The following is a 65,888-nucleotide window of genomic DNA, read 5'->3' on the forward strand; positions in this document are numbered from 1 at the left end:
GCAGCTAGTAAGTGGTGGACTTGGGCATCAACTAGGTATGTCTTACTTCAAATCCCATGTTCTTTCTTTGACACCTGCATTTGTATATCTCCCCGTTCTGCTTTAACTTTTTACAATATGCATCTATTAATTTTTTAATTTTGAAAAAGAAACTAATAAAACAAAACTGTTTCAAAAGAAAACAAGTAGGTAGTAAGAACAAGGAGAAATCATTCAGTCTGGGTATTAGCAAATGCTATGCCTAGAAAAATAATTTCTTCTTAATCAAGAATGAGTGTACAAAACAAAATACAACCACATAATGTATACAAAAAGAAACTGCAAAGTAAAAGAAGAACTCTATATTCAAGAAGAAGAGAAATAGTACAGTTTTAAAAAGTATTACTGGAGGGGAAAAAAGAAAATGAGTAAGTATAAGGAGGCCAAAGACAGAGACCTAAGTGGAGTGGTAGTCCCAGATCAGGCAATCTCCGCAGATGGGCAGCAGCCTGGGCCAAGTGAGAGAAGCTTGGCAGGGCTTAACTACAACATGTACCATGTGAAGTCATGCAGAAAACAGCAATAATGGATTACTGATCGCCTTATGACAGCCCTCAGGAACCCTGCCGATACCATGGGGACATGGGACTGAGGTCCAACAGTTCACAGGTAGAACACTGTGAGCCAGGCACTAGACCGGGTAGTGGGAACATCTTCAGAAAGTACCACCCTACACTAACCCTAGGAAGTCAAGAGTGCCTCTGGGTCTCTGGGTCCTACCAACTTTGTGAGGTTTTGCTAATTCAACAATAACATTTCATAACTAACAAATGAGAACACTTTCCCATGTACTTTCCACTTGGAGTTGTTGAATCATACAGCTGGTGGAGGCAGAGAAATTACTATAAATTGGAAGGAGTTATTTAAATATTTGGGATGTTTAGGGGGTTTCCTGCCAAATTATTATGATAGCAATTTTTTCCAAACCATTGTTTCTTATGTAAACCTATTAGTTTTCACTATAGAGCAATGGAATTTTTTGTTTTATTATTTTAAGTTTGGACAAAATAAACCCAGCACCAGTCTTAGTCCAACTGTGCTGGAGATACTTGAAAAATATATATATATACATACACACACCTGCTCAATTTCACTAACATGTCTTGTTTCATCTAAAGTTACAAAAATGATTACCTTTTATAAGTAGCAACTTCTAATGTGTGTGTAGAAAGAACATTTCCTGCTTTTGGGCAGATTCATTCTAAATTAAGAAGTTTGAAATCATCTTTCTTTTCCTATATACAAATAAACAAAAAGAATGTGAAGACTATTAGACATGTTTTAATTTTCTGTTCAAATCACATGTATTGTCTAAGTAATTTAGTCTAATAGTACATGTATCTGTTTTGTTAAGGTAGTTAACACGTTTTGTGTAGAATAAAATGTAATAACCATAGAGTCTTCTTTAGTTAAATATGACAATATAAATATATTTGTTGTCATTATGGCATTCATTATCCTGAACACAGGATAGCAAAAATATTCTTTGGTTAAACCTAAATAATAATGAACTGGAGGTGGCTCATACCCAATAACTTCACAGGTATATGAATTAGACCTTTAATGCATTTATTAAATAAATAAATAGCTATTGAACACCTAAACCTGTAATTTCTTAGAGCAATGTCTCTAAGCTGTTCAGCCTTCTTCTTTAAACCAATACTATACAGCAAACCATGTAAGAAGCAATAGAAAATTAACTTGAGATTATCAGCCTAATGATACAGCCTTTACAGTGTGGAATGCTTTGTGAAGAGAATATCACTGCTGGAGAATAAGATGCTAACACATTTTCTAGGATTTCACCAGGTATCTACATCTGTAGATCTGTATGCATGTGCCAAGTTTTTGTTTGGTGTTTGCCTGAGCTGCTTAAGGCTTCTGTCCAGTGAAGGGACAATCCTGCCTAATTACTATACTCCATTTGTCCTACAGCTAAGAATACATAGTTTCCTTCTTTATTAGCCTCTCCCAGCAAAACAGAACCATGACACAGAATCTGAACTCAACCCAATTAGGAACTTTCAAGTCAGGATAAAAGGCAGAAGCTCCACGCATACAGCATACAACCTGCATTCCAGAAATAGATTTGAAACATCCTGGTGGGGCAGAGCCAGCAAGTTCACTTTCCTGTCACCAAGTCACCACTAATAGGAGAAAGGATGCTTCTGCATCACCTAGGAATATCTCCTATCTGCCAAAAGGAAACTGCATTTCCCTCGAGGAAGCCAACCCTTCCAATCTCAGAGGTTTAATGGGTATTCACTACTAATCTTCTACTGGCACAGCACATATAAGGAAGCAAGTGAGCAACCCACTCAGTTCTACTGAATGGATTATTCGTCTTTGTGTTTCCTTTCTAGTCTCCTTACACTACTCTCAATACGGAAGCCAGAGTAAACCCTTCACAAAATGTCAAATCATATCAGTCCTCTCTCAAAGCCCTGCCTTGGCTTCCCATTCCACTGCAAGCAACAATGGCTTACAAGGCCTTTGTGATCTGGCCCCCCATGATCTCTGACATCTCCTCCTCTCACTTCACTAACTGTTACAAGAGTGCTGGCCTCCTTGCTTTTCTTCAAATAGAAGAGGCCACTCAAAAGCCCATGCAGGGAGACCTTCAAGATGGTGGAGGAAGAAGAAGTAGAGATCACCTCCCTCCCCACAAACACATCAGAAATACATCTACATGTGGAACATCTCCTACAGAACACCTACTGAATGCTGGCAGAAGAACTGAGACTTCCCAAAAGACAAGAAACTCCCCACGTACCTGGGTAGAGCAAAAGAAAAAAGAAAAAACACAGAAAAAAGAATAGAGACGGGACCTGCACCTCTGGGAGGGAACTGTGAAAGAGGAAAAGTTTCCACACACTAGGAAGCCCCTTCACTGCCGGAGACAGGGGGTGGCGGGGCGGGGGGGGGGGAAGACTGGAGCCACGGAGGAGAGCGCAGCAACAGGGGTGCGGAGGGCAAAGTGGAGAGACTGCCGCACAGAGGATCAGTGCCGACCAGCACTCACCAGCCTGAGAGGCTTGTCTGCTCACCCGCTGGGAGGGGCTGGGGCTGGGAGCTGAGGCTCAGGCTTCAGAGGTCAGATCCCAGGGAGAGGACTGGGGTTGGCTGCGAGAACACAGACTGAAGGTGGGCAGTGTGCCACAGCTAGCGGGAAGGAGTCCGGGAAGAAGTCTGGACCTGCCTAAGAGGCAGAGACCATTTTTTCGGGGTAGAGAGGAGAAGGGATTCAGAGCATGGCCTAAAAGAGCTCCAGAGACAGGCACAAGCCACAGCTGTCAGCATGGACACCAGAGACGGGCATGAAATGCTAAGGCTGCTGCTGCCGCCACCAAGAAGCCTGTGTGCAAGCACAGGTCACTATCCACACTCCCCTCCTGGGAGGCTTTGCAGCCCACCACTGCCAGGGTCCCATGATCCAGGGACAACTTCCCAGGGAGAACACACAGCACGCCTCAGGCTAGCCCTGCATTCAGTACCCCTCCCTCCCCCGGCCTGAGTGAGCCAGAGCTCCCTGATCAGCAGCTGGTTCAACCCCATCCAGTCTGGGGAGGGGAAAAGATGCCCTCAGGCGAGCTACAGGCAGAGGCGGGTCCAAATCCAAAGCTGAACCCCAGGAGCTGTGCGAACAAAGAAGAGAAAGGGAAATCTCTCCTAGCAGCCTCAGGAGCAGCGGATTAAATCTCCACAATCAACTTGATGTACCTGCATCTGTGGAACACCTGAACAGACAATGAATCATCCCAAAATTGAGGCGGTGGACTTTGGGAGCAACTGCAGACTTGGGGCTTGCTTTCTGCACCTAATTTATTTCTGGTTTTATGTTTATCTTAGTTTAGTAATTAGAGCTTATTATCATTGGTAGATTTGTTTATTGATTTGGTTGCTCTCTTCCTTTTATATATATATGTTTTTGTCCTTTTTCTTTTTTTCTGAGTGTGTATGTGTATGTTTCTATATGTGGTTTTGTCTATATAGGTTGCTTTTACCATTTGTCCTAGAGTTCTGTTTTTTTTTGTTTTTTATTACTTTTTAATTTTTTAAAAAATTTCTTTTATTTTAATTATTTTATTTTTTCTTTCTTTCTTTTTTTCTCCCTTTTCTTCTGAGCCATGTGGCTGACAGGGTCTTGGTGCTCCGGCTGGGTGTCAGGCCTGTGCCTCTGAGGTGGGAGAGCCAAGTTCAGGACATTGGTCCACCAGAGACCTCCTGGCCCCACGTAATATCAAACAGCGAAAGCTCTCCCAGAGATCTCCATCTCAATGCTAAGACACAGCTCCCCCCAACAACCAGCAAGCTCCAGTGATGGACACCCTAATCCAAACAACTAGCAAGACAGGAACGCACCCCACCCATTAGCAGAGAGGTGGCATAAAATCATAAGTTCACAGACACCCCAAAACACACCTCTGGATGCAGTCCTGCCCACAAGAAAGACAAGATCCAGCCTCATGCACCAGAACACAGGCACCAGTCCCCTCCACCAGGAAGTCTACACAACCCACTGAACCCACCTTAGCCACTGGGGACAGACACCAAAAACAAAAGAAAGTACAAACCTGCAGCCTGCGAAAAGGAGACCCCAAACACAGTAAGTTAAGCAAAATGAGAAGACACAGAAACACAGAGCAGATAAAGGAGCAAGGTAAAAACCTATCAGACCAAACAAATGCATAGGAAATAGGCAGTCTACCTGAAAAAGAATGCAGAATAATGTCAGTAAAGATGATCCAAAACCTTGGAAATAGAACGGAGAAAATACAAGAAACGTTAAACAAGGACCTAGAAGAACTAAAGAGCAAACAAACAATTATGAACAACACAATAAATGAAATTAAATATTCTCTAGAAGGAATCAACAGCAGAATAACTGAGGCAGAAGAACGGATAAGTGATGTGGGAGATAAAATAGTGGAAATAACTACCAGAGCACAATAAAGAAAAAAGAATGAAAAGAATTGAGGACAGTCTCAGAGACTCCTGGGATAATATTAATCACACCAACATTTGAATGATAGGTGTCCCAGAAGAAAAAGAGAAAAGGAAAGGGACTGAGAAAATATTTGAACAGATTATAGTTGAAAACTTCCCTAATATAGGAAAGGAAAGAGTCAATCAACTCCAGGAAGTGCAGCGAGTCCCATACAGGACAAATCCAAGGAAAAACCCGCCAAGACACATATTAATCAAACTATCAAAAACTAAATACAGGGCTTCCCTGGTGGCGCAGTGGTTGAGAGTCCGCCTGCTGATGCAGGTGACACGGGTTCGTGCCCCGGTCCAGGAAAATCCACGTGCCGTGGAGCGGCTGGGCCCGTAAGCCATGGCCGTTGGGCCTGCACGTCCAGACCCTGTGCTCCGCAACGGGAGACACCACAACAGTGAAAGGCGTGCGTACCACACACACAAAAAAAAACACTAAATACAAAGAAAAAATATTAAAAGCAGCAAAGGAAAAACAACAAATAATATATAAGGGAATCCCCATAAGGTTAACAGCTGATCTTTCAGCAGAAACTCTACAAGCCAGAAGGCAGTGGCAGGATATACTTAAAAGTAATGAAAGGGAAAAAGCTGCAACCAAGATTACTCCATCCAGTAAGGATCTCATTCAGATTCGACAGAGAAATTAAAACCTTTACAGACAAGCAAAAGCTAAGAGAATTCAGTACCACCAAACCAGCTTTACAACAAATGCTAAAGGAACTTCTCTAGGCAGGAAACACAAGACAAGGAAAAGACCTACAATAACAAACCCAAAACCATTAAGAAAATGGTAATAGGAACAGACATATCGATAATTACCTTAAATGTAAATGTACTGAATGCTCCAAACAAAAGACACAGACTGTCTGAATGGATACAAAAACAAGACCCGTATATGCTGTCTATAAGAAACCAACTTCAGACCTAGGGACACATACGGACTGAAGTGAGGGCTTGGAAAAAAATATTCCATGAAAATGGAAATCAAAAGAAAACTGGAGTAGCAATTCTCTTATCAGACAAGATAGACTTTAAAGACTATTACAAGAGACAAAGAAGAACACTACATAATGATCAAGGGATAAATCCAAGAAGAAGATATATCAATTGTAAATATTTATGCACCCAACATAGGAGCACCTCAATACATAAGGCAAAAGCTAACAGCTATAAAAGGGGAAATTGACAGTAACACAATCAGAGTGGGGGACTTTAACAGCCCACTTTGACCACTGGACAGATCATCCAAAATGAAAAAAACTAAGGAAACTCAAGCTTTAAATGATACATTAACCAAGATGGACTTAATTAATATTTATAGGACATTCCAATCAGAAACAACAGAATACACTTTCTTCTCAAGTGCTCATAAAACATTCTCCAGTATAGATCATATCTTAGGTCACAAATGCAGCCTTGGTAAATTTAAGAAATTTCAAATCATATCAAGTATCTTTTCCGACCACAACTCTGTCAGACTAAATATCAATTACACGAAAAAACATCCGTAAAAAATACAAACACATGGAGGCAAAACAATACACTACTTAATAACCAAGCGATCACCAAAGAAATCAAAGAGAAAATCAAAAAATACGTAAAACAAAAGACAATGAAAACACAATGACCCAAAACCTACAGGATGCAACAAAAGCAGTTCTATGAGAGAAGTTTATAGCAATACATCACTATGTCAAGCAACAAGAAACATCTCAAATAAATAACCTACCCTTATACCTAAAGCAATTAGAGAAAGAAGAATGATAAAACCCCAAAGTTAGCAGAAGGAAAGAAATTATAAAGATCAGATCAGAAACAAATGAAAATGAAATGAAGGAAACAATAGCAAAAATCAGTAACACTAAAAGCTGGTTCTTTGAGAAGATAAACAAAACTGATAAACAATTAGGCAGACTCATCAAGGAAAAAAAGGGAGAAGACTCAAATCAATAGAATTAGAAATGAAAAAGGAGAGGTAACAACTGACAGGTCAGAAATACAAAGGATCATGACAAATAACTGCAAGCAACTATATGCCAATAAAATGGACAACCTGGAAGAAATGGACACATTCTTAGAAAAGCACAACCTTCCGAGACTGAACCAGGAAGAAACAGAAAATATAAACAGACCAATCATAAGCACTGAAATTGAAACTGTGATTAAAAATCTTCCAACAAATAAGAGCCCAGGACCAGATAGCTTCACAGGTGAATTCCATCAAACATTTAGAGAAGCCTAACACCTATCCTTCTGAAACTATTCCAAAATATAGCAGAGGGAGGAACACTCCCAAACTCATTCTACAAGGCCACCATCACCCTGGTACCAAAACCAGACAAAGATATCACAAAAAAAGAAAACTACAGGCCAATATCACTGATCAACACAGGTGCAAAAATCCTCAACAAAATACTAGCAAACAGAATCCAACAGCACATTAAAAAGATCATACACCATGACCAAGTGGGATTTATCCCAGGAATGCAAGTATTCTTCAATGTATGCAAATCAATCAATGTGATAAACCATTTTAACAGATTGAAGGAGAAAAACCATATGATCACCTCAACAGATTCAGAAAAAGCTTTAGACAAAATTCAACACCCATTTATGATAAAAACCCTCCAGAAAGTAGGCATAGAGAGAACTTTCCTCAACATAATAAAGCCCATATATGACAAACCCACAGCCAACATCATTCTCAATGGTGAAAAACTGAAACCATTTCCTCTAAGATCAGGAACAAGTCAAGGTTGTCCACTCTCACCCCTATTATTCAACAGACTTTTAGAAGTTTTAGCACAGTAATCAGAGAAGAAAAAGAAATAAAAGGAATCCAAATCGGAAAAGAAGAAGTAAAGCTGTCACTGTTTGCAGATGACATGATACCATATATAGAGAATCCTAAAGATGCTACCAGAAAACTACTAGAGCTAATCAATGATTTGGTAAAGTATCAGGATGCAAAATTAATGCACAGATATCTCTTGCATTCCTACACACTAATGATTAAAAATCTGAAACAGAAATTAAGGAAACACTCCCATTTACCACCACAAAGAAAAGAATAAAATACCTAGCAATAAACCTACCTAAGGAGACAAAAGACCTGTATACAGAAAACTATAAAAAAAACTGATGAAATAAATTAAAGATGATACAAACAGATGGAGAGATATACCACGTTCTTGGATTGGAAGAATCGACACTGTGAAAATGACTTTACTACCCAAAGCAATCTATGGATTCAATGCAATCCCTATCAAGCTTCCAACGGCATTTTTCACAGAAGTAGAACAAAAATTTTCACAATTTGTATGGAAACACAAAAGACCCTGAATAGCAAAAGTAATCTTGAGAAAGAAAAACAGAGCTGGAGGAATGAGGCTCTCTGACTTCAGACTATACTACAAAGCTAAAGTAATCAAGACAGTATAGTTCTGGCACAAAAACAGAAACACAGATCAGTGCAACAAGATAGAAAGCCCAGAGATAAACCCAAGCACATATGGTCAACTTATTTTTGATAAAGGAGGCAGGAATATACAATAGAGAAAAGACTCTACAATAAGTGGTGCTGGGAAAACTGGACAGCTACATGTAAAAGAATGAAATTAGAACACTCCCTAACACCATATACAAAAGGTAACTCAAAATGGAGTAAAGACCTAAATGTAAGGCCAGACATTATAAAACTCTTAGAGGAAAACACAGGCAGAACACTCTGTGACATAAATCACAGCAAGATCCTTTTTAACCCACCTCCTAGAGAAATGGAAATAAAAACAAAAATAAACAAATTGGACTTAATGAAACTTAAAAGCTTTTGCACAGAAAAGGAAACCATAAACAAGACGAAAAGACAACCCTCAGAATGGGAGAAAATATTTGCAAATGAAGCAACTGACAAAGGATTAATCTCCAAAATTTACAAGCAGCTCATGCAGCTCAATACCAAAAAACAAACAACCCAATCCAAAAATGGCCAGGAGACCTGAATAGACATTTCTCCTAAGAAGATATACAGATTGCCCACAAACACATGAAAGGATGCTCAACATCACTAATCATTAGAGAAATGCAAATGAAAACTACAATGAGGTATCACCTCACATCAGTTAGAATGGCCATCATCAAAAAATCTACAAAGAATAAACGCTGGAGAGGATGTGGAGAAAAGCGAACCCTCTTGCATTGTTGGTGGGAATGTAAATTGATACAGCTACTATGGAGAACAGTATAGAGGTTCCTTAAAAAACTAAAAATAGAACTACCATACGACCCAGCCCACTACTGGGCATATATCCTGAGAAAACCATAATTCAAAAAGAGTCATGTACCACAATGTTCATTACAGCTCTATTTACAATAGCCAGGACATGGAAGCAACCTAAGTGTCCATCAACAGATGAATGGATAGAGAAGATGTGGCACATATATACAATGGATTATTACTCAGCCATAAAAAGAAACGAAATTGAGCTATTTGTAGTGAGGTGGATGGACTTAGAGTCTGTCATACAGAGTGAAGTATGTCAGAAAGAAAAACAAATACCATAAGCTAACACATATATATGGAATCTAAAAGAAAAAAACTGGTTATGAAGAACCTAGGGGCAGGACAGGAATAAAGACACAGACATAAAGAATGGACTTGAGGACACGGGGAGGGGGAAAGGTAAGCTGGGGCAAAGTGAGAAAGTGGCATGGACATATATACACTACCAAATGTAAAATAGATAGCTAGTGGGAAGCAGCCGCATAGCACAGGGAGATCAGCTCGGTGCTTTGTGACCACCTAGAGGGGTGGGATAGGGAGGATGGGAGGGAGACGCAAGAGGGAGGAGATATGGGGATATATGTATAGCTGATTGACTTTGTTATAAAGCAGAAACTAACACACCATTGTAAAGCAATTATACTCCAATAAAGCTGTTAAAAAAAATTTAAAAAGCCCATGCAGGTGTTTATATTTGCTGATCCCTCTACATATACTCCTCTGCTCTAGACACTCACCTTGACTAATCCACAGACCTCTTTCAGGTGTTTGTTCAAATATGACCTTCTCGGGCTTCCCTGATGGCACAGTGGTTGAGAATCTGCCTGCCAATGCAGGGGACACGGGTCCGAGCTCTGGTCTGGGAAGATCCCACATGCCGTGGAGAACTGGGCCCGTGAGCCACAATTACTGAGCCTGTGCGTCTGCAGCCTGTGCCCCGCAACGAGAGGCCGCGATAGTGAGAGGCCCGCGCACCGTGATGAAGAGTGGCCCCCGCTTGCCACAACTAGAGAAAGCCCTCACACGGAAACGAAGACCCAACACAGCCATAAATAAATAAATAAAGCAAACTGTCAACAAGTAAAAAATAAATAAACACTATAAAAAAAAATACATGACCTTCTCAATGAGCATGTCCCTCCCAACACACAAACCCTATCCCTCTTTCCTGCTTTATTTTCCCCCATGTAATTTATTATCTTCCAACACAGCAAATATATTATTCTTAATTTGTTTATTGTCTGTCTTCCATTACTGTAAGTTCCATCAGAGCAGGGATTTTTGTCTGTCTACATACTATTACATCTTCAGCCCCTAACTTATGCATCAATGAATACTCATTAAAAGTGAAAATTAAATGCCTATTAGGCACAAAAAATTAGTGTGCACAGTAGTGTTACCACTGTATAGACTATGTGATTTTAGTACTAAAGCAACAATTGACAGTCTCTTGGAGCAACAAAGTACCATAAGATTAGGGGCCTCCTCTGAAAAACAGAGATTCCTCATTTATTACCTCCACAAGAATTAAAACCAATATTCTTTTGATTCATTCTACTTGCACACTCTACTCCAGACTACAGCCACTGTCACCTAGCTTTTGTTGTTGGGTTTTGTTGTTATTTCGTTAAAAAAAAAAAAGAATATTTGAAACTGGTTCTCCTATATCTTGATTTCAGATTATCTTCAGCATCCCCTATTAATTCCTGAACACAAATTACCTAATCTGGGTCCACCGACTTTCCATATGTTAAAGAAAAATGTAGCCATTGGACCCAAAAGGAAAATCAAGCCCATTTCTCATTCTGATACTATGAGAAAACCCCAGTTCCCTAGTCTAAAACAAGTTGTTCTCAGTTTCCATCCTATGTTTTTACAAAGCTATATTAGGAATTTTGTTTCTAGATTTTTCTTAGGATTTATCACTGAAACGATTAATAGACAATTTAAAAATCAACCATAATATAAGGCTGCCTCGTTTTCCCCTCAAAAATCTTGCAACAAAGACCATACTAATTTTTTTTCCAGTCCCTACCTACAGAGTATTGTTTTCTTGAGTAAAAATACCATCTTAGACACAAGAGAAAGCATAGCCCAGATACATTCCATTTCAACCCCTAACAATAATATAATCAGGCACTATATACATATATGTTACTATTTATTATAATAATAATTATTATTGTTATAATCCTACAGTATAAGTTGGAACATTTTACACAAGGAAAGCTGAGCTTTCAGACAGGCACCGTTCCTCATGGTTCCTACTAAGATCCAAATCTAGACCTGCAGACATGCCTATGTTCTTCCCATCTTACTGTGCTGCCTCTGCACCAGGGCCGAGTCCAGTCCTGAAAGAACCTTCTTAACTGAAACTTTTGGCCTCATACTCCCTCAGGTTATGAAGGAAGTGAATCATTAGTACCTGGCAACGTTTACCAACTCCTAGTGGACAGATTACATAACACTCTGCATGTAATCACTTACTAAGCAGCTAAATTACTATTTTAATCTAATGTAAAAACAGCTCTGAAGTTGTTAGTGTTAATGAGAAATCGTCATATCCATATTAGTGACTCCCACTTATAAATAACTGATACTCCATTCATCTTGTAGTTCATAGGATAATGTTTACTGGAACTTAGCTTTATTTTATTACATAACTTGGAAGACATAGATACTTAAGGGATTTAAATCATGTATTTAAATTGGAAAAGAGCAAATCATATTTTATATGTCAGAATCCAATGGATAGCAGATCTACTCCAACTTTCTCTACTCTAGCCTAAGTTTAGCTCCACATGAGATGAGTTATTAAGATTCAAAGTAACAACTGAATAGTTCTAAGTTTAAAAGAAACAACATCAGAGCACAGGAAAAAGTATAAAAATATACTTCTAGATTAAGACCAAAAAGTTAAAACATAAGTCAGATAGCAGCACTTAATTCATCTACTTTTCATCAACTTATCAAAAGGCACAAGAAATATCAGAATGAGAAAGGAAGTTTCAAAAGCATTGGAAATTGGTAATATTGAGTAAAAAAATTATTTTTTAATTCCAGAAGGTCAGAAATAAAGGATAAGACCAAGTAGTGGTAGATTTCCACCCAAGCCATTGCTTACCTCAACCTCAGTGTCAGAGGTGGGAGGGACAGAAAAAAATACACGAAGAATTAGTAGACAGAGACTTCCCAAATAATGAAAACTATTTATTACAGAACTAAGTACTCCAATTAACTCCAAGCACACAAAAAAGAAGAAAACTACACCATAATACATTATAATCAAATTGCTCTAAATCAGTGATAAAGAGTAAATCTTAAATATAGCCAGGAATGTAGGGGAAGATACACTAAATAGAAACAATTATCATGGTGATGGCAGATTTCTCACTGGAAACACTGCAAATGTGAAACAGTGGAGCAACATGTTTAAGTACTAAAAGAAAGAACAACTGTCAACCTAGAATTCAATATCCAGCAAAAGTATCTTTCAAATACAAAGGTGAAATGAATAATTTTTCAATAATACAAAAGCTGAAAGAATTCATCACCAGCATATTCACACAACAAGAAATGTTAAAGGAAGAAGGCAGAAAAAGAAGGCATTTTTCTCAAGCAGGAGAAAAATGATAATAGACAAAAATATGGATTTACCCTGGAAATGGTAACTACATGAATAAATATATAAGATTTCTCTTGTGATTTGCATCTTCTTAAAATATAATTATTTAAACAAAAATAATAGTGCAAATGTGGTGTTTATAACATATATATAAGTAAAATGTTGAAAACAATGTTAAAGAAGTGGAAGTATACAATTGCAAGATTCTTATATCTTATGTGAAGTTACCACATCTCACTTGAAAGTAACCTGGTAAGTTTAAATATATAATTATAGACCTTAAATCACTAAATTAATAAAACTAAGAGTTATACCTAATAAGTCAACAAAGGAAATAAAATGGAATCAATCCTAAAAGAAGGCAGAGAGAAAGAAAAAAGGGAACAAAGAATAGATGGGATAAATAGAGGACAACTAACTTAAACCTAACCACATCAACAACCACATAAAATGTAAATGGTCTGATAATCTCAATTAAAAAACAGAAATGGTCAGATTATGTAACAAAGCAACACAACTACATGCTGCCTACAACAATGCATTTTAAACATAAAGACACAAATAAGTTAACATTAAAAGGCTGGAAAAGCATATACCAAGATAACACTAATCAAAAGAAAGAAAAAGTATATTGCAGAGAAAAACAAACTTTAATTATCCAGTCTTTTTTAGATTCTTTTCCCATATAGGCCATTACAGAGTATTGAGTAGAGTTCCCTGTGCTATATAGTAAGTTCTTATTAGTTATCTATTTTATATATAGTGGTGTGTATATGTCAATCCCAAGAGAAAATATTAACAAGGATAAAAAAACAATTTCATAATTATAAAGGGGTCAATTAATCAAAAGGACATAACAGTACTACACGGTTCTGTACCTAATACAGAGCTTCAAAATGAATGAAGAAAAAACTGATAGAATTGCAAGGAGAAAAAGACCAATCTACAATTATAACTAGAGATTTTTGTATGTTCTCTCAAAAGCTGAAAGAATAGAAAAACACAAAGGATATAAAAGACTTGAACACCACAACCAACTTGAACACCACAACCAACCTAATTAACATTTTATAGAACATTCCACCCAACATCAGCAGAACACATAGTCTTTTCAAGTGCACCCAGAATATTTACCCATATTCTGGGCCACAAATTCAGTCCCAATAACTATAAAACAGTTCAAGTCATAATTACACACTTCCATCAAGGATCTTCAAGGTTTTCTGATTAGTTCATTCTATAATACTGGTGGGGACAATTCATTAAAATGCTACCCACAACAACATACAGATCATACTCATTTTTGCTTCCACAATTATTTTCATACTGAGCATTTCCTTCCCTTACCTCAACACCATCTAAATCTATCCACCCAGCTCAAACCCATGTTCATTCTAAGCTTTTCACTGAGCATCTATTAATTTTAAATTACCCTTATATACAGAATTATACTGTTAACCTTTCAATTTTGATCTGATTCTTCTGTGAGTATCATTCTTTAAGTCATGAAGCGAGATTTTAAGTTCACTGAGAGTAGAGATTATGCTTGATCATTTTACAATGATCTATGAAGTACCTTACATGCAGTGTACATTACCAATCAGAAGGATCTCGTTTTCCCCCTTAAGACCACATAAGGAAAGGAAGCCAAAGTCATAGTAGAAACCTGTCAAAAAAGAATCTAACAAAGGAGATTCTAGCAACAGGATAACTTGCCTTATAAAATGGCATTACAATGAGAAAAAAACTACATGCAAATAAACATTGATAAGTGGCAGGGTTACACTTGGTTTAGTTAACTCCACCTTAGTGGAAAGTTTGGGTATGACTGAAAGTGAAAAAAAAATAAGACCAAAGAGTACAAGGTTTTGAGTTATACATAAAAGGACTGCCTTGGGCTTGAGCACTTGAGAAGATTTCAAGTATTAATGACCTCTTGCTTCTCAAGTCCTCGGGTTAATGAAGGTAAATAAACAATGAAATTTTATATCCCTGTTGTCTCACTTGCTATAAACACGTATATATCACTGCAGGAAATAAACCCTGAGTTAGGGAAAAGAGAACACTCACTCTGGCGATGCCTGTAGGAGTAGGCCTGCTCTCAAGCTGTTAAGATTGTTTACCCATACAATAACACCTAACAGGTTTGCAGCTTCTTAGAGAGGGAAGTAGAATAGGAAGTCAACACCTGAATTGATTGGGGGCTGACTACACTCTTTGGGTTGAATCACTTATTAATTTCCTGTTAGTCTCAAGTCTCCTCTGTTTACTCATGCTTCCTCATTCTGCCTCTTTCTTCCTCGCTCCTTCCTCTTAAGCCCCTGTCTTGTTGCTCCACTCATCACTGGATTAAAGTACTAGAAGAAACAAAAACACTAGAAAATCTACCAAAAGTACAGATTCTCATAGAGGAAAAAGCGAAAGAAACATCTTCCACATCTTTAGAATGATTCTGGGCCAAAGCTGTTTTTCATAGGTAATTTAACGGGTAGTCACTATATTTCATGCAGCATTCTAGCATACAGTAAAATGAAGGCTAGTATTGATATCTTCAATGAACATTGACTCTTGTATTCATTTTTTGATGGCTAACAATTCTGTTGGTGCCATTTTCCTTCCAGAAAAGAAAAATAAGGGAAAACAGTATTTCAAGAATAAACGTTTTTATATACACTATCAAATGTAAAATGGATGACTACTGGGAAGCTGCTACATAGCACAGTAGATCAGCTCGATGCTTTGTGATGACCTAGAGGGGTCGTGGGGTAGGGAAGGTGGGAGGGAGGCTCAAGAGGGAGGAGATATGGGGATATATGTATACATATAGCTGATTCGCTTTGTTGTACAGCAAAAACTGACACAACATTGTAAAGCAATTATACTCCAATAAAGATATTAAAAAAATAAATGTTTTATGCTTTCCTTCCCAGAAACTGTGACATATAGTATATGCATATCAGAACAACTACATGATCACAGTGGTGTCCACAAAGCATGTACAAGTGGTTCCTGGAGAACCTTTTTTTTTTTTCCCAGCAGTTGAAAAGTATGTCACAAGCAATATGTAAGTGATTTTCTATTACATTTGAGAAATCTTGAAGATAAAGCTATGTGTTCCATGATTTTTTTGAACACATACTTGTTTTTCATCTACTACATAGAAGACAATACGCTAATCACTGCAAGGGACAATTTTTAAAAAAACTTAGAATGATACAGGTGATCAACTCCTCCCAGTTTAGTTTACCCAAGTCTTTCCCATTTTAGCACTGAAAGTTTCACATATTGGAAATCCCCACAGGCCTGAGAAAACTGGATGGTTAGTCACAGGGGCACTTTATTGGTTGGAGTTGTGACAATGATAATTGTAACTATGGGCCAAACTGAAAACTTACCTTTTAGACTTTAGTGTCAGGTCTACAGTCAGAATATATTTGCATGACCTGGAATAGCACATTAGTGTAAACTAAGTGTAGAATCTGACATTGAACTATACCTAAGCCTCAATATAAGGAGTTAACATTCTACATTGTCTCAGACAAATGTCTCAGAATTCCAAATTCTCTACATGCAATGCCAAGGAACTCTGACTCTGTTTTTGTTTTAAAGAAAAAGTTGAAGCTTTATTTTTCTTGATACTTAATACTTTAATCCCATTTAAAATATAAAAACTTAAGACTGATGAATTGTTATATTATGACTACAAATAAGTATGTATTGTATTCTTTCCTCAGAGAATCTCTTGGCACTATTTAAAGGAAAGTTATCTACTGCAAAAGGTTAATCAACTCAAACTCAACAAAAGGTCTGACTTTAACTGAAAGTCCAAATGTCAAAATCTGATACAGGCTTTAAACAGAGCAAAACAAATTCAACATGTGTGATGCTACAACATCTCTTGTGTAACTTGGCATCCCTCAAATCCTTACCAGGATGACAGAACATATTTTGGGAGAATGACAGCAGACACTTGCTATAATGACAGTACACATTTTGATGATAATTTCTAACATGTACATGAGGAATACTTGTCTATAGTTTTATTATCTTGTAGTGTCTTTGTCTGGTTTTAACATCAGGGTAATGTTAGCCTCTAAAAACTAAGTAGAGAAACTCTTCTATTTTCTGTGAAGAAATTTAGTAGAATTGGTATGTTTCCGCCTTAAGCGTCAGTAGAATTTACCAGTGAAATTGTCTGTATGTGTAGTTTTCATTATTCAAATGTTTTTAACTATGAATTCACTTTCTTTAATGGATAAACTGCTCAGATTATCTATTTCTTCCTGAAGGTATTTCTGTAGTTTGTGTCTTTCAGGGAATTTGTCATTTTTTTCCTAAATTGTTAAATTTATAGGCATAAAGTTGTTCATAATATTCCCTTATTTTCTTTTCAATATTTGAAAGATCTGTACTGGTATTCTTTTAAAATTATGATAGAAGTAAAAGTACCTTCTCTATTTTCTTTTTTAATCACTCTTTTTTACTGATCTTTCCAAAGACAAAGGTTTATTTTTATTGATTTTCTCCATTGTCTTTCTAATTCCAATATCATTTATTTTTTATCATATTATTTTCATACTTCTACTTGCTTTGGGTTGTATCTACTCCTTTTTTTTCTTAAGATATATCTTAAATCATCAGTTTGAGACCTTTACTCTTTTCTAATGTAAATATTTAATGGTATAGATTTTTGTCTAAGAACTGATTTAGTTGTATCCTACAAATATGTGGTACTTTTGTTTTCATTTTAGTGAAAATAATTTTAAATATTCCATGTAATTTCCTTTTTGACCTCTGGATTGTATTGTTTAATTTTGTAAATTTGAGGGATTTTTATAGATGTCTTTCTATTATTAATTTCTAGTTCAATTTCATTGTAGTCAGAGAACAAACTTAGTATGATTTTAATTCTTCTAAATAAGAGGTTTGTTCTATGGCCCAGTATCTAGTCTGTCTTGGTGAATATCTCATGTGCACTCAAGAAGAATATATATTCTGCTGTTGCTGGATGAAGTATTCTGTAAATCTTAACTAGGTCAAGTTGGTTGATTTTATTCTCAAGTCTTCTATAACCTTACTAATATTTAGGGTGCTGAAATACCGTATTATAATTGTGGATTTATTTTCTTTTGTAGTTCTGTGGAATTTTTTTTTTTGCTTAATTTATTATGAAGCTCTCTTATTAAGGACATAAACATTTAGAGATGTAGAGAGAAGATCAGTAGCATTTGGAAGACTTGAACAACAGGGCCAACCAACTTGATCTAGTTGACATTTATAGAATGAAGCCACCCACCATTTACACTTCTAGTCAACAGAGTAATAATAAGTAAAAGGAGACATACAAAAATATTACAGCACTGATTATTACAGCAAAAATAAGTAAAAGCTGTCTAGAAGTACAGATTCAGATATATACACTTTTACTCATATGATGAATACCATGAAGTAACTGAAATGAATATATCATATCTTCATGTATCAAGTTGGTTAAATCTCAGAAATAAAATGTTGAACATAAGAAGTTGTAAAATGATACATACTATGTGACGGAGTTCAGCTTTACAAAATCTATCAAATTAATTTACTTTCTTAACAAAAGGGAAGCACACAATGTAATCATATCAATATATACCAAAAAGATATGTGATAAAAACCAAATAGTTCTTCCTAATAAAAATACTGTGTGAAAGAGGACTATGAGGGTTTGCCTGGTGGCGCAGTGGTTAAGAATCTGCCTGCCAATGCAGGGGACACGGGTTCGAGCCCTGGAAGATCCCACATGCCGCAGAGCAACTAAGCCCATGTGCCACAATTACTGAGCCTGTGCTCTAGAGCCTGCAAGCCACAACTACTGAGCCCACGTGCCACAGCTACTGAAGCCCACGTGCCTAGAGCCTGCGCTCTGCAACAAGAGAAGCCACGACAATGAGAAGCCCACGCAGCACAACAAAGAGTTGCCCCCGCTCACTGCAACTAGAGAAAGCCCACGCACAACAATGAAGACCCAACACAGCCAAAAATAAAAATAAATTTATTTTTTTAAAGAAGAAATGTCTGGTTAATAAAGCCAGTAGCCTTCACATCTATTACAACTTTTATTTATATATAATTTATGTCAGGGAAAGTATTTACAGAGTTTGTGTCCTGTTGTTTCCCTTTACCAGCATCATGATCATTTATGGAGATAAGCTCCAACCTTTATCAGGAGATCCAGGAAATCACTATCAGGCTATGCCTGGAGGGACCACGAAGATGATCAGCAGGACAGAGAGTAACTACTGATGTCTCACTCATTGGTCAGGATAACTCTACTGAAAGTCCAGACGGAAAAGAAGCACATGCTGCAGAAATCACCAGTATTGATAAAGTCATGAAGCACTGTCTATAAGAAACAATCTCAAAAATTACTTTACAACTAGTCACTCAAAGACTACATAACATCAAAGGCAAGAATGTATAACAGAAACTAAAAAGGGTAAAACATTTTATGATGCTACTGTAAAACAAATCAAGCATATTCATACTAATTTCAAAAACTATAATTTCTTTCTTGGTGAAAACAAATCCATACAGCATTGTGGGTCTGTTGGACTACCAAAAGGATGACATGATCACATGTATGAATTTATTTAAAGGGTATTTTAAAAGGGGATGTTAGTCAATTTAACCATTTAATTTGTCACTTATCATAACCAGCTGCTGCTTTATTTCATCACCAAGACATTAGGACTTTGACAAACCAGACTTATGTTTTCTATAGCTCTCATTTATTCACTCCTTGATTTATTTGGTGTAGAGTCATTGTTTTAAAAGAATGTAGGCTGCCTTAAATTAAGCATATTTGAAATAAGATAAACAAACTCATTTATAAACTAGCGAAAGTGCTGTAGCCCAGCACCTGAACATGACTGGGAGCCCCCAGCAACAAGGCAGAACTGCAAATAAAGATGAAGTTACCACAGAATCTTCAGAAAGGTTATGCTTCTCTTTTACTGCATATTAAGTTGACTAGTCAGTTCTGTGCCCCCATATGAAACAAAAGGATTCACAATGGCAATGTTGATAGCATTTTGAAATTTTAAAGGATTATAGGAGCACCTAAATACCAACTCTGGCACACATAATCTAAAATACTCAAGAAAAATGACTATTCAAATTGTGACCCCTGAATAGCTCTGTCTTCCTCAGCAGTGTCCTGCTTGCAGAAATGAAGTTTCCATATCCGCAATCATAAAGACTCCACAGAATATGATTCTCTGGTTAAAGTCTGCAGATTAATCACTGTGAAAGCAGCTAGACCTCTCCCCTTCCCCATGAAAAAGTAAGGCATAGGGAGAACAACTCTTCACATACCTTTGTAACTGCCAAATATTAAGAAATGGATGTGATATTATTTCCAATGTGCTTTGAAAGATCATGTGTATCGTTTCTCATTGTGCATACTCAAACACCACAATGGAAAAAATAAACTAAACTCAATCATAACTATGCCATGAAAAAAAGGAAGTGTGCTCTGCAGACACATGCACAAATTTCTACAGATTCTCGGCATACATGGCACACAGCTGTTGACTGAATCTGGCCCTTGGGGGGCAGGATAAAAGAAAACACAATTAGAGGTGAAGTAAGCAGGTGTTTTCCTTTGTTTGTTTGCTTTCATTACTTGAGTGGGAAGAGCAAGATAACTTTCTGTATGGTAAAGCACACAGAAATATTTCAAACTCTTCATCTCATTGCTTTGTTTCTTGATGGCAAAGAGACAGTGTTCCCTCTGGAAATGAATTCACCTCCATGCCCATGAAGTATCAGAATGAAAAAAAAATTTCTTTGTTGGTGTGAGCTAAAATTAAAATACATTTATGACACTAAATCCTACTCTGCCCTAACTCCTTAAACATTAAATGGACATTAATGCAGAACTTACTCTAGCTCACCTTTCATTACAGATACTCTAATTTTCTCATCTCCCCTAACAGAAATAAACTTCTTGAGGTCAGCAATGATATTATTCATTTGCGTTCCAAACACAGACCTTGCATAAATATGTATGGGATGGTCTGCATCCAGTAGACACACCAAAATATCTGTAGAATGAATCAATTCTGAGTCCCTGAGGGAAATGCTATGAGAACAGATCTTTTTTGGCATCATGATATTTGAAACAAGTGTAGTCTATTTATCCAGGTAACAAATTTCACTTGCTGGCAGTAATTTAATGCAAGGAAACAAGGTAGACACTTCAAGTAAAATCCTCATGTTTCCAAAGCAGAGAGGTAACAGAATGAGGATTTTTCTTTTCCTCTCCCTCCAACCCATTCCTATTATATTGCTATTATATCAGTTATATAGTTTTAAAACACTGGAAATCCTTAAAAAATAAACACATAAAATGAAGCTGTACTACTCCATGTGTGCATATAGATACACATATACATATACACATATATACATTTTGTGTGTGTGTGTGTGTGTGTGTGTACTGATTTTGGCTTAAAGAGTATCAGTATGATGTCAGCTATAACGTCTGAGAAATTTTTAGGCAGGAGTTATATGAAAAAAAATTCTATGCCTGAGTTCTAATGAGGCAGTCAGTATTGGATTAAGTGCATGCAAGGGCATCAAAAATGTTTTTAAACGAATAAACATATGTATTTGTGTGTGAATGGAGCACACTGGAGTAGTCATCATTAGAACAAAAATAATTAGACACCTTTACTATTCTCACGCTTCAGTATTTTTTAAAATGACATAAAGCCATCTATGTACTACTACCCCTTTTTGCATTTATGGTCTCTAAAGTCTTAATGTGGCCCTAGGGACAGACCATTTTTAACCAGCATGGTAAAAGTGTCCAAGTGAGAGAATCCCAAGGGAAAAAAATATTTTAGGGACAAAATTAGGGACAATAAATCTAATCCCCACCACACCATACCCAAGATCTTTCAAGTTTTTTGTTTTTAATTCTGAGTCTTGTTTTATTAAGAATGGTGTCCCGACCTTTAAAAACCTTTATTAGGTAAAAATCATGAAAGAACATTTGTGTTTTATATATTTTTAAGAGAAATTTGTAAAAAAAAAAAAAAAAAAAAAAACACATGAAGTATTTTATAGGACTTTACATAGAAAAAAATGATAATTTTATAAGCCATGTTCTAACACAGAATATATTTGTGTTCACAAATTCACAAAAATCTTCAAACCTAAATTAGTTCTTAATATTAAAACTTCATATATTTATATCTTATCCAAAATTTGCTTTAAAAAATCCATTTCTCCCCACATTTCTCAAGTTGACTGCCATTCTATACCTCTGATCCTAAAAATCCTGTCACAATAGTCTTTGAAGCACAAAGTTCAAAATCAAAGAACACCTAACATTTGTACTACCAGCACCTTAACTTCAGAGTGTGATTTTCAACAGCCTTGTATTGTCCTTGAGTACAGGAAAATTATTCTTAGTCACTCTGTCTACCAGAGAGTGGATGGAATTCACCTAAGAGCCAACCACGTATATTTAACTAAAGAGCATCTCTCTTCTAACGCATCTTTGAGTAAGAAAAGGGGGGAAAGGACATCTAAATGCTCTTAGATTTGAGTCACAGCCATGGTTATACTAGAAAGGGTAATTTATTAATTTTCAAATTAAACGGTAACTGCCATAAAGTTTTGTCTTGGGCAAAGTTCAGAATTATTTTATTAAGGAGCTTCACTAGGTTGGTGGCTTGGATAAATTACAGTGATGTAGATCTCCCTTTTGTTGCACTTAATCTGCAGTATCTTCCCCCATTGGGTAATTGTAGGTTTGCTATTAGAGGTGCAAATCTCTTAATCTTCCTCAGTACGATAACTACAGTCACACTGTCCTAAGGACAACTGTGGAAATACTCAAGGCAAAAAGCAGAAGCACATGATGAATGAACATTGGGTGCTGGTAGCGCTGTGACATGAGGCATTGTTCTGATTTACTTCAGCAAATCTTTAGAGCTTTAAGTGATTTCAACAGAGACTTTAATCTCTTGCTGCAATTAGTGCTCTCCACAGACTTGACATATTATCTAACGATTACATCTCTGGCCTTAACAAATCTCACTGCTCTTTTACTAATTTGATAAAAGGCCTCCTTGTTTCCAGAGTTGGTGATTTCCACCCCCAATATATATTCTGGCAACATTAAAACACATATAAAATGGCCACTTAAAGCTTACAATATGTATGATATAAATCCTTTGTTCTCAGAATTCTTTCTACTCAGCAGTTCTTGAATATACTCAATGTTAAGAGAAGTGCACACAAACGAGTAAGGGTGGAAAGTCAAAAAGTGATTTTCTCCTTCATTATGTTCTGGGTTTTACACTAGCTAAGAACACCATAATTATTTCTTGAAAAACTATTCGTTCCTTTCCACACAAGATCTTGCAGACACTTCCAAGTTGGTTCCTACCTTTCTATGGCTGTTGTCTTTTCGCAAAACACTTCCTTAGAAGACTAATGAATTTAAACTCAATAGAAGAAAACAAAAGACATATCAAACCAGCTGCCTGTTTTATTTTTCACAGCTGACATCAGAAAGGAGAGAAGCGAAAATATATAGACATATAAACATATAAACATAACTAGATTTTCTTATCAGCAGCTATAGGGGTCTAAAAAGGGATATGGTTCAAATATTTGCTAGAATATAGTCTAGACTTATCAGTGAATTACTATAAGCACAGATAAACAGGTCAGCATTGAACTCCATTTTTTTTTCTCCTTTATGCCTTTATTTATGCTGTTCTTTCTACTATGAATGCTCATTCTTCCTTACTCCAAAAATTCTCCTAAGCCTTCAAGGTCATTTCAAATGCCACTCATCAGTGAAACTATACCCACAAATACCAAGGCCAAGTAAATTACTCCCTCGTTAGTACTCCAAAAGAACTTTTTATACAGTTCATTATAATTTATCATCCAAACCCTCCACTTACACACCTCCCCATCACCATCACCAGTGTTATAAAACACAGCGTTACATACAGTACATGCACATTTATAGCAAACTAAATTGTCAGTAAGCCTATAAGATCTCTTATACAGAAACAATCAGAAGTCAAATGGCTGAGCAAAACTTATTATATTCTTTTAATGGAGTATTATGCAGCCATTAAAAAACATGTTCACCAAAAGTTGGGGAAATATTCTGATATAATGTCAGGTAAAAAAATAAAGCAGAAAATTGTACAGAATTTTGATTCCAGCTATGTATAAAATATATATTTGGAAACAAATTCTGGAAGGAAATACACTAAAGCATTAACCATAGCCTTCAAGATCATAAAATGATCAAATATATTTAACTTCTCTTTGAAATTGAAATGACTAAACGTAAACAGAGATTCCCCCATTTCAGTCCTGAATGACAGAGAGGAATACATCCACATGTCAGAAATTTCTGTAAAACATACCACAAGAGAGAGCAAACTAAGGAAAAGGCAAATTCTAAATTATTATAAGTAAAGAAAATTCCTAACTTGGAAGTAAGTGGATGGCACTAATATCTCAAGCAAAACCTCCTCTAACAAAACCTGGGGTTCGGCAACCGTAGGTGAGAATGAAATGTGAAGTAACATGTAGGGAGCAAATTCTGCCAGCGGCTCCAAGGATAGGCACCTACAGGGTATTTGCATGCACTTGGAAGTGGCCCTTGATACACCCAGCCTACCCTTATAAGAGCCAAGAGTGAAACAAGAGAAGCTCCAAGGGAACAAAATTTAAAGAGGCACCCATTCTCAGGGTCCTAGAGCCCTGCTAGGCTACTCACTTGCCTCACACCAATCTGCAAGGGTCTAACTAGTTGGGTTGCATAAATAAATAAAAAACAAACACTCTGAAAAGATGCCCATCAACATAATGGGTAAGATTATTGCCAAGAGGCCACGCCTCTAATCTAAATAAAATAATAAAATAAAAACAGACCTCTAATCTAAATAAAAATAATATAAATCTAATCTTTTCATTCTCACTTATAAGGAATTATGTGACTTCCAATATTAGAAAAATATATACTTCTCCCACCCCAAGTGCAACAATTAGTAAGAGGATGAAGAAATAGTAATTTTCAAAAAATGGACTCATATGAGATAATTTTGTAGTTTGAAAGAAAATGACCAATTTAAAGGTATTAAAACAAATACAATTTTATCTATCAGATTTACAGCATAAATTAAAACATTAAATCGTAACAGTATTCTCATGCAAATTTGAAGATATTGCATCTATGAAGAAAAACAGAGATAGATATTAAAACATACTATAAATTTGCAACAGTTAAGAAGTATGATACTGGCACCAAAATGGAAATAAACATAATAAAAAATCCTAGAAATAACACCAAATATATTAAGAAATGATTGATTTCACTAAACTGATATTAAGCATTTCTATACAACTTTAAAACTTCACTGTAAACAAAGTTAAAATGTAGTCAAATGTAAACAAAGCTAAACAGCAAGAGAGAAACTAAGAAAACAAATTTTCTACATGAGAAAGTAAATATCCTTACAACATAGAGAGATCCTAAAAAACAGAAAGCAAACATTCCAGTAGGAAAAATATATAACTCAACAAACATATATTGAACACTGTATTAGTTTGCTAGGGGTGCTAACAAGGTAACACAGAGTGGGTGGCTTTAAGAACAGAAATTTATTTTCTCACAATTCTAGAGGTTAGAAGTCCAAAATCAAGGTTTCAGCAGAGTTGGTTTCTTCTGAGGTCTCCCTCCTTGACTTGTAGATAAATGGCTGTCTTTTCCCTGCATCTTCACATAGACTTCCATCTGTTCATGTCTATGTCCAAATTCCCTCTTCTTATAAGGACACTTGTCATCTTGGATTAGGACCCACCTTAATGACCTCATTACCTCCTTAAAGACCCTCTTTCCAAACACAGTCACATTCTAATGTACTGGGGACTTCAGCATATGACTCAGGGGGGAGGGAGAGGGAGTGGGAGGGAAAGGAGGGAAGTTTGTAACAAGTACAGGTATCCCCCACCTTTTGAAAGTTTGCTCTATGCCACTTCGCTTTTACAAAAGACCTGCATTAGTACCCGTTTTTGCTAACCAAAAGAAATTGCAAGAGGATTTTCGATTTCATAAAAAAAAGGTGAAAAGTGAAAATAGCCTTCAGCATCCGTTTTGCAAAGAACTTTTATAGAGGCAGTGCACATCTTGAGTAACAAGAGTAGCACCACCAAGCTCCTTCCATGGAAGTATACTCACCATCTCTGCATCAAGTCACCACAGCTTTGAACTGTGTCTGTGAGCATCTGTGCTTTATCTCAATTCATTTTGTGCCTCCATTAGCAAGATATGTCCTAAGGTAACTTCTTCACTTGATGCCATTTTGGCTTACAAAATATTTCATAGGAATGCTCTACTCTTGGAGAGCAGGGAATACCTGCATCTACTATTTGCCAGGCATTATTCTAGATACATCAATGTACAAAACAGACAACTATCCTTGCCTTATAGACTTGACATTCCATAGAGATGTCCATGAGGGGTGGACAGTAAACATGATAAATAAAATTATATCAGAAGGTGATGAGCATTATGGAAAAAACTAAAAACAGTAGTTTAAGGAGAATCAAAAATACATGGTGGGGGGGTCTGCAGTTTTAAAATAGGATAGTCAAGGTATGCCTCACTGAGTATATGGCATTTTAACAATAATGGGCAAAAGAAATGAATGGTACATCACACATACTTTAAAGAATTCGAAATGCTCAATAAACAAAGAAAAAATGTTCAACTGCAACAAAGCATCATTTGTCATCTAATGAACTGACAGAAAAGGGTGTTAAAAATACCACCAAATGTTGGCGTGGTGCAGGTAAGGTTTAATGGGAGTATAAATTGGTAGAACCACAAAAGAGTAGAGAAATTAAAGGAGAAAACATATAGAGAAAAAGCCCCCTGCATTATATCATAATCAAAGCTGAACTTCAGACGGATCAAAGATCTAAATATGAAGGGCAAAAATAAAAATGTAAAACATAAAAACTATAATAGAAGAAAATGTTAATATCTATGTGAACTAATGATAAAGATTCCTTAAGATTCAAAAAGCACAAATCATACATTTAAGGAAAAAAACTAAAAATAGAACTACCATATGACCTACCAATCCCACTACTGGGCATATACCCTGAGAAAACCATAATTCAAAAAGTCACATGTACCCCAATGTTCATTGCAGCACTATTTACAATAGCCAGGACTTGGAAACAACCTAAATATCCATCAACAGATGAATGGACAAAGAAGATGTGATACATATATATAATGGAATATCACTCGGCCATAAAAAGGAAAGAAATTTGGTCATTTGTAGAGATGTGGATGGACCCAGAGTCTGTCATACAGAGTGGAGTAAATCAGAGAGAGAAAAACAAATATCATATATTAATGCATATATGTGGAACCTAGAAAAATGGTACAGATGAACCTATTTGCAGGGTAGGAATAGAGATGCAGACGTAGAGAACGGACATGCAGACACAGGTGGGGCAGGGGAGGGCAGGATGAATTGGGAGATTAGGTTTGACATAAATACACTACCAGGTGTAAAACAGATAGCTAGTGGGAAGGTGCTGTATAGCACAGGGAACTCAGCTCAGGGCTCTGTGACAACCTAGATGGGGGGGATGGGGATAGGGAGGGAGGTCCAAGAGGGAGGGGATATATGTATACATATAGCTGATTCACATCATTGTACAGCAGAAACTAACACAAAATTGTAAAGCAATTATACTCCAATAAAAAAAAATCAAAAAAGAAAAATGATGGATTAGACTCTACTCAACAAAGAACATCATGGACAACATTAACTGAGTGGGAGGAAATAACTGTAACTTCTAAAACCAATAATGAATTAATATCTAGGAATATATATACATCAAGAAGGAAGGAAAAGGAAAACTTAAAGAATTCCCTGAAAACAAAGCCAGAACAGCTAATAAATGAAGAGATACTTAAACTAGTAACCACAGAAGTGCAGATTCCAACAACAAAATACCAATTTATACAATCAGATTTACAAAAATTTCAAAGAAGGCAAATACCAAGTATTGGCAAAGATATTAGACGAAATAGAGGCCTCATGCACCACTGATAGGTGTTACCCAAAAATAGTCTGGCAGTATCTATTTGCCCTATGACCTAACAATTGCATGTCTGACTACATATCACAGATGAATTCTTGCTCACAGAGTTCCATGAAGGGACATATATATCCATGAGTCTTCACTGCAGTGTACTTCAGAGAGCAGAAAAATGGAGGCTGAGTGTCTACTAGCAGGGAAATGAAGGAGTGAAATGTGGTGATGTATAAAATAAAATACTATCCCGTAGTTAGAATTAGATGTTCTACAAGTAGCTATGCCAAACTAGATGTATATCTAGCAACATGCATCCATCACAAAGGCATTGTCATGAGTAAAAAAAGGTAAGTGTCTAGAGTACTATTATTTATGTAAATTAAACACACATACACCTATGATGCCACCAGAAATATACAAGGAAATACAGGTATTTGAGGACATATTTCAAATATATAAGGATAGATACCTATCAGGAGAAAGTAACAATAAGGAAAGCAGAAGGAGAAAAAAACAGAAAATCAAACAAGGTAAGATATGGATTGATAATAATATACTATGAACTGAGAAGTAATATAAATTCAATTCTTTCTACCTGATAGCCACAAAAGAGAGGAAAAGTGATAATTATCCTCATATGAAATTTCTGAAATTAATTTAATCTCAATAAGAATTCCAATTTTTTGAAGTTGAATCAAATTTTAAATTTAATCTGGAAACATAAATAGTAAGAATAAGCATTAAAATCTTCCAATAAAAGATAATATTTATACTACCAGTCATTAAAACAAACAAAATAAACCAATCTACACTAATTAACATAAAAAATAGTATGGGTTGCAAGATAGAAATATAGTCAAGGAAACGAAGTTCAGAAGTGAGCCAAAGATTATATCAGATTTCAAGGTATGTAGGAGTCAGCCATGCTTCTGCCAAAGACCAGGTCCTTTATCTATTCTCTTCCATTTCATCCAATGACTTGGAAAGAAGTCCATGATACAATAAGTAAAAAAAAAAAAAAAAAAAATTAAGCTGCAGATCAACTGAAATGAATAGTTTGATTTATTTTTATAATAATTTTTAATATTAAAAATAACTTAGGGCTTCCCTGGTGGCACAGTGGTTGAGAGTCCGCCTGCTGATGCAGGGGACACGGGTTCGTGCCCCAGTCCGGGAAGATCCCACATGCTGCGGAGCGGCTGGGCCCGTGGGCCATGGCCACTGGGACTGCACGTCCGGAGCCTGTGCTCCGCAGAGGGAGAGGCCACAGCAGTGAGAGGCCCGCAGTGAGAGGCCCGCGTACTGCAAAAAAATAAAAATAACTTAGAATGAACCTCAGATTTCATCCAATGGCTGTCATTGAAATAGCTGTCATTAAAATCATTCCACGTGGCTTACTTAAATATTTATTCCTTTAAAATTTCACACAGTCTAAAGAAAGAGTGACAGCCAGAGGCTGAGACTATCAATTTTAGCTGTTGAATACTTGTCCAGTGTGGAATCCTCCAGACCCTCCCCACCCATTTTCCCAGTACTCTGTGTACCTTCTATTTATATGTGACTTTCATCTAACTGTACTAGCTGAGCCCCTTCTAACCCTCAAAAACCAAAACAAACAGGCAAACAAAACTGTTCACAATGTGACTATCTTAAATGAAGTTGAAATGTCAGAAAATTTTTGGTATAATATAACAAGGAAGGAATCCAAAAACTTGGGGAGACAGGAATACTGTAGTTCATGATAAATGATCTACTCTCCCATCCTTCTATGCCCCTCAGAAAACCTACAAGATATTCACTTAATCAAAGAATTTAGAAATATAAATGTTGAGGGCAATGCTAGCATCTCTGAAAAGTGTTATGGTGTCTGTTCTTTGTAGGGCAAAGATACTGGTGATGATGCTCACAAGTGACATAGGTACCATAACTGCTATGGAATGATCAGTTCTCCAGATGGTATAAGCCTAGGAGCCGCACTTAACCACCCAAAGAGAACATAGTTATAGTCAGGATGTTCTGAGTGGTAGTGACCTTTGATACTAGAAAACTGATGAGAGGACTGAGATGAATGGGCACCTTCTAAGACTCAACATGATTTGTATAACTCAAAAACCTCTGAGTCTGGTGAACATACATGACATGAGCCACCAAAACAGAGTAATAGCCCTTCATATAACACTTAATTCTGAGTTAGTTCAGAGACCCTGAGCCCCTTAAGTGAAGGGATGGTTAGCTATCTCAAGTACATTCCATAAATCCTCCTAATTTCCCCCAAGGGGACAGAATGTGAGGCACTGTGGGTATAGAAATACCTAGACCCTTGGAGGATTATTGCACATTAGCTTTGAGTTAATGTTAAACCCTATGAATCTAGAAAGACACTGTTGTCATCTAGTCAAAGACGAATGGAGTTCAGCCTTACATCAGTCTTTCAGACAGCTCAGTGTGACAATGGACTCACCCTATGGTCGTTTCCCCAGATCCTTGGTATACAGCTGAAACAGATACACTAGAAAATAGAAGAATCCTCACATTAGCTCAAGTTTACTTCTTTTATGGTTCGAAGGACCAAGTGGAAGGCTCTGGAGTGCCATCTCTCTACCTAAATAATACATTTATAGGAACACCTGATATCTCTGGACAATCACAGAGATTAGTGCTACCACCAAATTTTTTTAAGCTGCTGAGGTAAGGCTTCCTAACACATCCCTGTTTAACTCCAAGATATGTCTTAAAGAAGGACAGCCTAATCAAGTAATTATGCCAATTGAAGCTGCTAGTCCAGATGTGCCCACTTCCCTAAAGTAAATCAATCCAACTCCTAGCACCTGGCATGCAGCCACTGCTCTGGTGAATTCTTTTTCTACCATCCAATACACAAAGAATACTCAAAGCAGCTTGCTCTCACTTAGCAATGACAGAAGTAGCTTTCACTATTTTGCCTCAAAGTAGGCCAACTCTCAGGTTCTATAAAACAAATTAATCTATATAGATTTTGATTGTTTCCCTATTCCACAGAGCATGATGCTGGTGCAGTATACTAAGAGAATCACATTGATGGAATACAGAGAGTAGAAAGCATCAGGTAAACTAGATACCTTGATAAGACACTTGTGTGGCAAGAAACCTGAGATAAATTCCATGAAAATACAGAGACCTGAATCTCACTGAAGATTCTGAACTCCAGTGATCTGAGGCATGTTAGGATATTCCCTTCGAAGGGCTAATTTCCATACCTTTTGTCTCCATGCCAAGAAATAAATGTACATTGCTTGGAGGGCTTCCTTGGATTCTGGAGACAACGCACATTGTATGCCATATTGCCACCTCCTTCTCAACCAGCATCTATGGCTTCATGAAGAGTTCCCAGTGACCAGCTGACTGAGGAAGCTCAGATTGCTGCAGCATTACTACGCAATTCAAAAAGCCTTGCAGAGTACAAGAGGGTTGTAAAATCCCACCAATTGAGAAATTTAAAATGCCCACATCGATGATCAGAATCTTTGAAATAAGATGACCAGAGGATTAGACATTAAGAGTATTGAAAAAAAGGCACACAGACCTCTCAGAATGAGGAAAGAATGTGAAAATATGTGTCCCAAGCGATGATCATCGGGGAGGGGATGGGGGGGGCACCTCTTCATAATAATACAGAAAAGATAAGGCAACCTGTGAATGTAAATTTCCTTTCTCAGACAGTCCAGTGCTTGCTTAATAAACTTATGAACAAAATGGCCACAATGGCAAAAACAGAGATTTGCAATGTTTCAATTTCACCTCACCTAGGATGATCTCACTGCTGAGAAATTTGCAAGCAACAGAAAACTGACACCAAATTTCCAAGAAGGGACCGTATCCCAGGGGACCAATCCGCCACATGGTGACAAGCTAATTACACTGAAATATCCCATTATGGAAGATCAGTAATTTTTCCTTACCAAAAAAACATGCCCTCTGGATTTGGATTTATTTTCACTGTTTGCCGCTCTTCTGCCATCAACTCTATCATCTGTGAATTTACCAAATATGTCATTTACTGTCGCAATATCCCACACACCTTGTTTCTAACAACTCATTTTAAAAGTGAAAGAAGTAAGAATAGTTGCTGTTGTTCATGGGATTTGTTGGTCTTAAAAGGTACCTCATCACTTAAATGCAACTGCTCATAAAAATAGTAAATTCATTTATTAAAGACCCACTTTTCATTCCAGCCAAAGGCAATACCTTGTGATGCAGTCTGAGTGGATGCAGCATAGGCTCTGGAAGGATTATGATATAATTAGGAGTAGCTGAAGGAGAGACCATTCAGTTGGAGCTGTGGCCTTTGGTAGAGACACACAGCCAGCCAGCTCGTGGCAAGATGGTAGTGAAGGAAGAGGGTCAATAAATATGCCAATCTCACCCTTCTCACCTTTTAATCTCCTACCAATGCAGCCCACTAACCAAACCTAAACAAAAGCCAGAGGGTAAGACAGCCTACTGACGCAGTCCATAAAGGTCATCCTCTGGGAAACACAGCAGGTTGAAGAATAGTGGAGAATAAATTTCGAGGGAAAAACAGAAAATATCTACCACACTCTAACAGTGATATCCTCTTTTATTACTCACTCAGTTCATTTCCAGGTTTGAAAGGCAATAGTTATTAGGGTTAAGATGTCAAAATTTATAATATTATTTGATAATGCCACAAAGATATACCATTGCCTAGGTAAGAGCCACAAAATGGTTTTGAAGAGTGAACAAGAGCATTTAGGGCTGAGGAATACTTTGGATCTTCCACTCCTATTCACTCTATGTCTCTAGGAATGTCCTCCCAGTTAACAACCCCTACATCCTCATAGTTTCGAGCATAAAAATGCAAGAATTTCAAAATCAGATTACTTTTCTAAAGTCTGTAGGCACTGAAGCAGAAGAAAAAACAAACTTTAAATCATCCTTGATTCTTCTTTACCTCTCACATCCAATCCATCATCAAGTCTTGGTGGCTCAACTTCCAAAATACATCCCACGTACATATACTTTTTTCTGGTATTCAGCACTACCCTGTAATCTAAGCTATCATCATTGCTCACATAATCTTTTAAATGAGGAAAAAAAGTAAAAATGTTCTTTGACCTTCTATTTGATAAATTATTGCTCTGATTTTCCTAATAGCAATCACCATTATCCAGAATCATGTTTGCTCTTTCACTGTTTACTTCTTACTGTTTATCTTCCTCATAAGTCAGTAAGTTCCATGAGTGTTAAGAGTTGACCTTTTTACTTATACTTTCCAGGACCCAGGATGGTACCTGACAAAGAGTAGGTGTTAAAAAATTTTTCATTAATGAATAAATGAATTCTAAAGCACTCTTCAATATTAGATTTACTAATAGAGTATGACTATACTTCTGTTACTATTGTATACATTGTTTTGCATGTGTTTGGTATAGGTATTTTTGACAGGAGGGTGCAAGGAAGAACTAATTCTTCATTTTGGTAAATCCTACAAGGTTATGAATTGACTTTATTGGTATGATTTGCATATAATTTTCAAGAGAAATAAGTTCTATTAAATATTATCCATAATGTAATATAAAGGTGACAAGCTATCTACATTTTAAAAGGTTAAAATGATAATATCGTCTTTGGTTTGTCATTCTGCCCAACAGGTTATTTTGGTTTTGAGCATGAATTTTAAAAATCAAACTAAAGTTAACTAAAATCTTTAGTATGGCATGGCAGGAAATAAATGATTCTACATGTTTCTACAAAAACAAAACTGAAGAACTGAACAAAAAATTTACTAATTGCTCTTATTTTGGCACTGAAAACCCTAGGAAATAAGAGAGGGTTCCAGAACTCAAGGAATTCAAAAATCTATGCAAGGTGAAAAATCAATAAAGTTAAATACAACATAAGTGATAAGGTATATACTAGTAGTACAAAACAAAAGCATGAACGCAAAGGAGTGGGCTACCTGATTTTTGTTCAGAAAAATTAAGAAAGGCTCCAAAAGTTACACCTGAGCTGAGCCATCAGTCTAAAATACAGGCAGGGGCAAGTAGACCCCATCATGCTGAACAGTTTGGATTCTACCCTGCACTGAATGCAGTCTTTGATAGATATGGGCAGACATGGTCATCTCTGTTTTTGTTTTAGGTACATTAGCCTGGCAGGATTACAGAAGGCCAATGGGACAGAGGGGAGAGCAGAGGCAGAGAGTTCAGTTAAAAGGTGACTGCCATTTGCAGGGAGTAAAAGGAAACTAGAACAAAGTTCACCAACCTCTCCGTGAGGTGACAGTGAAACAAAAAGCAAACTTTTCCTCTAATGTTCAGGTCAAATAGCATACAGGCCATGAAATATTTTTCTTCTCCTAGCATTGTCATAAAGACTTTCATAGATGAAACCTAGTGAACAAATATGGAAAAGTTATTTTACATTTCCCTTCTGGGATCTTTTGTCTTTTAGTCATGAGGAAAATCATATTCTTTAAGAAGTTCATGGAAAACATATTTACTGCTTTAGTTATCTCGTACGTGGCACATACAGTCTCCAAATTGCATGGCACTATGGAAAGATGATACCAAAAATAAAGGGATAAAGTGATAAAACTAACTAACTTCTAACTAGCTAACTTCTCCATTCATTTAGGAAAGAACAAGCAGAATCCAATTTGCCTGGCCAGTTAGAAAATTCCTCAGACCATCCTGCTGCTGACAAATCTCTGGAAGCCTCCTACTTTGTGAACTTCACTGCTGCTCTACCCTGCTGTATCAAGAAAGCACACTTCAGTTACACCTATTTCTATTTTATCATGAATCATTTTCCCTTTTATACTCTTCCCTGACTGCCCTTTTTCCTACTGATACAAATCCCTTCACTTCTAAAATCCAATCAACTCAGCATAACTCACACATTTTAACTGTTTTCAACAGCCGGTGCTCCTCCAACTTTACTTAACAGAATTAGCCAAATACCCTGAGCTTTGTTTGGATCTTTAATCTTTGAATGAATCATATTCTAATGCTTCCTGTTTACTACAACTTGCTAACCACACCAAACCATCCTGAATATAGGTAAGACTATATCTAAAGAGTAAAATTTGTTAGAAATATACAAAACAGGAGAGAGAAAGGCATCTTTTATTTTTATGATTACTTCTTGGATAGTCAGCCTATCATAAAAAGTCAGTACTGGGTCTCCATCTGGTGGCCAAAATTTCTACCTGTAAATTGTAAAGGACCTCATTACTTTTTGGTCCATCACCCTGAGAGTGAATCACAGAAGATACAAAACATGATGCATTATCCTAAAAAGAATGCATACTCATTTAATTAACTCAGAAAATGTTAAGTTTGATAATGCATAAAGTCATACTTACAGAAATTCCAATGTTTAGAGCCAAACTTCATGCAAGAAAAACAAAAACGCAAATATGTTCTGAATTGAGCACAAAGGTAAATTCTGTAACAGTCAGAAATTGAATTTATGTAATCATTATTTAGCAAATATTTATTGAGCACATATTATATGTGAACAAATGCCCTCAGTGCAGGGGCTATAGTGAACAAGATAAGCAAATTTCTTCCCTTCAAAGAGCTTACATTCTAGTGAAGAGAAATAAAAATATATACAAACCATAGTATCAGTTGTAACCAATGTAAGGAAGTAAAATAAAGTAGAATAATAGGATAGGGAGTTATAGAGGTGAAAATATACTTACTTTATGAAGAATGGTCAGGATTGGCCTCTATAATAAGACAATATTTAAATAAGAGACTTGAATAAAGTGAGAAATTTATGCATTCCTAAGGAAAAACATTTTAGGCTAGTACATATAAAGGACCTTTAAACATGTTTAAAGATCAGTAAGTGGAACAATGTGGCTGGAGAATAGTAAGTGACAGGAAAAGTGAAAGATGAGGTAAGAGAGGTAGCAATGGGTCAAATAATGCAGGGCCTTAAAGCCACTCAAGGACTTCGAATTTTAATCTAAATGTGGAAGAAAACCACTGGAGGTTTTGTACAGAATCAGATTTGCGTTTTAATAGGCTCACTCATCTATGTGAAGAACAGACTGGGTATATATTCGTAGGGGCAGCAGGGAGACCACTGAGAAGTCTGCTGCAGGGAAGAAATGGTGGTGGCTTACACCCTGATGATAGCAATGCAAGGGGTAAAAAGTCATAGAGATTATGTTTTAAAGGTGGTGCCAATAGGAATGTTTGTGGGGTATGAGAGAAAAAGAGCAATCGAGGATAACATCGAGGGTTTTGTCATGACAACCAGGTGAAGAGGAAACCAATTCCTAAGATGAAGAATACTGGGGAAAGAGAAAATTTGGGTAGGAAAAATAAGAATTTAATTTTAGACAAGCTAAATCTGAACTGGCTACTATTAGGCATCCAGCTGAAAACTTCAAGGATATACAGGTCTGCAATTCCAGTGAAATGTAAGAAATGAAGATATAAACTCCAAACAAGTGTTTTGTACCTTGTACTGTTGATCAACAAGAAAATGTGGATGGTTCACTCAATACAATCTACCAAAATGAGTTAAACACATGTTAAATTGATGGCAGAATAATTCAGAACGTGAAGGCAAATTTTACAATCTATTAGTTTCAAAGCTCCAAGGTGCTGACCATAACATCCCAGGCAATACGATGTACAAAGAAAACAAAAATTTGTCACTTCAGAGATGCTTTCACTTCTGGTAGAGTGACAAGACAAAGAATTTAACAAGAAACAAGCAATATGCGAGAATGAACAGGGTAGCAGGGGAAAACCAGAAGAGGGGAAGAGAATCAGTGAAAATAACCAGAAAGTACGTAAAGTGACAAAGGCCAGAAGGACAATGGTGATGACATGACCAGAAAGCTAAAGTATAAAACAAAACTTGCGATTTTCCCCAAAACTATATTTAATAATTTCATTTGTAGGAAAATTATTCCAAGTATTATATCATATTAACACATCACTGACTGGAGATGTATTAATACGTCTTTTGTTGCTTGAACGTTACTGACTGGAGACATATCAATACGTTTTTAGAGAGTGATACAATTAACATCACCATCAGAAGTTGTTAGAGCTTAAAATTGATCAAGGGTTCATTATACAACTTATGATTGTTGTTATCATTCACATTTTACTCCGTTAGGTTTTTGTTCCAATCTTGTGTATGTTATAAAGGTAAAATTTTCAAAAACGACGCAATGCGAAATGTTGAATGAAGAAGAATTTTTTTGGTGAATTTTATGCAGATACTTTCTCTGATTGTCCGAGCGACATATATACTAGTGTCTCAGAAGATGATACTTCTTCATAATATAGTTCTGATTCAGACGATGTGAATACTAGACCAACAAAAAGACAAAAAAACCTGTGATTGATTCTGATATGGAAAGTGAAAATGAAACTCACGGTGCTAGAGAATGCTCCTTCGCTTCTACAGAAGAGTGGACTGAAGACAACATTTCATGAAAATCAGAAGACTTTACAGGTGTGGCATGTATAACTATTAAATGTAATAATCCACAAAATGTTAGTGAAATAACAGAATTAATTTTTGGCCAGCCAAAATAAAATCGCTAGCCACAGGCGTTTGTTTCTGCAAAACTCCCCTGGTCAATGAGTTAATATCTCAATTATGTAGTCAAGAAAAACATCTTCCAGGTAAGTGAATTTTTAAATGACTTGAGACTGGTATTTCTGAACTTGGTCACATCTGTTGTCCTAGTTGGCTGCTATCACACCCATGACAAACTTATGGATGGATGATTAAAGCTATACTCTATACTGAAAATTTAAGCACAATGTGTGATTTCTTCTTTGGAGTTAAGGTAGGTCTGTTTGCCAACAAAGAAAGATAGAGATATTGTGGCTAATTCCTGGTACAGAGTATATGTTTAAGTCAACACATACTGGTTGAATGTTTACTATACACTTAACGCTGTATTAAGTATTAAAAATTCAGGTGACAGTTTTTTTTTCTGGGTGCCAGAGCTCTTTATTTTTTTATTGGAGTATAATTGCTTTACAATGTTGTGTTAGTTTCTGCTGTACAACGAAGTGAATCAGCTATATGTATACATGTCCTCTCTTGGACCTCCCTCCCACCACCCCTCATCCCACCCATCTAGGTCATCACAGAGCACCGAGCTGAGCTCCCTGTGCTATACAGCAGGTTCCCACTAGCTCTCTATTTTACACATGGTAGTGTATATATGTCAATCCTAATCTCCCAGTTCATCCCACCTTCCTCTTCCACCCCATGCCGTGTCTACCCATCCGTTCTCTACATCTGCATCTCTATTCCTGCCTTGCAAATAGGTTCATCTGTATCATTTTTCTAGATTCCACAGATATGTGTTAATCAAAACTACAGTGAAGTATCACCACACACCCGTCAGAATGACCATCATCAAAAAATCTACAAACAACAAATGCTGGACAGGTTGTGGAGAAAAGGGAACCCTCTTGAACTGTTGGTGGGAATGTAAATAGATACAATCACGATGGAGAACAGTATGGAGGTTGCTTAAAAAACTAAAAATAGAACTATTGCATGACCCAGCAATCCCACTACTGGGCATATACCCTGAGAAAACCATAATTCAAAAAGACACATGTACCCCAATGTTCATTGCAGCTCTATTTACAATAGCCAGAACTTGGAAACAACCTAAATGTCCGTCAACAGATGAATGGACAAAGAAGATGTGATACATATATATAATGGACTATCACTCGGCCATAAAAAGGAAAGAAATTTGGTTATTTGTAGAGATGTGGATGGACCTAGAATCTGTCATACAGAGTGAAGTAAGTCAGAAAGAAGTGATAGTTTTTAATTTTTTAATTAATTAATTTTTGGCAGCGCGGTGTCTTCGTTGCTCCACGCAGGCTTCCTCTAGTTGTGTTGAGCAGGGGCTACTCTTCATTGGGGTGGATGGGCTCCTCCTGTTGTGGAGTACAGGCTCTACTTGTGAGGGCTTCAGTAGTTGTACTCGTGGGATCTAGAGCGCAGGCTCAGTAGTTCTGGCACACGGGCTTAGCTGCTCCACAGCATGTGGGCTCTTCCCAGACCAGGGATCGAACGCATTTCCCCTGCATTGGCAGGCGGATTCTTAACCACTGTGACACCAGGGAAGCCATGATAGTTTTTAAGTATTAAGGGTTGAGATGATAGTATCTATCCTCAAGAAATAAACACATAATCAGATATATCAACAAATAAACTGCAGTCTGAGATCTGGGGTGGGGTGGATATAGGACTTCAATTAACAAATGTTTTTTGAATAAACAGTTAATTTTTTAAAAGATTATTAGTCCTGGGCTTCCCTGGTGGTGCAGTGGTTGAAAGTCCGCCTGCCGATGCAGGGGATGCGGGTTCATGCCCCGGGTCCGGGAGGATCCCACATGCCGTGGAGCGGCTGGGCCCGTGAGCCATGGCCACTGAGCCTGCACGTCCAGAGCCTGTGCTCCACAACGGGAGAGGCCACAACAGTAAGAGGCCCGCGTACCACAAAAAAAAAAAAAGATTATTAGTCCTTAATAAGGAATAAAGCCTCTTCCTTCAGTTTACAGTGATATTCACAAGTGTACAGGAGGAAGGTTTTTAAATAAGTGTGCAGATAATTTCCAGCATGGGATTAAGGAACCTTATCATGATGGGTTTAATCTGTCTGCAGGACAAAGATACAGAAATCAGGCAGTCTGATACTGTTTTTCTTTGCCTTCCTGATTCAAACAGTTCAGAAATACTTGCATGAAGGCTTACTGATCCAAAGTCTCCAAAATAAACCTTTCATTTGTTTTGTGCCTTCCCAAAAGGTACAAGTTACCTCAGTTCCCAACAAAAATCTAAAATGGGATATAAGGAATAAAATGCAAACAAAATGACTTTGAGGTATCCCTGCAAATATCCATCACTACGCTCTCTCTATAAAAAAGTGATGCTTTTTTTTTTTATGTTTAAAAGCAAAAATTAGGAAGTCAAATAATGTCAGGGGCTATCAAGGATATGGAGGAAAGGAAACTTGACAGTATAAACTGGCGCAGCCATCTGGAGAGCAATCTGGCACTGCTTTCTGAAATTAACCATGCCCATACTTCATGATCCTGCAATTCCATTTATGTGTGTATCCACTAGACAATCTTAAGTAAAAAAACTAAAGGAGACAGATATGATAAAATTCTTCAGCATAAACCATAAAACAAAATATACTTGTTAAATAAAATTTAATAAATTTTGTACAATGTAGGACACCATCCAAAAAAGATATTTGCAAGTGCCCCAAAATGACAAAGAATATCTAGAGCTGTACTACCCAATGCATGAGCCACTATCCACATGTGACTAGTTAATTAATTAAAATTAAAAAGTCAATTCTTCAATCACAGTAGTCAATAGCTGCATGTGACTAGTGGTCCCTGTAGTACTGGACATCACAAAGTAACATTTCCATCATCATAGAAAGTTCTACTGGATATTTCTGATCCAGAATATACAAGGAACTCATGCAAACCAATAAGGGGCAGCAGGAAGCGCAATAGTAAAATAGGACAAGGATATATATAACAAGCATAAAATGTATGCTCAAAAAGTAGTAATAAGAGAAATAAAAATGAAAACATTACATCACTATTATACCATTAATACTAACCAAATGAAAGTTAGGCAATGTCAGGTATTGGTGGGAATGTTAAGGCACAATAATGATAATTTACTGCTGGTGGCTGTGTGGACTGCTGTAGCCATTCTGGAAAGCAATCTAACACTTCTCGGTGAGATTAAACACAAGTATTCTCTTTCAGAAATTTCATTCATTGACATATATTAAAAATTATCACAAAGACAACCCCTGGAACATATAAGAGAACATTCACTGAAGCACTGTGGAAAACAGAGGGGAAAAAAAGGGGCAGATGAGGAAAAGGAGATGGAGGAATAGAGACAGGAAAAGAGATGAAGACAGGTAAAGAAACGGAAATGGTAAAAGATGAAGACAGGTGTGACAGAGCAAAAGGAATAAACGAGAATATCAAAAATAATAAATAGCAAGCAGGTTTTAAAGAGAAGAGATATAATGGGTAAAAGAAATATTTAAAGATATAGTGACTGGGGCTTCCCTGGTGGCGCAGTGGTTGAGAGTCCGCCTGCCGAAGCAGGGTACACGGGTTCGTGCCCCGGTTCGGGATGATCCCACATGCTGTGGAGCGGCTGGGCCCATGAGCCATGGCCACTGAGCCTGCGCATCCAGAGCCTGTGCTCCACAACGGGAGAAGCCACAACAGTGAGAGGCCCGCGTACCGCAAAAAATAAATAAATAAACAAACAAACAAATAAATAAAGTTGCTGAAAACAGAATTAAAATATATCCATATTTTTAAAAATTATGAGTACATTTTGAAAAATAAAGTAGTCGGTTACTTATCTTAGATTTCTATGAGAAATGCTAAGTGAGAAAAGCAAAATGCAGAAAATTGTATGATCATTTTTTATAAAACATAACAAAAATGTGTACATTGTATTTATATGCTAACATCATTAAATTCACTCATGCACTGAATTATATGCACATGGAGAAAATTTGGCTGTTATGACCTACCTTAGGGCAGGGATGGAAGAATTATATAAACAGAAATTATAAGAATTATTAGAACAGAGAAAAGAGGAAGGGAGGGGAATCCAAGCAAATGAAGGAAAAGAAAAAGTGCAGGAAACAACTATACTTAAAAATGAATGACATGATTATATTTATTCATGTATGTTAAATTATATATAAGGTACATGTATAACATCACACATGCTCAAAAAATCCTACCCTTACTTTAGGCACCTGAAATATCTTTTACCTTAAAAAAGAAAAAAAAGGCTTAAAAATTAAGAGAAGACAATCACGGAAAAATGAATAGAAATAAAGGAAACTAAAAGGAATTTAAACCATACAGGACTGAATGCCACTAGATGCCAGCAAAACGCTCCAAAAAATTATAGAAACATTTTTCTGAACTGCTAGACATTTTTCTTTACCTCAAAAAAAATATTCAAATTAGATGTAGAGATTACAAGGAATGAAGTTCCTTAATAGACTATAACCCATATAATAAAGAGGTTGATTGATATATAATTCCCTATTTCCTAAGTCATCTGAAACATTTTCAGTTTTAAAAATTCATGAATTATGCCCTCTGATAAGATGACAAAATTTAATATTTAATCAATATGCATTTATCTCATATCTATTATGTGTAAAATATGGAGGCAAATTGAAAGAATCATTATATTTATTCAATTTTTAGTCAAGTAGAACTACAAATTAAATAGAATGCTTACAAATAAACCAGTACAGACTAATGTACAATGGCACAAGAGCTATCTAGAATTCAGATATAGTCACGTGACTTATCATCCCAAAACCGAATAAATGAATAAGTAAGCCATTAGGCAGCTAAATGTGTGTCATAAACATTTTCACTGAAACTCATACTTTATACATTACTGAGCATCTTTACCACATCTACACACACCAAAAAAAGGTCTAATGATTCTTATAATGTGTTTATGTTATCCAGTTGTTCTAGTTACCACCTCAGAGCTTAATGTATAAAACAACTATTTTACCAAATTCGTGCATCCTGCAGCTTAGAAATTTGGACATGATGGAGTTGGGTTGTCTCTGCACAACGCCCATGGCAAGGACAACTCAAATGGCTGGGTTCTAGAACTGTTGACAGGAATCCTTATACACGGTTTCTCCATGTGGCTTGGGTTTCCTCCCCAGCCTGCATGCTGAAAGTTGGATTTCTTTCATGATAGTCCAGGCAACCACATTCAACTGTTTCAGAAAATAAGGTGAAATCTGCATCACTGTTTATGACCCAGCCTTGCAAGGCCACATTGCATCACTTCTACCCTATGCTTTGATCAAAGCATTCACAAGCCTGTCCAGATCCAAGTGGTGAAGAATGGCAAGGTCACACTGGATAAAAGCATGTGAGATGGGAAATATTACTGTGACAATCTCAGGATAAAACAATGTAACACAGTCTTCACTCTGGCCACAACAATTCACAGCATTCCCATATGCAGAATACACTATGCCCTTCCCTAAGACCTCCAAAATCTCAATCTATTATGGCATCAGGACAGTCTTGAACCTCCAGGTCCAAGGGTAGACTAGGCTGCCAAGAGGAAGTTCCTCAAGTACAGCTCCTTTTGATCTGAAGACCTATGAAACAAAGTGGCATGTTACCCCACACATACTTAACATACAATTGTGGGACAAGCAACAAATAACTTCTGTAGGCACTCTCATTCAAAAGAAGGAGACCAGCAGGAATTCAGTGATTGCTTGGAAATCTCTTTAGCCTAGCTGGATTCCTCAAGCTCGTTAGGTACACTTTCAGTTTTCCATATGGTGGCAGTAACAATTTTGCTAAATTTTCTTTAACTGACAAATATTTCCAGTCTCCTTTCCTACAGCTTCCAACATTTTCCTCAACTTCCTCAAAGCCCTCACTTGATAGCGTCCTTGAGGCTTGGTCAGGTTTCCTCTCTTCAAGGCCCTTTGGTTTCTACCCACTGCTCAGTCCAAAAGTTATGGCAGCCTCTCACTTCTGGTACCAAAACCTGTTCCAGTTATTATTTCAACTTACTCCAAAGCTTAGTGGTAAAAATAATGGTATTATTATGCTCACAGATTCTGTGAGGCAGAAATTCAGACAGGATAGAGCACTGCTTCACAATGTCTGGGCCTTATATAAAGGTGATATTAAAATGGTCATTAATCTGAAACTACCAAAAAAGTGCCTAAACATTTCTTCTCCATGTGGCTTGGGTTTCCTCACAGCGTGGCAACGTCAGCGTAACTAGCCTTCTTACGTGGCACCTCAGCATTAAGCACAAGTATTCCAGTGCACAAGTTAGAGGCACACAGCCTTCAGGACCAAGCCTCGGAAGTTACACAGCATCACTTCTCTACACTCTATGAAGAAGAGAATAAGGACAGGAGACAGCACTGTGGTCATTTTTGGAAAATAAAATCCTCTAATTTATCAAGAAATAAATAGTGAAGAAGACCAACGTACTATTGTCAACTATGCATAATGATGGAAGAACTAATGGCGGCAACACATATCTTTGCTGCCTCTCAAAACCCTATTAAAATAACAGGGAAAAAATAAAAAGATAAATCCCAAGGGCAGAAAAATATCAGCAATGGAAAAAGAAAACTAGTTGATACCTATTCCAATGGTCTGATCTGGGCAGATTTTGCTAGGAGATGACTATGGAGATAAAGACATACTGTCTCATCCCTAGTTACAGTTTGTCTGCCATCTCCACCCAACTCTCCCTTCCTCTCTTTCCTCTTCTAGGAAGATAATAACTTTAGCCCAACTGCTCTGAAAACAGAATCATGATAGAGGATGAGAGCCAATCATTTAATATCTGAAATAGCATCTCCAAGTGCATACCTTACAGTGAGGTTTTATTTTTATGAAGGAGGTGAGTGGATAAGTAATAACTAAACAAATACATACATACATAAAAAAGAACAGAAAAAGGATTTACTGAGATTCTGTATAGAAGAAATTAGACCAATGACCCCAAGCCCAACCCCAAATGCCTAGGTGATTACCTCTCCACTACTCAACAGAAGGTACGTTTATTCTCTAAAGCAGCAGTTCTCAAACTGTGGTCTGGGTACTACTAATGGGTCCCTGAAACCCTTTCTTACCTTACCAGTCGCTAAGGTAAGAACTGTTTTCATAATAATACTAAGATGTGATTTGCCTTTTCCATTCTCATTCTCTCATGAGTACAGAATGGAATTTTCCAAGAACTACATAACGTGTGATATAGAAACAGACTGAAAGCAGAAGCAAACAGGGAAACCCAGCTATCCTCCACAAAGGCAGGCATTAAATTTACAAAAATTTAAAACAATGCCAATTCTTCTATTTGGTTTCAGAAGTATTTTCATAGAATTATGTTAGTCTTAAAATTACAATATAAAATTAAAATATAATTATTTTATAATGAATATTTTAAATCTTCAATTTTTTTTTGACACAGTATATTTTGATAGATATAATCCACATAAACAAAAGCTCTTTGGGATCTGCAATAGTTTTTAAGATTATAAAGGGAACTTGAGAACAAAAGTTTCCAATCCACTGCTCTAGAGAAATTATACCAGAAAAAAGAGAGTCTCCTAATTTGGTAATGCCAAGCGCAACAGAAGGCATGGGTAACATACTGTGCTCAAAATTTGGAGACAAAATGAAATTCTGTACATGGAATCCATCGACCTGTTTCCTAATTTAGCTCCCAGATTGACAGCCTGGCATATATCCACCAAGCATATGAGGATTGTTAGCAGGGAAAACAGACCAAAGAGAAACCAACATAACAGAATGCTTTGCTCCTGTCAGATCATCCCTCAGCCCTTGAATGGAGAAGTTCCACTCTTGTTTTAAGTCCCTTCATTAATCAACATGAGTGGACCAAAAAAAAAAAAAAAGATATTTGAGGAAAATCTCAGACCAAAACCAACAGTATAAAGGGTAAAATAAAACTTAACATTTTTGCATCACTGAAACAAAACATAGATCTATAAAAAATAACCACAGGGAGATGAAAGATCCTTTCTCAGATGAGTAGGTGGCTCTAAGTCAAAGGGATCTTGTGAACCATCATGTATTCCGATGTATACACAATCTAAGTATGAAGCGCATCCTGGTTGACAGAGAAAAGAAAAAAGCCTTTCATATGTGTGCCTTTACTTTCTTTTTCCTACCATACTGTATTTTTAACCTTTATTGAAGTATTTTATGAGTATACAAGAGTCTTTTGAACACATTCAATTATCTCAGCCTGTGTAATTGCTGCAATGTATTAGGTCAAGTAGCTGAGAGTGCTTCTAACAGCTTGCTCAATAGGTTGAGTAAAATGTGGACTCAATGGTGTCCTACATTGAAAATGAGACGTCCAAAATTCTGTTTGTATAATATAGAACAATGATTCTCAAATAGTGGCCCCCAGACCAGCAGCAGGAAGATCCAACACAACCTAAAAAATAAAATAATCTAAGTCTCCATCTCATGAAGCTAGAAAAGCAAATCAAACACAGACTGGACAGCTACATGTAAAAGAATGAAATTAGAACACTCCCTAACACCATACACAAAAATAAACTCAAAATGGATTAAAGATCTAAATGTAAGGCCAGACACTATCAAACTCTTAGAGGAAACATAGGCAGAACACTCTATGACATAAATCACAGCAAGATCCTTTTTGACCCACCTCCTAGAGAAATGGAAATAAAAACAAAAATAAACAAATGGGACCTAATGAAACTTAAAAGCTTTTGCACAGCAAAGGAAACCATAAACAAGATGAAAAGACAACCCTCAGAATGGGAGAAAATATTTGCAAATGAAGTAACTGACAAAGGATTAATCTCCAAAATTTACAAGCAGCTCATGCAGCTCAATATCTAAAAAACAAACAACCCAATCCAAAAATGGGCAGAAGACCTAAATAGACATTTCTCCAAAGAAGATATACAGATTGCCAACAAACACATGAAAGGATGCTCAACATCATTAATCATTAGAGAAGTGCAAATCAAAACTACAATGAGGTATCACCTCACACCAGTCAGAACGGCCATCATCAAAAAATCTACAAACAATAAATGCTGGAGAGGGTGTAGAGAAAAGGGAACCCTCTTGCACTGTTGGTGGGAATGTAAATTGATACAGCTACTATGAAGAACAGTATGGAGGTTCCTTGAAAAACTAAAAATAGAACTACCATACGACCCAGCAATCCCACTACTGGGCATATACCCTGAGAAAACCATAATTCAAAAAGAATCATGTACCAAAATGTTCACTGCAGCTCTATTTACAATAGCCAGGACATGGAAGCAACCTAAGTGTCCATCAACAGATGAATGGATAAAGAAGATGTGGCACATATATACAATGGAATATTACTCAGCCATAAAAATAAATGAAATTGAGTTATTTGTAGTGAGGTGGATGGACCTAGAGTCTGTCGTACAGAGTGAAGTCAGAAAGAGAAAAATAAATACCATACGCTAACACATATAAACGGAATCTAAAAAAAAAAAAAAGGTTCTGGTGAACCTAGGGGCAGGACAGGAATAAAGACGCAGACGTAGAGAATGGACTTGAGGACAGGGGAAGGGGAAGCTGGGACGAAGTGAGAGAGTGGCATGGACATATATACACTACCAAATGTAAAATAGATAGCTAGTGCGAAGCAGCCGCATAGCACAGGGAGATCAGCTCGGTGCTTTGTGACCACCTAGAGGGGTGGGATAGGGAGGATGGGAGGGAGACGCAAGAGGAAGGAGATATGGGGATATATGTATATGTATAGCTGATTCACTTTGGTATAAAGCAGAAACACACCACTGTAAAAGCAATTATACTCCAATAAAGATGTTAAAAAAATTACCTTGAATGTTTAAATACTGATATGTTACAGTAGGCTGAATCTATGGAAATTTAAGCCAATTTTCTCAATATAAGAGGCAGCAACTTCTATAACTAAAATAATGCTGCTAGGCCATTTCTAACACAACGTCTTTTACTCTGAATTAAGTTTAGCAGAGGATTACTGTGACTCATTATGTATAGTCTGGATTCCAAATACAGAAAGGGACAGTTTCTAAAAGTTTTCACACATAAAATCCAGAATTACTATTTTCACTCACGAAATAATTCAGGAAGTTATCCATAATACTTTCTAGAATAGTGGTTCTCAACCTTGGCTCTACACTAGAATCACCTGGGGAACTTTAAAATCCTAATGGCAAGGCCATAGCCTGACCAATTAAAACAATCTCTAAAAGTGAGACCCAGGCATCAGAGTTTTAAAAAACGTCCTTTCTTAATGCCAATGCAAAGCCTAGGTTGAAAACCACTGCTGTTAGAGCCCCTCTGGTAACATTTTTAATAGGCGAGAGAGTTTCTCAAGCACAATATTTATTGATTATCTTCAAACAAGAACTACTAGAACCATTTTCCTCTAGACTCAGAGAGCCCGCAGGCAATAACAGCAGCAAACAGCAGTGGTTACTACTGCCCTTGGACAAGTAATACAGGTGGAAGGAGCTCGGATGGTACTCAAGACAAATAAATCAGTGTATGTTGTTTTCTTTTGTTTTGTTTTAAAACTATAATTATAGCAAACTTATCAGTCTATTCTTAGTCCGTAAAACCATATTTCTTTTATTTGTCTCACTGAAGTTATGATTTTTCCTTAAACGGGACCTCAAATTTTTTAAGAAGTATAATTTGTTTGATTCCCTGACTCCTTTTATAACTGCTACTTTCACACTTTAATTCACTTTTTGATTCACCGTGTGCTAAGGAATGCAGGAAGTGAGATAGAAATGGGGACCAAAAGTGGAATCTTAAAGAATCTGATAGGAAAAACAAAGAAGGCAGAAACATACACAGGTAAAGGAACAATAAAAGATATGTAAGTGCCAAAATGTATGGACTGATCATCAAGAGTTTTATAGAAAAACTCTTCCTCAAATAAACTATTTTTTAAGTATAAATAATGAATAAAAGTAGACTTTGGAATTGGAGAAATCTGAGTTTAAATTTTCAGTTCCTTACTTACCAGCTTTATATGCACGGGAAATTTACTTAATTTCCCTGAGCCTTATCCATAAAACAGTGATAATAACTTTGGGGGAGAGAGGTACTGCTTCCCATTCCCGATCTTCCTTCCATGTCAAAGTATTCATGATTGAGGCACACTCCTAGCATAACAATTCTCTGGTCTCTTTCCTCCCTTATACACAAGGAGTAGAGGCAATCTGACTGGTCCATTTACAATGAGAAAGATCTATGTTGGATTAGCCTCTTCCTCCTCCCCCTCTCCCTTTATAGAGATAACTACCTCAAGCTGTAAGGTTTACATGGGTAAGCCCCCATATGGAGAAACACTCCTCTGTGGCTATGTGGTAAGTCTAGTTTACTGATTCAATATTGGTAAACCCATTTGCCCATGGATATAAGCCACATTCATCATTCTTTTTCTTTAATAAATGTGGTATGTTGCTCATCAATTGTCTTTCTCCTTGTCTCTCTGTAAAGTGGTTTTGAATTCAGGCAAAGAAGCAGGATACTAGTTATTAGAGTCCATTTTAAACCTTAATATCAACCTACTTTATAGAATTGTGGTAAGCTTTAAATGAGCTAATACACATAAATCACCACACAGTACCTGGAACACAGTAAATAAGCACTCTACTATGATAAAAGAGTGATAAAAGAGTGATTCAAAAATAAGAAAAAAGGGCCAATTTTAAGGCATTGATCAATTCACTATAAAACATCTAATATGAATTCAAATGAAATCCTCTTTCTAAAATACATCAACAAAAACAAGACACCTCCATTCATTCACAGAATGTAACCGGCTATGATACTAGTTATAATATGGAATAATATACCAATTTACAGGCAGAACAAACATTCATTAAGCAGAGAACATTCTTTATAGCCTACAAAATCCTCACTAATCCATACAGAAAACGAAATACAATATGCATAAGCCAAATTGACAATACTCTAGCATGTAAAAATATTAAAATTTTAACAGTATTTTAGAATCAATTTGATGTCTAAAAATTTTCAGATGAAATGTGCTGGAGTCAGCTTATTCTGTAAGTTCAACTGCATTATCATTATGCTGAGAATCACACTCAAAAAACCTGAAGATATATTTAATCTAATAAGAAACATAATAGAAAACTGATTCTTCAAAATGAGCCCAGGAAGCTCTCTAACAGTAGCAAGATCAACCTGAGATCTATGGACCTTCAGGAGTTTTGTGAAATCCCTGAAATGTGTAAAATGTCATGCATGTGTGCACGCATATGTGGTTCAAACCCTCTACTTTCATTACATTATCAAGGGTCACCATTCAAAAAAGGTAAAAATAGCGAAGCATCATTTTATAATTCAAGTGATCACTTCTAGTTATCCATTTATTCAAATTTTTTAGTAAAATCTTGCAGGATATTTTCAACTTGAATAATTTTAGTAAATAACAAACTTCTAAAGAATCAAAAATCTACAAAAGTTACAGAAAATCTTTTTTTTTAAATGGCTACTTACCTTTCAAATGTTCTGATATATTTTTTTTTTATTAACGTGCAATGCTTTTTCTGGTGTTCTCAAGTCCATTGCATTATTTTCCTGTACTCCACTTCGTAGTTTTTCAGAAATGTTTTCAATGCAATTGGTGTTATCATTCAAACCATTAGGTAGTTCCCAAAATGAAGCTGCTGCACATGTATCAAATGCAGTGGTACTTCAGGGATTATGTTTTCCACTACCAACCTTCTTCCTCAGTGTTAAATTTCTAGAATGTAATCTTTTACTAATATGGCTTTTCTTTAAGAGGTTCTTACAGACATCTTTCCTCTTTATAGTTTTCTGCCTTTTCAGCTTTTGCTTCTCAGTGCACATACAATTCATACTTTCTCTTTTGTAATAACTTTGATCTAACAATTGGCAAACAGGCTTACTCTTTGATTTATATTGGATTTTAGTAGATCCAGTAGCAGTAACTGCATTGAGATGATCTGAATCTTTAGAATAAATTGCAAGACCAGAGTCAACTAACATATCTGCCAAAGTATTTTTCTCATGAATGATATCTACCTTCAGTTTTGTTTCAAAACTGTATTCCCTAAACTAAAAAACTAAGCCTGGTTTACTCAGGAAATCTTGAAAAAAACTTTTGGCTTCTTCATTCCAATGCTTCCCTTTAGCAGGTAAGATACCATATAAGATGCAAGGATAACTTAGCCTCAGCAAATTCAGAAGTTCCTCAGGAACAACTTTAAGATTTTTTATATCTGAATAAAGTATGTAAACAGAAAATCCATAGTCAATCAATACAAGAAGACTGATCAGAGACTTAAGAAATTTCTACCCTATTCCACTGATCTTCCAATTCATATTTGAACAAACAACTTAGAACCTGGAATTACGTGCTCTTGAGGCACTGTTTCTAAGTCTTCTGGTAGATCAGAAAGCAACATAAAGAGAGATTTCATTATGTCAAAGAAATCTTCTAACTGAACAAAGAAGTCTGATGGATCAGAAACAGCAGTGGCAATACCAGAATATTGCCCACCATTTTGGAGTTCTGATCAAGTAAATGATCTTATTGTACATGTGATACAGGAGTCTCAGATTCGACGTTGAAAATAACTTCTGAAGATCTAAATTTGTTTTCTTCAACATGAACTGTATTTAAATTTAAATATTCCAAAAGTAACAGGCCATCTATCAAAATTTCTACTTCCCAGGCAGAGTCTAAATATTTCAGAAAAAGGATGTTTATTTCCAAATGAGCAACTAAGCACACAATGGACTCAAATGGCAATGTTCCTAAAATGTTCAAACCAAATTCATTTACAAGGCACAGCTTGTCTTGGAATATTTCTGCTTTCATTAATAAACACCTTGGTATTACATAAGGGCACTATTTCATACCTATCATGATCTACTAAAAAAACAAGCACTTTCTTATCGACACACTTTTTTCCTACTTTTGATTGATATCACTTCAAAGTTTTTTTAGATTTTACCAAGCATTCTAAGCCTTTTTCAATATTTTCCATTGATAAAAAAGAGGGTTTTTTTACTCCTTTAGTAATTAATAGTGTTAAATCTGATAAAATCTTTTTATTTTTAGATAACTTCACATAAAATATCCCACATTTTGCAACATAAAGTATTTCAGCCTTTTCAAGTTGTCCAGGTTTGAACTCTTCAAAAGGAATATTAACCAGTTGTTGGTAGGATGGTTGAAGGATCATAGAACCTTCATACTCATTTGATGGTCCTTCCTTCCTTTCTTTATCAATAGGGCTCACCTTTTGAGAGACAACCTTAGGGATTTGCAATACTGTTTTCTGTAGTTTTGAACATGCTGTCCATTTCAGGAGTTCATTAATGACACATTTTCATCACAAATTATATTTACTTCCCATTTCTGTTCATGCTTTTTCAAAAACTCATAAGAAACTGTTTTATTACTCTTGAATCAAAATAATCCACAGTTTTGCTGTACCATATTTCATCAGGCTCATTCTACTTTACTCCACTAAGGAAAGAATGAACTCCTAGCTGAGGAATAGTTAAGAATTCCTTCTTAATTTCATAAATTTTTGATGTGTTTACTACTCCAATGTTACCATAGTCAATAAATTCCACTTCAAAAGAATTTCCTAGTAAAATTTTCTTAAAATGGCATTGTCACCAGAGTATTCTGCAACTACAAGATCTCCCACCACAGGTTTGACTGATTTTCTCTCTTTCACTGTATTGGTTCTTCTTGCATTTAGAGCATCCACTAGGCTCATGATTACATTTTCAGTCTTGGCAAGCTGAATATGGAAACTTGCTGGATTACTTATATTAGAAACATATTCTTTAACTTTGGCATTCAAGTAAATTTTGGGTTGAGGAAGGTCTTTAATCTGTGGTCTAGCATGATTATATGTGTTTTGTGAGGCTGCCTGATTTAATTCTCTGATAAAAGACTGTGATACAACCCTTACTGATTTCTGGTCCACATCACTTTCATCAAGAATATGTGCAGACCCAGGGGCAATTTTTACACCTTTATTTTTAAATCCATCATTCAAAGACTTCTTCACCTTGTTTTTTGACACAAGTTCAACTTTATAACAAACTGATGGTTTCAAACGCCTGCCATATATACTTTTGGGATTCATTAACTGATCTATTTTGCTTTCAGAATATGTTATTAGACTAGTTTTACTTATTGTACTATGGTGATAATTGTTTTCTATTTTGCCTTTCAAGGAAACAGCAAGTTTCTCATTTGTTTTAGGACGCTTTTCCACACATTGTGCTTGGTCACAATGTTTTTCTCCATAAGCATGAATCAACATTTTAATTTTCTGATTTATATGTTGATATCCATCATATAAGTCTACACCAAGCTGGCCATCTGGCTCCTTGGACAATATTATTGCCCTTAATGGTTTTCCCAAAAAATTATCTTCAACCCAGCTATTGATTTCTGCTGGAATATCTACATCTCTAAGATCTGACAAAAAACATTTAATAGCTTGCATAGGTGTAAACAGCAACTGTGATAACTCATCTGAAACATCCCTCAACATACTTTCTTCTACTAATTGCTTATTTCCAAAGTCCACAAAATATACCAGGAAGTCAGATAATGAACCTGTCGGCATCGCTAAAGCTCTATAAGGGAGACCATCCTCTACATACTTAGATATACACAATCTCATTTTACTAAAATCAGATTTGTGGCACTGACTGAGGTTACTAATCTCTGTGATTTTTGTTTCTCTCATCTCTAGGTCTTTATTATTTGTACTAAGTTGGCAATAAAACTTTTTGGGACTATATATGTGAGATATATATATTTCTTCCTCACTTCCAATTTTTATATTGAAGGAAGAATAACTGTAAAGACTAACTGAAGATGGAAATGGCTTTGATACTGTACTATACTGTGCAGAGCCATGATTAAGAAATTCTCTTGCACTAGCAAATGGAGATTGTAAATCCACCAAATTACATAAACAGTTTGGATATATAAGAACTAAGGCATAGATGACACAAGTCAATAACCCTCTAAATGAAGAAATAAAATTCCCAAGGTCTCTGCATGCTTCTCTCGTCCAATTGAATACAACTAATGGGTTCAACTAAATGGTTAAGACTGCATCTGAAGGCCTGACCTTCTAAAACAAGGAAACATGGTTTAAAAGCAGAAAAATCTTTAATTAAAACTCTTTCCTGGTAACCATAATCAACAAGTACCACATCAAATTCTTTTTTTTTTTTTTTGCGGTATGCGGGCCTCTCACTGTTGTGGCCTCTCCCGTTGTGGAGCACAGGCTCCGGATGCGCAGGCTCAGCGGCCATGGCTCAGGGGCCCAGCCACTCCGCGGCACGTGGGATCTTCCCAGACCGGGGCACGAACCCGTGTCCCCTGCATCGGCAGGCAGACTCCCAACCACTGCGCCACCCGGGAAGCCCCCAACATCAAATTCCTTTTTTGATACTTGAGTCAAAATAGCAGCTCTATACCACTTCCCATCTTTAGAATACTTAGCAACACAAGCAATCTGCCCAATCTGATAAAGATCAGAATGAACACTATAATAATCCTGAAGTTGTTCCAGTAATTCAGTAATTTTAAGTCTTCTAACTTACATTGCAGCTGGCATGAGAAGTCACCTGGGCCATAATAGTAAGAACACTTAACTTCAAGGACTGTTCCTGGTTTAAATACATATTCTTTATAAGGCCATGGTGACTCACGTCTCACAGACAAGGTGAAAGGGTTTTTTAAATCTAGGAAGTTAACAGCTGGGGACTTTAACAAAGAAAAGTTACTTCCTTTTAGCTTATCTGAACGGTACTTTTCAGGTTTAGGTCCTTCAAGAAGGGCAGATATAACTTTCTTAATATTTACTTTGTTTTTAGATTTTAAATTTAACACTGAATATTCACTTACAGATTTTGTACAACATTCTGGTTCTACTTCCCAATATTCTGCATATCCAGCTTGTAACATAAGAGAGACAACATCAATATTTTCTGAGGCTTCAATATTCTGAATATTTACAGTATACTTCTTTGAAGCAAAACTGCTTTGTTCAAGACAATTTTTTAAAAATAATCAACTGCTACCTTCATCCATAAATCTTCAACGGGAAATATATATGCAAGTGAACAACACATGGCTAAGGCAGGCAACTCACAAAACTCTGGAAGCAAAATTTTTACATCAAAAAATGGTATGGAATCAGTATTTCCGTAATCCAAGAAATAAACATTAATTTTATAACCATTAATTTCAGTAATGACAGCTCTATAAAAACGTCTGTCCTTGCTGTATCTAGCACAACAAAATAATCCAGGTTCTGGAATTCTTAGAATCAGTTCATCATTTTCACACAAATCATAAAATTTGTTTATATTTTTCATTATATCTTGAAATTCATTTTGATGTTCATTAGTACATATCCAGAAATTTGATGGGTTTAATACATATGCTACAAAAGCTATGTAGATAGCTTCTATCTCCATTTCTACAGTTTTAATAGGAAAATCTACTTTCAAAGTGTCTTTTTTATTTAGAGAATCTATTGATCATTCAGTATTTGCAATAAAACTCTCAACTGCAAAGCCGTTTACATCTGAGGCACTAGTCTCCCTCAACATATTTGAGATTTTTGAATCAGACACTGGACAAAGTACTTGGATGCCTACGGTCTTTAGCAGACACTTAGAAGTAATTGTAAACTCTTGAGTTTGTAATGTTACATAATACAAATGCTCATCCTTACTGAACCAATCAAGGTGTGCATATACTATTTGTCCTAACAAGGCTTGTTTAAATACACTTAGCTGAAATTTTCTTGCATCTCTGGACTGTGTAAATATGTCAGAGAACACGGAAATGAAAATAATGGTACTAAAATAAAATCCTGTTTAAGTTTCTTTACGTGAATTGAGGGTATAGCCTCACTACTGCCATAATCCATAAACCAAATTTTCACTTGATTATTGGGCAAGAAGAATTGCTGAAGAATTGGGCAAGAAGAATTACTGAAGAATTCCTCTATGCCACTGTCCATTTCTCCTTATGGCAACACAAAGTACTCCAAAATTATCACATGTGGGACTACCTTCTTGACTGATAATATCATAATGCAAAGTCAAACACACTGTCAAGTTTTCTAACTCGGGAATCCATTTAATTAGTTGGCAATAAAATTTACTTGGGCTCACGGCAGATGATACTTTTACACTTTCAATGCTGCCTACTGACAAAGATAGTTGCAAATTATCCAGAACACGTTGAATATCAAGTAAGTATAAGTATTATTACTTAATGATAATTCAGGTCTTTTATGTTGTAATGAATCTGGCATTTGTTTGGGGAATTCTTTTACCATTTCCACAATAAGACAAAATGAATCTCCATCAGTAAGTCTCCCTAATTGTAATTCAAGAACCTGGGATATAATTTTTGGCACTTCAAGAAGAATCATCTGAAGAGGCAAAATAGCTCGTACACAACCTTTCACTTGTAGTCCTACCAATGACTTGAAGTAATTCAAAGCCTTAGGAGACCATTTTCCCCCAGTTGGTAATATGTTGGCAAAAATGCCAAACATTACCCATGGTGGTAGATCAAATAAGTTGCCACAGGCTGAAGCAACCTGCGTACTGTCAACTCTCAGTTCTTCTCCACGATCTATGAGGAGCACAGTATACAGATCATTTTTCTTTTCCACAACTCTTCCTCTCTGCCATTCTCCTGATATTCTTTCTTCTACCAAACAAAATTCATCAATGTCCACATTATTTTTTACTTTTGGAATATCCTGTATTTCCCTCTGTAATATGTGGTAGTCAAACTCACATTCACTATTATTTCTGCCTTGAAATTTCACCAGAACGTCCTTGGGAAAACATGCTATATGTGATATTGTCAGATCCACATCTAAAAATGTTGGTAACAGAGATGTAGAATCCATTTTCTAAAAAGCAAATAATAAGTACCTATTAGCTTCTGGACAGACAGCTGTCAAAATTAAATGAAATTAGCCTTATATGTATATAAACACAAATCTTAAAAATAATTCTTTGCCTGCATTTACCAAACTGAACATGTTGGTAAAAGTTATATACACTGGACAAGATGAAGAGAAACAAAATGCATTTAACTGTTCACTGCCTTCCACACTTTCAAAAAATTCCATTGAAACAACCAAAAGAACATAAAAAATAGGGAGAATATATATAATCACTGGAAAACAGAAAAAAGCAATATTTTTCAGAGACTAACAAATTTCTACTAGATAATGGACTGATATGGTATAATAAAAGGAAGCCAAATAAAAACTACTGGAAAAACTCCTCCCCTCCTGTAAGAAAACTACTTTCCCTCATTCAGACCTCTTCCAACAACCCCTAATTCAAGGGGGTGAGTGCTAGAAGCAAGGTTGGATGGTGAACCAACAGGGGACACACTGTTCACACTCCCCACTCTGTGTCAATCAGCAATATTTGGGACCCTATCAGCATCATTATACAACTCCAGGATTCTTCTCTGAGGGCAACTGGCTGAGTCCCGGACACCAGTAAGGAAAGACAGGCATGGAAAGACCCTGAGGCAGGTTAAGTACATCCAGGCCTTGTCACTGACATGGGTACCCACAAAAAGTATGGAGGGAGGGGGAGAGGAAAAGAAATCTTTAGCACAGAGGCAAAGCTCTCTACTATAACTATGGCTCCAGCTAATTTTCTCTAGATTGCTGGGATCCTAAAAACTGTAATGCAAATATTCAAGAAGTATAAAATAGTCCCCAAATTCAGGTAAGAACCAACACAGTCCAACTCCCTCTAGACTCTGAGTTAATAGTTGACATTTTCTTTCTATGAGGATGAGAGAGAGAAAGTACTAGAGCTAAACAAATGAGGGAACCACTTAAAAGAAACCAAGGAAATGCTCCCCTCAGGAATAAATGTATTGAAGGAAACAGCAAAAAAAATTGTTTTTCAAAAGTCTGATTCCTGTTTTTAAAAAGCCCAAAAGAGAATAATGCATTTTTATATGACTAAGTAGTCATTAAGATGCAACAACCGAAATTAGGAAAAACTACACACACGTAAGATTCAAAACTGCAAAGGGGAAAGCCAACACAAAATAAAAATAAATAGACTACAAGAATATTTTGAGAGAATACCCAAAAACTCAGAAGAAAAGGATAAAAAGATGGAAGAGAAGCATGAAGGACAGGAATATAAAACCTTATCAAAGTATAAATGTTGTTATCTCAGAGATATAATAACAGAAGCCATTTCTAAGACTTAAGACCCAAGTCCACAAAGTGAAACAGGCCACTGGAAAGCTAGAGAAAAAGGTACGACTTAGGGTTTTCTGGGTACTGAGTATCGTTTTTATTTCCTCCTAGATAATTAATTTGGTGTGATAATCAGCATGGTTTGATCTATACAGATTCCAGACAATACTCACTTGACCCTGGAGTCCTTAAGAATAAAAATCAATGAGCGGTATACACTAAAGATTCAGATCAGAATAAGCCGCCATTATTTAAAGTCACAGGTCTCTACTCAATTCCCAGACTTTAGTCAGTTTATAGACCTATAATACCTTACATGAAGGGAAGACCAAGTACTGTTAAGAAAGGATCCTGTGCTTGAATGTACTTGAATATACCAAGAACATTCTTCCTGGCATTTACCCAAAGGGTCTTGTGACTATTCACCTAAGTAAACAGGAAAAAGAAAAAAATACATAAGTCTTTCAGGAACAATACACTCTTTAGGTATAAAAAGCAAATGTTTCCAAAAGGACTCCTTTATTAAATGAACAGTGTATTTACCAAATAAGCCAAAGAAAGCCCAAAGGAATACGCGTGGTCAGGTTACTCAAACTACCAGAAGCCTGCTCCTCCACACTGCTATCCCTCCCTCAAACAGTATAAATGGCCTCATGGGGAGTTTCACAGAGGAAGGCGGTAAAAAAATCTGAGCCTGATTTGCACATGCTCTGGAAATCTGGAAGTTACTGGCATTAACTTCCAGAAACAGACTGCTGAAGCACTGCATTCCAGGAAATATTCACAGTTGACAGGACTACCAATACATCTATTTTGCCTGAAAAAGAAACTGCTTCAGTTAAGAACTTATGCATATTAGTAGGCAATAATTAATAATTTCTGCAGGATGATTAGTAATTCTGAAGGAGCAAGACTGGAGGATTTGTTAACAAAACAAGTCTAAAGAAGAGGCATGTGGATTAGCCTCTCAGAATTGGCACATGAAGAAAATCTGTAGGTCTCATGTGATGCACACCAAAGGGCTCACTATGGAAAAGATTCTTAATCAGGTAGACAGAATAACCTATTCTGTGAATGTCAATCAGCTTTCTTCACCTGCCTCTCCAACGCTTGCTCAATAGAATTATGAAGAAGGTTCCCTGGGTCATGGATAAAGCTCCTCCCCTTGTGTATCTGAAGATCAAACTATAACAACTCAGAGAAAATTAGGGGAAAAAAATAAACAGGAAATTTAAAACCAAACCAATTATTTTATACAAGGGACAATTATTTAAAAATATAACTTAAATAAAGACGTTCTAGAGCCAAACTCTATTCAATATTATACTCCTTAAAATATTAACATATTCACAGAAAGTACTTACTCTGTGTACACAAGAGTAGGACATCAGAAAACTTGAGTTTTACTTAAGACTCAATTAATAGTATGAAATGTGGGGAACTGTTTTTGCTTAGAATCAGATTCTAAATCTGTAAAATGAGAGGGTTGAATTAATTTAGGGTTTTTCTAACCTTTTTATTTTTTTTTGCAATAGGAGAAATCCTTCTTAACCTAACCTAAGGTGCAAAAAGTTAACAGAAAACATAAAACATCTATAAATTAGATTCACAAGTGGTGTTCTAATAATTTCATAAATTTATACAATTTAATTACAAAGCCAGTAAATAGAATAATGAAACCATTCTGATGAACACAGTCCTATAGCAGCTCCATCATATAATCTGCCTTAATATTGTGTTAGATAACAGTATTGGGGAAAAAATCAGGCTCAGACATATATAATAGTTCTACAATTATACATGATCAGATACAGATAAGTTCAAATATAGTAGAGCCACAACTTAACAAATTAATCTGATGGCACTAACTAGTGCTCATCGCTGCTTTTAAGTTTAGTATATATTTAAATGTTTTATTTCTTCTTAAAAAAGCATACTATTTTTAAAAGTTAAATTCAAAATTCACAAACTCATGAATTAAATTTACGCCAAAAATCCACAGCATCACAGTTCCCCTAAGGTTTGCAAAAATACAATCTATAAACACTATTAAAATTGATATGGAAAGCCCTTCCTATACTAAAATTCCCTGATTCTATAGAATACATATTATAGATGATGTCACTCTTACTGTTTTGGGATTTGTTTTCTATGAATTCACATCTAATAAGTCTAGACCAGTGGGGGGGGGGGGTGTCCAAGAGAAATATAGTTGAGCCATATAAATAATTTAAAATTTTAAATTTGTAAATTTTCTAAAAGGAATTTGGATATCTTTCCTTATATTAAGAGCTCCATATAATGCTTTACATTTTTTAAAAAGTTTCCAGTACATTAGTTTAACTGATCTTTTCAATAAGATTTTCATTTTTCAGATCAAAAAAGTGAAGATAAAGGAAATTTAGGAGTCTGAACTTATGTTTTCTGATTCAGTCCAGTTCTCCATGTACATTACTCCCACTGTTTCACACTGCTCTTTCAACTAACCCATGTAACCATGGACAAGAAATAAAAGGTGAAAGATTGAAATCCAAAACCAAAAATACAAACAAAAACAGGTAAAGCACCCTTATGCGAAAGAATGAGCTTATTCTTCCTTTTTCAAAATTTAAGATAATTCTGGTCAAACTCTGACTAGTATTGTGGCAAGGTTACCATGTTCCAAAAGAGTGGCTCAAGTTAAGCATCTGTGCCGTGGTTTTCCTCCTCCTATCTCCTCCATACATTCTAAATGGTTTCTAGATTCAGGTCTTTGATATTCTATCCTGAATATCAATATTCAGGATATTGATGCAGGAGAAATAAAACAGCATAGAGAACTTTTCAAATTATGTATTTCAAAATCAGGGCTTCAATTTTTTTAAAAAAGCATTCTTTATTGAAGTAGTTCCTTAACCAGGGACAATATTGTCCCACAGGGAATATTTGACGATGTCTGGAGATATATTCCCTTGTCATAACTGGGCCTGGGTCAGGGCAGGCGTTCCCACAGGCATATAGTAGGTATATGCCAGAGATGTTGCCAAATATCCTACAATGCACAGAAGAACCTCCCACAGAAAAACAATTATCCACACCAAAGTGACAATATTGCAGAGGTTGAGAAAATGTTTAACCAAAAGCAAAAACAAATCCCAAACAGATAAAGAACTAATTTTTTAAAACCATCTAAGAGAATTAGTAGAAAATAATCTAATCTTACATTAAAGCTTTCTTCAAGAGATAAAACCTAGAGGCTACAAAAAAAATTAAAATTTTAGAAAATCACAGACAAAAAAATGAAGGTATAACAAAGTTGACATCAATTAAAAGTCAATATAATCTACCACATAAAAAAGATTTGCTCAGGCCAAATATCTTCAATCACCCTTGACTCCACTTCTTTGCATCCCACACACAATCCATCAGGAAATCCTATTAGGTTCATCTTCACAGCACAGAAAAATTCTGACACTTTCTTCCATCTCTGCTGCTACAACCCTGGCCCAAACTACCTTCCTGTCATCTGTAATACTGCATTCCTAACTTGTCTTCCTGCTTCTATCCTTAACTCTACCCTACCCCCATTCATGACTATTCTCAACATTGTAACCAGAATGATCTTTTTTTAAAATATAAGACCACAACATGCACTACTGGGCTCAAGAAATTCGGTAGCTCCTAAAAACTAAAACCATCACAATGGCTTATGAAGTCCTCTCCTTATGAGATCTAACGGCTATCACCACCACCAGGACCTCCCACGTTTTCTCTTACCTTATTGCTATTACACTCATCACACTGCAGCTACAGTATCTTGCCAATCCTTGAACTTCTTGCCTCTGGGTTCTGAGCCTCTTGTTCCCAAAGCACAGCTTGCTCCCTCACCTCCTTCAAGTTTTTGGTCAGAAATGTTTCCTTCCAGGTGAAGCATTCCCTGACCACTATGTAAAACAGCAAGCTTCCTCTAATTTAGTTGTCTCTAGCCACCCCCCAACTCCTCTTTCTCTAGCACCAAAAAAAGTTCCATTAAACCAGTGGTTCTCAAATATTTGGCCTCAGGACCCTTTTATACACCTAAAAGTTAACGAGGACCCTGTTATGGACTGAGGTTGTGTGTCCTCTCTCCCCAAATTCATATGTTGAAACTCTATCTCCCAATGTGAGGGGATAAGATGATGTTATGAGGATTGAGCCTTCGTGAATGTAATCAGTGTCCTTCACTAATTAGTGATTAGTGATAAGAATCACAAGAGCTTGCTTCTCTCTGCTTTCTGCTGTGTGAGCATACAATGAAAACACAGGCATCTATAAACTAGGAAGCAGGCTCTCACCAGACATCAGATCTGCTAGCTCCTTGATGTTGGACTTCCCAGCCTGCAGAACTGTGAGAAATAGGTTTCTCTTGTTCATAGGCCATTCAGTTTAAGGTATTTTGTTACAGCAACCCCAGCTAGGACATAACCCAAAGAGCATTTATCTGGCTTCTGTCAACATTCACCACATTAGAAATAACAGAAAATTTTAAAATATTTAGGAACTTGGGCTTCCCTGGTGGCGCAGTGTTTGAGCATCTGCCTGCTAGTGCAGGGGACACGGGTTTGAGCCCTGGTCTGGGAGGATCCCACCTGCCGCGGAGCAACTGGGCCCGTGAGCCACAACTACTGAGCCTGCGCGTTTGGAGCCTGTGCTCCACAACAAGAGAGGTCAGGGCAGTGGGAGGCCCGCGCACCGCGATGAAGAGTGGCCCCCGCTTGCCACAACTAGAGAAAGCCCTTGCACAGGAAGGAAGATCCAACACAGCCAAAAATAAAAATAAATAAATTAAAAGAAGGCTCAACATTTTAAAAATAAATAAATAAAATATTTAGGAACTCACTTTCAAATAACAATAAACCCATTAAATGTTAATATTTTCATGAAATATTTTTTTCAGAACCAAAAAAATTTAACGAGTAATATGGCTTTACAATTTTTGAAAATCTCAATGTCTGCTTAATAGAAAGTAGCTGTATTCTCACAGCTGCTTCTGCATTCAGTATGTTGCAATAGGTTGCTCTGGGTAAAGTATGTGAATAAAAGCTGGCCACACACAGATAATGTATTGGGTTGGCCAAAAAGTTTGTTCGGGTTTTCATCTTACAGGAAAACCCAAACAAACTTTTTGGCCAACTCAAAGAAGGGAGGAACGCTTTAACAGCTTTTTTATATAACTGAGGATAGTCTTTTTTTGATTTTCACAAAAACTCTATAAGTGGTCATTTCTTAAAAATTATTTACAACATGAAATATTAAACCATATAAATAAACTTTTTGTACTGTTACCTTAAACTCCCTTAGTCTATCATGCATTTTGAATGGAATTTTTAAACATGAATGATTTTAAAAGATATTACATTGATTCATTTGAAAATACTGGTTCAGTTATACAGAACTTCCATATACTGACATAGCACATTACCCAACATCTTAAATCCAATTAATATCACCACCAACCTCATTAATAAAACTCAAATACTGGGAAGTCGTCAAAGCTTGCGGTGACAGGCACAAGTTTTCCACCTTTCCAATTCGGGCTTTAAAGCCTGAATTTTATCATTGACAAACACCATCAGCTGTTTCCTTAAAGTGTCAAGCTCACTCTACTCATTTTCAAGAAAATGTCTGCAAAATATCCAAATCTGAATGACCAGTTTGTTCCTGAAGTAAAAATGGAACCATACGACTGTACGCCACACAATGGAAACTAATCAGCAATAAAAAGGAACAAAGTATTGATACACAACACAACACAGATGGATCTCAAAAGTAATTATTCTGAGTGAAAGAAAGCTAAGGGAATATACACTGTATTCCATTTATGTAAAATTTCTAGAAAATGCAAACTAATCTATAGTGAGGGGGGCAGAAGAAACTCTTGGGGGTGATGGATATATTTATTATCTCGATTATAATAGTTTCAGGGGCATATACATTTGTCATATGTCAAATTGTACACTTCACGTGCAGTTTGTTGTACCTCACTTATACTTCAGTAAAGCTGAACACAACCTAAAGTTTATTAATGATGGAAGAGTAAAATAAATTTTACTCACACACAACCTAAAGTTTATTAATGGTGGAAGAGTAAAATAAATTACGGAGCATCTCATTCTTTGGGTTACTACTGAAAAGCGCTAAATTACATCTATTTTTATTGGCTCTGATGAACAGGTCTTAGGAATCCTGTTAAGTTGCGGGGGGTGGGGCCTGAGTAAGGTTCAGAAAATAAAAATTATATCCTACATATGTACAGGAATATGTGTCTCTCTGCAAACAGATGAAGGGATGAAGGATAAATCACGAGTTGGAATTGGCAAAACGGGAGGGGGGGATGAACTTCACCTTCTGTTTAGCTGCTATACTGCAAAGGGCTGGCACGTTTTTCCCTAAATTCTAAAAGGTAGAAAGTTATTCTTGAATTGTATTAAAGTATTATATCAATCACGTGACTCAGCAAAACTCAGTTTCTTCTGAAGAGCACCTCCACACTCTGACTTGATGCCTTTTGACCTCCACAGTAAAAGCCCCCGGGCAACACTATCAGCCATCACTGAGCCGACCCTGGGGGATACACCCTCTCTGAAAATGGCATTTTTCATGTCAACGATACCCGGCACCCACAGGGAGCCGACTAACAAACGCCGATATGAGGCAGGGAGGTCGCGGAGCTGACAGGATCCTACAACAGACCGAGGGCTGAGGGCCGGCCCCGCTCCTGAGGCCAAAGCCACGACGGCTCAAGGAACAAAGGGGTAGAGGGGCTGCAGACCGGACACCATAGAAAACAATACTGCCTACAGCAGACTGACCATTAAAAAGTAAAGCACGGACTTACAGAGAGCGGCCAGCGCAGGTCACGCAGTTCTGTTTGCAGGTCACGCAGTTCTGTCCGCAGCACCCGGGAGACAGCCACAGCCCAAGATGGCGGCACATTTAAAGCGTGTTCTCGGCCCTCGTTCGCCGCGGGGCGCATGCGCAGGGCGTGAAGGCCGAGGGGAACAGCGGGAGGCTCGCAGCTGCGCCTAGTTCCTCCAGCCCGAAGACAATAGCTGCCCGGGTCCCGGGCAGGGCGGTTCCCAATCTGAGCTTCTAGCTCCAGGTGAGCATCGTCACAGCCTTGTCTCTCAGGGCCCGGCTAAGTCCTGGGTTAGAGCCTTGTGGAAGGTCTCTGGGCTGGGGGGGGGGGGGGGGGGGGGTGGGGGGGGTAAAGGGTGTAGATTGTCGCGTGGATGTGGCACGGGGCGGGGCGGTCACCCCACTTCTCTGGTTGTGCGAAGACTGCAGAGCACGCAGACCTCCGCGGTGGCTGCGCAAGAAAGAAGCCCAGGAGCCCCCAGTGAATTTACGGACTGGTGAAAGTAACGGCCATTTATTGAGCACCTGTGAATCAGGTATTTATGTATGTTATTGCGTTTAGTTCTATTTCTCTATTTTGTAGAAACTGGAATTGGATCTGTGAAATAGATAGTAGTCATTTATGATGTTAACTTCCTGATCTCAAAGGGTGTTTGGGGATTATGTAAGAAAAAGCCCTTGCTTGTAGAAAATAGATACTGAAGTACTGGGAGTGATTGGGTATGATGTCAGCAGTTTACTTTCAAATTTGGGGGGTTTGCGGGGGAGGGGTATGTTCTTTCTACTCTTGTATCTTTCCTGTATGTTTGAAGTTATTTCAAAAGAAAAAGAAAAATTAATTTAAAAAAATTACACTAACCTAAAAAGAGCTGTGTGCCACAGTCACTGTTTTTCTGTATTAGGTAGAAATTTATATTACAAATTAATTCACAGTTCCTTGAAAAAAAGAACAGCCACGAAGTCATCTAGGT

The 65,888-nt window shown here is 36.7% G+C and overlaps 1 protein-coding gene across 1 annotated transcript; it reads right to left on the reverse strand.

Annotated features, from left to right (window-relative positions):
• Positions 1-44,008: 44,008 nt before the first annotated feature.
• On the reverse strand, positions 44,009-56,712 carry TDRD15 (tudor domain containing 15). The gene is given in 16 exon segments (XM_067703870.1): positions 44,009-44,070; positions 50,674-51,053; positions 51,055-51,125; positions 51,127-51,329; positions 51,332-51,527; positions 51,529-52,124; positions 52,127-52,195; positions 52,198-52,404; positions 52,407-53,848; positions 53,850-53,988; positions 54,213-54,348; positions 54,351-54,802; positions 54,805-55,596; positions 55,599-55,752; positions 55,754-56,041; positions 56,044-56,712. Coding segments are annotated over 16 exon segments (5,856 nt in total).
• Between the last annotated feature and the right edge of the window lie 9,176 nt (positions 56,713-65,888).

This window comes from Pseudorca crassidens, chromosome 14 (genome assembly GCF_039906515.1).
Source record: "Pseudorca crassidens isolate mPseCra1 chromosome 14, mPseCra1.hap1, whole genome shotgun sequence".
NCBI lineage: Eukaryota > Metazoa > Chordata > Mammalia > Artiodactyla > Delphinidae > Pseudorca > Pseudorca crassidens.